The 72089-nt window shown below is 31.0% G+C and overlaps 1 pseudogene; it reads right to left on the bottom strand.

Annotated features, from left to right (window-relative positions):
- Positions 1 to 19951: 19951 nt before the first annotated feature.
- Positions 19952 to 52640, bottom strand: LOC104879970 (uncharacterized; annotated as a pseudogene).
- Positions 52641 to 72089: the final 19449 nt, after the last annotated feature.

Genomic DNA, 72089 nt, shown 5'->3' with positions numbered 1-72089 from the left:
GTTTAATTTTTTTTTTTTCTAATTTTTCTTCAGACCTTATAAAAAAATAAAATAAATTAAAATAACATAAAAAACCAAACAACCTTAAAACCAAATGACATTAAGATCTATTTGGATTTAAGTCAAATTCCAATCCATTCAAGTTTGGAAAAAATAAAAACACTATCTCAGTATTAAGTGTTAAGTATTTTGTAACATTTTTATCACCTCGCTTGTATAATGAATGATGATCGAAAATAAACAAATAAATAAATGAGTAATAGGGTTCTTATAATATTTTTTATAATTTATTTTATTTTACATTTATATTTTACTCCTTTTTAAATATAAATCTTTATTTTTAATCAATTGTTAGTGGTAGCGAAGGGAGTTCTAACTAAATTTTAATATGAAAAGATCAGGAAAATAAGAGTTTTATTGGTGATGGTGAAATTGTTGGTTTGGATTGTTGTTGTTGTTAGGTAATAGGATCCTTATCCATTTTTTATTTTTGAAAAAGTGATTTTTGATATTTTCATTTAGTAAAAAAAAAAAAAAGAACTTATTTAGAGTGTATGGTAAATTATTTTAATGACTTAATAACTTAATTTAAGTCATTAAGTAGATTAATCATGTTTGGTAAAATAACATAATATTAAAACTTAAAATTATTTTTAATTTTAAGTATTAAATCAAAATAATAACTTATTTCTTAATCTCAAATTATTTTTTCTTCATTTGTTCACACTGGTGAGAGTATATTTTAAAATTATGATTCCTATCCATAACTCATTTTTTATAATAAATTTTTTATGATCATCTTATGTATCTAGAATACTTTTAATATGACTATTTATAAATAAATTTATTGCTTAAAATTAGTGAAAATAAATATGAGTTAAAATCAATGAGATAAATATTAGTTAAAATGAATGAAGGTAAATGTTTCAATTTGATAAAGGAGTAAACTAGAGAATGATGAACCCAATATCTTCCATAAATTGAAATTTTTGTCTCCGATGAACTTCTCGACATCAAGCTTTATAGCCATCATATTCTATCTTGCTTTGATACTATTTTTTAATGAATGGAGTAATGATAGCCCTAAAATAGCAATAAGAATATTAATAAAGATTTAGAATTGATCGAAACAACACAATACACAAAAAATTTACATGCCACGAGAAACATCCTACATTCATGAACATGGCTAGATTACTAGTTATTAATAAACCAGAATTGTACAAAGTTTTTCTTCTTTCATAATATTTCGTATTTTTTAGATAGAGATTAATTGCAAACACCAATCTTTTTTATCATACTTCGAATCCTTGAACCGAAAGCTTACCTAAATTTCTATTAGAATTTTTATTTTTACTTTTAATGTACATGTGAAGTTATGAAATATCAACACTAAAACTAACTTCAAGTAACTTGTATACTAGAACTAACTCCCTCTAACTTCTACACCAACATTGCAACCTTATTGTATGATACTATAGCCATATCATTTCTAAAGGAGAATATGGAGAATTGGTTCTAGTTTATCAACATTTCTAACTAGTCTCTATATTGAATAATGCCAATGAGCTTTTTATCAAATTCCATGATAATTTTCAAAGATTCCTTCTGTTTAGAACGTAGTTCCTCATAGCACCTAAATAGATTAAGAAACTGGAGTTTATCCAATATTGGTGAATATCAGCACCTCAAATGCTTTTAACAAACCCCCTAAAGCAAATTGATTTAAATAATGCAATATCAAATTATTAAATGGTCGGAACAAATTGAAAACCAGAATCTAAAATTAAAAACTAAGATTAAGAGAAAAAAAATATACATTGTCTTCATTTCTTGTGGGGTCATATGACACATGGCACAATAGAAAAATCAAAAAGTACCTTGTCATAATACATGTAATAATTATTACAAAAGCATATGCCTCAAATATAATGCAAAATATATGATATATTAAAGGGCGTTTATCTCTCTATATGGCTCTTTGATTGTCATAACTTTCCTCATTTATTATTTACATATATCACAACTAAAACTTCCATTTCAGTGATTAAATGTAACATATAACATTTAAGGTATTAATTCACCTTCTTCTCAACACCCCTCCTCTTCCTCTCACATATATATACCTACCTCCATAGATCTATTCTCAAATCACTGGAAGAATCAATTAAGGAAGGGAATATTGAGGTTAAATATTTGCAACATGGCAAGGCTAACATACGTGATTCCAACAATGGTGGCTTTCTTTCTTTGCAGTGCCATGGCCATAGATCCAAGGAAGATCAATGATAAGAATGTTCCATGGTATGGCCAAGTCATACCTCCTGAGCCCTTTCGAGGTTTCTATGGCAAGATAGTTCAATGCATGTGGAATCTAGACCCAGGTTGTGGCAAACAAATCTATGCACATATATTCAATGCGTCCAACAACGTGGATGATTATTGTTGTAGCAACATTGCAAAAGTAGGTGTAACATGCAATAGATACCTTGGTTGGGCCCTCAGTTTGTTTGAAAAATTCAAACGTTATGCAGGGTTGATTGATAGGAGGAGTAAAATAACATTTGTTGAATGTACTAAGCGAAAACTATAAGCAGGTAATTTATGGTTGAATATGTACTTGTTTCGATTCTACTCTTGTAATAAGACATGTTTTTATGAAAGTTAAAAAAAATCTTTCAATTGTCAACAACATATATAATCATTGTTTCTTCTCAAATCCTACTACAATAAAATTAATTTAGATTGTTCAAAAATAGAAAAACATGTTTTGTTATGACCCAAAGTCCAAGTGACTTGAAATTCAACTCATTACTCCAAGTCAAAGGTTTGACTCTAACCGTTACTATATATAGGTCGGCCACCTATGTTTGCCCTTAAATACTCACTAAAGCTAGGCAACTAAAGTCAACAATCAATATCACCCAAGGCCTTTATCGCTTAAGCCAAGCTTTAAAGGTGAATTTAAACCTCAACCCATTTTTATTTTTAGAAAAGTGTGTTTACCATAAATAAGTAGAAAGAAAATTTTCTTGGTTTACCATAAAAAGAACTATAAGCAAAATAAAAGACAACAAAATTTATAAAAAAATTTATGCATTTCCAAATGACTTTTGTATAGAACATAACAAAACAAATAAGGTTTGAAAAGCATATAGGAAAAGTTTATTGGGTTTAATTTTTTTTTTTCTAATTTTTCTTCAGACCTTATAAAAAAATTAAATAAATTAAAATAAAATAAATAAACCAAACAACCTTAAAACCAAATGACATTAAGATCTATTTGGATTTAAGTCAAATTCAAATCCACTCAAGTTTGGAAAAAATAAAACCACTATCTAAGTATTAAGTCTTAAGTATTTTGATACATTTTTATCACCTCGCTTGTATAATGAATGATGATCGAAAATAAACAAATAAATAAACGAGTAATAGGGTTCTTATAATATTTTTTATAATTTATTTTATTTTACATTTATATTTTACTCCTTTTTAAATATAAATCTTTATTTTTAATCAATAGTTAGTGGTAGCGAAGGTAGCTCTAACTAAATTTTAATATGAAAAGATCAGGAAAATAAGAGTTTTATTGGTGATGGTGAAATTGTTGGTTTGGATTGTTGTTGTTGTTAGGTAATAGGATCCTTATCAATTTTTTATTTTTGAAAAAGTGATTTTTAATATTTTAATTTAGTAAAAAAAAAAAAACCTTATTTAGAGTGTATGGTAAATTATTTTAATGACTTAATAACTTAATTTAAGTCATTAAGTAGATTAATCATGTTTGGTAAAATAACATAATATTAAAACTAAAAATTATTTTTAATTTTAAGTATTAAATCAAAATATTAACTTATTTCTTAATCTCAAATTATTTTTTCTTCATTTGTTCACACTGGTGAGAGTATATTTTAAAATTATGATTCCTATCCATAACTCATTTTTTATAATAAATATTTTATGATCATCTTATGTATCTAGAATACTTTTAATATGACTATTTATAAATAAATTTATTGCTTAAAATTAGTGAAAATAAATATGAGTTAAAATCAATGATATAAATATTAGTTAAAATGAATGAAGGTAAATGTTTCAATTTGATAAAAGGAGTAAACTAGAGAATGATGAACCCAACATCTTCCATAAATTGAAATTTTTGTCTCCGATGAACTTCTCGACATCAAGCTTTATAGCCATCATATTCTATCTTGCTTTGATACTATTTTTTAATGAATGGAGTAATGATAGCCCTAAAATAGCAATAAGAATATTAATAACGATTGAGAATTGATCGAAACAACACAATACACAAAAAATTTACATGCCACGAGAAACATCCTACATTCATGAACATGGCTAGATTACTAGTTATTAATAAACCAGAATTGTACAAAGTTTTTCTTCTTTCATAATATTCCGTATTTTTTACATAGAGATTAATTGCAAACACCAATCTCTTTTATCATACTTCGAATCCTTGAACCGAAAGCTTACCTAAATTTCTATTAGAATTTTTATTTTTACTTTTAATGTACATGTGAAGTTATGAAATATCAACACTAAAACTCACTTCAAGTAACTTGTATACTAGAACTAACTCCCACTAACTTCTACACCAACATTGCAACCTTATTGTATGATACTATAGTCATATCATTTCTAAAGGAGAATATGGAGAATTGGTTCTAGTTTATCAACATTTCTAACTAGTCTCTATATTGAATAATGCCAATGAGCTTTTTATCAAATTCCATGATAATTTTCAAAGATTCCTTCTATTTAGAACGTAGTTCCTCATAGCACCTAAATAGATTAAGAAACTGGAGTTTATCCAACATTGGTGAATATCAGCACCTCAAATGCTTTTAACAAAGCCCCTAAAGCAAATTGATTTAAATAATGCAATATCAAATTATTAAATGGTCAGAACAAATTGAAAACCAGAATCTACAATTAAAAACTCAGATTAAGAGAAAAAAAAATATGCATTGTCTTCCTTTCTTGTGGGGTCATATGACACATGGCACAATAGAAAAATCAAAAAGTACCTTGTCATAATACATGTAATAATTATTACAAAAGCATATGCCTCAAATATAATGAAAAATATATGATAAATTAGAGGGCATTTATCTCTCTATATGGCTCTTTGATTGTCATAACTTTCTTCATTTATTATTTACATACATCACAACTAAAACTTCCATTTCAATGATTAAATGTAACATATAACATTTAAGGTATTAATTCACCTTCTTCTCAACACCCCTCCTCTTCCTCTCACATATATATACCTACCTCCATAGATCTATTCTCAAATCACTAGAAGAATCAATTAAGGAAGGGAATATTGAGGTTAAATATTTGCAACATGGCAAGGCTAACATACGTGATTCCAACAATGGTGGCTTTCTTTCTTTGCAGTGCCATGGCCATAGATCCAAGGAAGATCAATGATAAGAATGTTCCATGGTATGGCCAAGTCATACCTCCTGAGCCCTTTCGAGGTTTCTATGGCAAGATTGTTCAATGCATGTGGAATCTAGACCCAGGTTGTGGCAAACAAATCTATGCACATATATTCAATGCGTCCAACAACGTGGATGATTATTGTTGTAGCAACATTGCAAAAGTAGGTGTAACATGCAATAGATACCTTGGTTGGGCCCTCAGTTTGTTTGAAAAATTCAAACGTTATGCGGGGTTGATTGATAGGAGGAGTAAAATAACATTTGTTGAATGTACTAAGCGAAAACTATAAGCAGGTAATTTATGGGTGAATATGTACTTGTTTCGATTCTACTCTTGTAATAAGACATGTTTTTATGAAAGTTAAAACAAATCTTTCAATTTTCAATAACATATATAATCATTGTTTCTTCTCAAATCCTACTACTATAAAATTAATTTAGATTGTTCAAAAATAGAAAAACATGTTTTGTTATGACCCAAAGGCCAAGTGACTTGAAATTCAACTCATTACTCTAAGTCAAAGGTTTGACTCTAACCGTTACTATATATAGGTCGGCCACCTATGTTTGCCCTTAAATACTCACCTAAGCTAGGCAACTAAGGTGAAGTCAACAATCAATATCACCCAAGGCCTTTATCGCTTGAGCCAAGCTTCAAAGGTGAATTTAAACCTCAACCCATTTTTATTTTTGGAAAAGTGTGTTTACCAGAAATAAGTAGAAATAAAATTTTCTTGGTTTACCATAAAAAGACTTAGATGCAAAATAAAAGACAACAAAATTTATAAAAAAATTTATGCATTTCCAAATGACTTTTGTATAGAACATGAGAAAACAAATAAATTTTGAAAATCATAAAAGAAAAGTTTATTGGGTTTAATTTTTTTTTTTCTAATTTTTCTTCAAACCTTATAAAAAAATAAAATAAAAAACCAAACAACCTTAAAAAAAATGACATTAAGATCTATTTGGATTTAAGTCAAATTCAAATCCACTCAAGTTTGGAAAAAATTAAAGCACTATCTAAGTATTAAGTCTTAAGTATTTTGTAACATTTTTATCACCTCACTTGTATAATGAATGATGATCGAAAATAAACAAATAAATAAACGAGTAATAGGGTTCTTATAATATTTTTATAATTTATTTTATTTTAAATTTATATTTTACTCTTTTTTAAATATAAATATTTATTTTTAATCAATTGTTTGTGGTAGCAAAGGGAGCTCTAACTAAATTTTAATATGAAAAGATCAGGAAATTAAGAGTTTTAATGGTGATGGTGAAATTGTTGGTTTGGATTGTTGTTGTTGTTAGGTAATATGATCCTTATCCATTTTTTATTTTTGAAAAAGTGATTTTTGATATTTTGATTTAGTAAAAAAAAAAAAAGGAACTTATTTAGAGTGTATGGTAAATTATTTTAATGACTTAATAACTTAATTTAAGTCATTAAGTAGATTAATCATGTTTGGTAAAATAACATAATATTAAAACTTAAAATTATTTTTAACTTTAAGTATTAAATCAAAATATTAACTTATTTCTTAATCTCAAATTATTTTTACTTCATTTGTTCACACTGGTGAGAGTATATTTTAAAATTATGATTCCTATCCATAACTCATTTTTTATAATAAATATTTTATGATTATCTTATGTATTTAGAATACTTTTAATATGAATATTTATAAATAAATTTATTGCTTAAAATTAGTGAAAATAAATATGAGTTAAAATCAATGAGATAAATATTTGTTAAAATGAATGAGGGTAAATGTTTCAATTTGATAAAAAGAGTAAACTAGAGAATGATGAACCCAACATCTTCCATAAATTGAAGTTGTTGTCTCCAGTGAACGTCTCGACATCAAACTTTATAGTCACCATATTCTATCTTGCTTTGATACTAGTTTTTAATGAATGGAGGAATGATAGCCCATAAAATAGCAATAAGAATATTAATAAAGATTGAGAATTGATCGAAACAACACAATACACAGAAAATTTACATGGCACAAGAAACCTCCTACATTCATGAACATGGTTAGATTCCTAGTTATTAATAAAACAAAATTGTACAAAGTTTTTCTTCTTTCATAATATTCTGTATGTTTTATGTATAGATTAAATGTAAACACCAATCTTTTTTATCGTACTTGAAATGCTTGAACCGAAAACTTACCTAAACTTCTATCAGAATTTTTATTTTTACTTTTAATGTACATGTGAAGTTATGAAATATTGACACTAAAACTCACTTTAAGTAACTTCTATAATAGAACTAACTCCCACTAACTTCTACACCAACATTGCAACCTTATTGTATGATACTATAGCCATATCATTTCTAAAGGAGAATATGGAGAGTTGGTTCTAGTTTATCAACATTCTAACTAGTCTCTATATTGAATAATGCCAATGAGCTTGTTATCAAATTCCATGATAATTTTCAAAGATTCCTTCTATTTAGAACGTGGTTCCTCATAGCACCTAAATAGATTAAGAAACTGGAGTTTATCCAATATTGGTGAATATCAGCACCTCAAATGCTTATAACAAACCCCCTTAAGCAAATTGATTTAAATAATGCAATATAAAATTATTAAATGGTTGGAACAAATTGAAAACCAGAATCTACAATTAAAAACTAAGATTTAGAAGGAAAAAAAAATGTACGTTTGTCTTCCTTTTTTGTGGGGCCATATGACACATGGCACAATAGAAAAAGAAAAAAATTCCTTGTCATAATACATGTAATAATTATTACAAAAGCATATTCCTCAACATAATGCAAAATATATGATAAATTAAAGGGCATTTATCTCTCTATATGGCTCTTTGATTTTCATAACTTTTCTCATTTATTATTTACATATATCACAACTAAAACTTCCATTTCGATGATTAAATGTAACATGTAACATATAACATTTAAGGTATTAATTCAGCTTCTTCTCAACACCCCTCCCCTCCTCACATATATATATACCTACCTCCATAGATCTATTCTTAATTCACTAGAAGAATCAATTAAGGAAGGGAATATTGAGGTTAAATATTTGCAACATGGCAAGGCTAACATACGTGATTCCAACAATGGTGGCTTTCTTTCTTTGCAGTGCTATGGCCATAGATCCAAGGAAGATCAATGATAAAAATGTTCCATGGTATGGCCAAATCATACCTCCTGAGCCCTTTCAAGGTTTCTATGGCAAGATAGTTCAATGCATGTGGAATCTAGACCCAGGTTGTGGCAAACAAATCTATGCACATATATTCAATGCGTCCAACAACGTGGATGATTATTGTTGTAGCAACATTGCAAAAGTAGGTGTAACATGCAATAGATACCTTGGTTGGGCCCTCAGTTTGTTTGAAAAATTCAAACGTTATGCGGGGTTGATTGATAGGAGGAGTAAAATAATATTTATTGAATGTATTAAGCGAAAACTATAAGCAGGTAATTTATAGGTGAATATGTACTTGTTTTGATTGTACTCTTGTAATAAGACATGTTCTTATGAAAGTTAAAGCAAATCTTTCAGTTTTCAACAACATATATAACCATCGTTTCTTTTCAAATCCTGCTACTATAAAATTAATTTAGATTGGTCAAAAATAGAAAAACATGTTTTGTTATGACCCAAAGTCCAAGTGACTTGAAATTCAACTCATCACCCCAAGTCAAAGGTTTGACTCTAAGGGTTATACTATATATAGTTTGGCCACCTATGTTTGCCCTTAAATACTCACCTAAGATAGGCAACTAAGGTGAAGTCAAACATCAATATCACCTCAGGCCTTTATCACTTAAGCCAAGCATCAAAAGTGATTTTAAACCTCAATTCAACTAACCCACATCTCACCCCTTTATACTTGAGCTAGGCCTAAGGGGTAAAGTCAAGCCTCATCCTACATCAAACCTTTGCCACTTGACCTAAGCCTTAACGTTTCGCTAGAGCCTTGTCCCTACCTCAAACCTTTGCCACTTGACTTAATTAGATCTTGAATCATATTCCCACCTTTGACCATCCAAGTCTAGTTTGAGAAGTGAAATCAATCCTTATCCCACCTAAATCCCCTTACCATTTGAGCAAGACATCAAACTAGAAGCCTATCCCTTTCACAAATCTTACAAACCTAACAAATACATGTAAACAAATTTCTAATATAATTCATACACCATCATAACTTGTTAAAAAATGTGTCACCACACAAATAGCATTACACCTTATACAAATAAACAACACAAAGATAGATTATTATAGTAAGAAGGCTCCAGCAATAGAAAAACTTTGCTTGAGTCTTAGTGTCAATGTCTAGCTCTCCTAAAAGGTTAAAACTTAGAGTAAGCTTGACTTGCATATTTTAGGATACAAGCTACAATAATTAAGTAAAAACGAATTGGTGAGATCCATAGCCATTCAAAATAACACAATTGTTTTTGTTTTTGTTTGTAGAAAGAAAGGAACAAGTCATGATCTATCATGAGAATGTATGCACACATGAATGATGGAGTATTATTTATGTTTACATAACAATTATTTTTTAAACAAATTAAACGACATTAATTTCATATGATTTGGATGAGAAATTAATTGATTATAAATTAGTAATGGTAACAAGAAAAAACTAAATATGATTCATATATATATATATTTTTATTTTTATTTTTGCCCATTTTCATATTAAGAAAATTTAGACTTCTAAATTTTCTTTTTTCATGAATTGTTACTAAACAAATGAAACCAATGATATTGAAATAACTTAATTTGGATAAGTAATTAAAATCAAATAGATCCATAAAATTTAAAAATGAAAATTCTACTATAATCATTTTTTATTCATAACTCATTCCATTCCTAACAAAATTAAACTTATTAAAGTTTTCATAAATTCCTTGTTTAAATATAAAAATAAAAATAAAAATACTAAAATAATAAAATTTAGAAAAAAATATAAATTTACTACAAAATTTCAAAATTCAACTCTTACAATATAACAAAGGTAAAATAAAATAATTATCATTAGTTCGATGAAATTTTTGAATTAAATCTCCAAGATATAATTTGTGTTTATCTAAAATATTGTGTAGAAATAAAATGGGTTTGTAAAATTGATAGTGAAAACAAAAATGTAAAAGAAGAATAAAACAAACCCACAAAAGACACCAATAATTTATGTAGTTGTTAATGTGTCTACAGCCATAGTAACAACAAGATCATCTACTAAAGATTTCAAAAGAGTACAAAACAATTACAAAGTATTTTCTATTTTGGGATTATGGGTTTTCTCTAAACAATTTTTAGGAATTTCAAATTTAAAAAAAAAAAAAACTGATGAAAAGAACATCAATTATTTCACATGTATACCTAGAGAAATTTCAAACCAACTATATGGTTTTTATTTTTCAACCAACACCCAAAAAAATATCTAGTTCAAATATTAAGGCCCCAAAATTTCTCTTGCTATTTTGGGTTTAGTAACTCAAATGAAGCTATATTCAAGAAAATATTCAATCGATCAATTAACAATTCCAATTAATTTAGAAAAATAATATTTCAAATTTGATATTCTTTTCCAAATAAAAAAATCCAAAAATTAATGAATTAATCTCAATAATGGGATACATATTTCAATGACAAATCCATAGATATGAAGCTATACATTAACTTAGAAATTTTCAATATTTTCTTAGCAATAAAGCATAGTTAAAAATATTATATATTATCCAATTACCAGTTTTAATTAATTAATTGCTTAATTATATAAAAGTTTTATTTAGAAAATAAATTATGATATTTTTAAAAAAATGATAAATTACTATTTTTTAAAATTAATAAATTTTCAATAAAAATAAGAAGCAATATAATAATTAATCTTGTAAAATTTAAAAATAAATAAATTTAACATTATATAATATCAGTGCATTAATAAAAAAATACATAACTTAATAGTATTCAGACCTAATGGAAGAACAAACAACCTAAACACCTAATGACATTAAGCTCTATTTGGATTTAAGTCAAATTCAAATCTATTTAGGTTTGAAAAAAAAACACTAGTTAACACTTAAGTCTTAAGTCTTAAGAGCATTATTAGCTTTTTCTTTTCTTTGTAACATATTTACCACCTCACTTATGTAATTAATAGTGATAGAAAAAATTAAATAGATAAATAAAAGAACATAAATATTTTTCTTCATTTAATCACTACTTGCCACCTATAAACATATAGTAAAAATGATAAAAGAATGGATAAGAAAGCATTTCCACATTTTTGTTAGTTAAACTTAAATGTAGAGTTTGTATTGGTCACATGAAGTATCAAAAAGAAAAAAATAAGTAGAAAGAAAACTTTCTTATTTAGTTTACCATAAAAAGAATTAGAAACAAAATAAAAGACAACAAAAATTAAGCATTTCCAAATGACTTTTGTATAGAACATGAGAAAACAAAATAAATTTTGAAAAGCATATAAGAAAAGTTTATTGGGTTTAATCCTTTTTCTTAAATGTTTCTCAGACCTTATTAAAAAAAAACAAACAACCTTAAAACCTAATGACATTAAGATCTATTTGGATTTAAGTCAAATTCAAATCCACTCAAGTTTGAAAAAAAAAAAAACCACTATCTGGGTATTAAGTCTTAAGTATTTTGTAACATTTTTATCACCTCAATTGTATAATGAATGATGATCGAAAATAAACAAATAAATAAACGAGTAATAGGGTTCTTATAATATTTTTTATAATTTATTTTATTTTACATTTATATTTTATTTTTTTAAAATATAAATCTTTATTTTTAATCAATTGTTGGAGGTAGCGAAGGAAGCTCTAACTAAATTTTAATATGAAAATATCAGGAAATTAAGAGTTTTAATGATGATGGTCAGATTATTGGGTTGGATTGTTGTTGTTGTTAGGTAATAGGATTCTTATCCATTTTTATTTTTGGAAAAGTTTGTTTTCATATATTGATTTAGAAAAAAGAACTTAATTATAGTGTATGGTAAATTATTTTATTGACTTAATAACTTAATTTAAGTTATTAAGTAGATTAATCATGTTTGGTAAAATAACATAATATTAATACTTAAAGTTATTTTTAACTTTAAGTATTAAATCAAAATAGTAACTTATTTCTTAATCTCAAATTATTTTTACTTCATTTGTTCACACTGGTGAGAGTATATTTTAAAATTATGATTTCTATCTATAACTCATTTTTTATAATAAATATTTTATGATTATCTTATGTATCTAGAATACTTTTAATATGAATATTTATAAATAAATTTATTGCTTAAAATTAGTGAAAATAAATATGAGTTAAAATCAATGAGATAAACATTAGTTAAAATGAATGAGGGAAAATGTTTCAATTTGATAAAATGAGTAAACTAGAGAATGATGAACCCAACATCTTCCAAAAAATGAAGTTGTTGTCTCCAGTGAACTTCTCGACATCAAGCTTTATAGTCATCATATTCTATTTTGCTTTGATACTAGTTTTTAATGAATGTGTAGACCTGCATTTTTCACATGCGTCCCCACTCAATCGATGAGACTCATTTTTATTGGTGAAAAATTAGTTTTTTGAAAAGTTAGAGTCGCCACTTATTTTATTTTTATTTTAAAAGGGAAAATAAAACAAGAAAGAAAACCCTAAAGAAGTGACTTCATAGTTTTTGGAAAAGCATATCTTTGAAAAAAAAAACACCCAAGTCTTGACCCAGGGATCAAGTTACCTATTGGAAAGGTACCTCCAAGAGGTAGCACCCCTCTAAGCCCTAAAGAGGTCTACTGACTAAATTGTGGGAAACGTGGCAATTAATTGGTTGATCATGGATACCTAGGTAGGCTAGGTGATTTCAAAAATAGCATGTCAAACAAGAAAAACCAATCATAATCATAGAGAAGATTTAGTGTGTGTACCTGAACTACTTTTTAAGCGCTATCATAAAATATCAAAGTTAGTATAGAAATATAGCACACAACATTTGTTTTAATAAGGGCAAATCAAACGATCAAACATATATTAAGACAATCAAGCATAACATCAAACAAGGGCATCATACACAAATACATGGATATTCATGGAGTTTTGAAAATGGGATGATGAAGAGCGTACCTAGATAGCAAGCTGAGAGCTAAGATGAAGAATAAGGTTAGCTCAATAACAGGTGTAAAATCATTTCATGTATTCACAAAGAAACGCAACCAATCAGATATCAAACAAGCAATAATTGAAGAAAATATCATGGATGTTAGGCCCCCACCAAAGCCCTAATTGTTTTTACATGAATTAATCCCACAAATTCCATTGTTTTGGAATTATCAAAATTGCCTTCATGCTTATTAAAAATTAAGGAAAACAAAAAATTATTCAAGAATAGAAATTTTGAAATTTTGAATTTTGAAAAATTATTTGAGAATGGAAGCTTTAAAAATTAAATTCAAAAATTGGAATTTTGGAGAATTATTTGAAGATTAAAGTTTTGAAGATTGAATTTGAGATTTGGAATTTTTGAAAGTTATTCAGGAATGGGATTTTTATAAAAATTAAATTTGATAATTGGAATTTTGAAAATAAGAGTTTTGAAAATTAAATTCAAAAATTGGAATTTTGGATAATTATTTGAAGATTAAAGTTTCGAAGATTGAATTTGAGAATAGGAATTTTTGAAAGTTATTCAGGAATGGAATTTTTATAAAAATTAAATTTGAGAACCGGAATTTTGAAAATGAGAGTTTTGAAAATTAAATTCGAAAATTGGAATTTTGGAAAATTATTTGAAGATTAAATTTTTGAAGATTGAATTTGAGAATTGGAATTTTGGAAAATTATTCAGGAATGAAATTTTTATAAATAATAAATATTTAACATTAAAAGATGAAGAATTGAAAGGAAAAAAAAAAAAACCGAACACTTGGCTCTCTTGGTGGTGCATTGGAGGACTTCCCTTTGAGAATGCCAATCCTGAGTACTGCAAATATACATGAATCTGGAATCATCTGCCACTCGTCACATGTTTTAAGTATCTAGCTACCAATATTCCACCTAAGAGAAAAAGACCCCATGCAAGAAACATCATAAAGCCATGTACAGCTAATACTGGTCGTAGGTCCTGCTCTGCCTCTGCCAAACCACGCATAAGCAGCACATGGGCAGGCCTACTGTTTATAGCAAAATGCATATTTCTCTCACTTAAGTGGTCTCTTTACCATTTAGCTCCCATGGCCCAAACAACTTTTAGAGGTGTTGTGGGGTCAAACCGCCTTTCAGTCCGACTGTATGGTGGTTTGTCACAACCCAAATTTCTGGCGACCTAAAATTTAGCCTATGACCCCAGGTGAAATGTTACCCTAAGGGTTCCTCCTACACCATGCTGGTAGTCAACCAAAACACTTTGAATTTTTTTTTTCTACACATATATCACATTAGAGTTCTCACCAACTAACAATATCCCAATCACTACTCAAAAGCAACAAGATTTAATAATTATCACTACAGTCCAAAACTAAAAGTTCACAATTAAACAACTTAATCAAAATAGGGTCTCATTACAAATCCGTAGTTCACAGTTTACTAAAATAAGTCCCTAAACCACGAACACAATAAATACAACACACTCCACTAAGCCGCTCTAAGGGCATCCTAAAGTCTTCCCTGCCCCACCTGTGGATCTTCAAGAGTGATCTCTGCATCTAAAAAGATGAAAAAAATGAAAAGGTGAGCATTCCACATTGCTCAGTAGGGTGCCTAACAACCAAGGGGTTAATGGGGATTACTAAGTTTCAAAAGAACATAAAAAAAGCATTTCAACAACATTGATCAAGCCACATAATTTAATCTCTATAATTATACACAATTCCACAATATTCAATAATTAAATGAAATACATATGAACGTGTGACACAGTCATACAATGCACTGTCGTTCTCGGGCTTTCATCGAAGAATATGTGTCCACACCCAAATACACTCTCCATTCGGAGTCTTCCCGGGGTAAACTTTTGGGTCTTTCACCCTAGGGATCTCTTTCCCTTCTTAATTCGCCTCACACGGGCCTTTACTTTTCATCACTATTCATTTTTCTCTTTCTTTTGCCATTTCATGCACTTTTCACAGTTTTTATCCTTTCTTCACACAACCATGATGCAAATGCATGCCATAAGGTTAATTACTCTCATTCATATGTATCACCAATATCATTAGAATTATAATCATACTACAATTCCAACAATCCCAATAATCCAATATAATTATTTTCCCACAATAAAATCACCAAAAATATTCCAACAATTTCTCAAAAATTCACATATCAATAAATTATAACTTATACCACAATTTTATAATTTTCCAACCATTCCAATAATCAAACATGATTATTTTTCCACCATAAAATCGCCAAAAATATTCCAACAATTTCTCAAACATTCACATATCAATAAATTATAACTTATACCACAATTTTATAATTTTTCAACCATTCCAATAATTTTAACAACCCAAAAGCAACCATTTATCACTCAAACAAAATTTCCCGAAATCACAAAAATTCCAAAAAAAATCCCAATCATCCAATAAAATTCCTACAACACAAACATTACCTATTTAACTCATAATGACAAGATCTACAATTTTTTTTTTTAAGGAAAAACGCATTTAATTAAAGTTTTAGGATTAAGTTTCCCTACCACATATCGATGAATCAGACCGTTAAAATCAAGATTGGCCACCGTAGAATTGTTCCTCTCATCAAGTAGAACACTTCCTCAAATTTCCAGGCGAAATGGGTGTCGTTCAGCCATCCAAACGGTCGGCCAAAGATCCGGCGGAAAGCTTTTCCCCATAATGTCGAGAACTTTTGCCACTTTTCTCTTTTTATCTTTTTCCTTTCTTTTCTTTATTTTTAAAAAGCCCACTTCCTTGGCTTTCAACCTAGCCACCCAAAATCCCTTGAATTAATTCCTTTTTCTTTTTATTCCATTTGCTTTGTTTCATTTCCAATTCATGTCATTTCATTCTTTTTTAACAACACACAAATTAATTTATTAAACACCAACCCAAAAGTTTAATTTTCTTAATTTTATTATTAAGTAATTTAATTTAATTTTTACTTAATTAGTTCAAATTAATTAAAAATTTTCATTTGTTGTTTTCGTTTTTCGTTTCCAAAAAAAAATTTATTTCTATAATCCTAAGAAATTTTGTACCATAAGGTGGCACAAAATTTTCAACTCGCCTAATTGACCAACAAAATAATTCAAATTTCGCCAATCCAAAATTAACACGTGTTCTCCAATTACTTTTATTTTTGAATTTTCAACCACCACTCAAAAGAAGACTTTTCAAACTAGAAATTGTAACGTTACCTAAAATACCCGATCATTACATGGTTTCAAGAGCCTGGTAAACTCGAAAGTGATCATGCCATTTTCTGACTTGCACCTTACATGTGACAAATTCTCATTAGTTAGATGCACGTTGGACGCATCTTTCCCATCAATTTTATAATCTTCCAGCAAAGCAGTGCAGCATGACACCGGAACTGAAGATGGGGGCAGCTCCCGTAGAACATGCCTAACACGGTCACCAACAATATGAGCATCGTCATCAACACCAAATTCAGTTTTTCCTTGTTCAAATTTGGTAGTGGGACTTTTTTTCTTTCACTTTCATGATGAGCTTAAGGATTCATCAACCAGGTGCCAGTATCTATTGAAAAACCACATAGAATCGACTTCCACAACATATTCATCTTCATTCCGATGCCAATTGTAATAAGCATGGTTTTGGTTCTTGATATCAAAACTACCGTGTCCAAAACTGGTTTCTCAGTACGCAGAGTAGTTTGGTTGTGGCACTGTCATGTTGATTGCCAAGCCTTCAATGTTTTCTCCATCACCAATGGTTATGTATATGGGTGCAAATTGGTCCTTTACAGGAGCGCACATGCCATTGATGATATTGTATGCAATGTTAGATACACATTCAGATCTTTCGTATGCATGAACATGACCAACAAACACAACATCAACTTTGTACTCTACAAACCATGACTCGAACATGACTCTCATGGTTTTCCCTTCCATATCCCTCCTAACAAACTCAACATAGTTCATCTAAAAAAAAACTCTTCATCTTCATCCCTTAACCGCACATTTGGAATCATAATGCCTTGACGAATCTGAGACATCACATTATCAACTGCAAACAATGTGGTGTACACTTGTACTAACAGCGGTCAGAAACTTAATTACAGTAATGGTAAGCCGATCACAGCTAGAAAATGTTGAAATAGCTGTGAGTAAGCTCCACACAGCAAGTGCAAAATCATTCAAGCACTCCTGAAACTCCTCCTCATATTTCTCAATATAAAGGCTAATATTCTCACATACTGCAGCTCGAAGCTTATCAACAACTACAAGCCCATCCCAGTTGTCCTCTTCAAGAATTGGATACCTCATAGTAAGGTACACTTTTTAAACTTACTCATTGCAGCCATATGCTTCCCAGACTGCACATGCTGAAAGCCCACAAATCGAATCTGAATAGCAAGCAGCATTCCCAATATATACATGCGGTTATACGCCACATACAACCTCATTAAATACCTGCCCGTAGTAAAAAACACCATGGCATAAAGCGAAATCAAATTTGTTAGCCCAAAGGTTCTCCTAATCGGGTTTTGATGATAACAAACCATGGTTAAATGACTAATTGGTTTAAATGTTTAAGAATCTCAGGTATAAACTCGAAAATCCATCAAATGACCAAAGGGATACAAGATCGAGACGCTTGGAAGACTTGTGATCATAGGAAACTAATGTAAGATGAATGCATGAGTGCACTTAGGATTTTCATACGTTTCATGCATCTTAGGAAACTCGGTTTATTCTTTAAAACTTCGATTTCATTAAAACCCGAATTTCTAACTAATGTACCTTAGGCAAAATGTTTTATAATTGGCTTAATAATTTACCTAAAGACCTTGCTTAAGTGTTAGAAAAAAAAGGAATCAAAAAAATAGGTTTACGGGGCCAAAAAGGCTCAATCGGTCGAGGCTATGGCCAACTAGCTCAACCAGTTGATGAACCGATCGTCCGATCAAGGACCAGTCGAGGGAGGTCAAAAACCTTTTCTCTCTCCCAGTAGCCTTCTCTTCCCGGTCGAGGTGTTTCTCTTACCGGTTGAGGTCTGGTCAAGGACCAGTCGAGGCCTGATTGAGGCAATAGTAACCTATCATACATTAAATGCTCCAACTGCTAGTGAATCGGTCGACACCTAGCTCGACCGGACGAGGTTACCTTTTGCTGTTTTTAACTCACGAGCTTAGAAACCTATAAATTGAGAGCTCCACTTCATTTATTGATAAAAGAACAATTCATTCAATAACCTACCTACGTATTCTTGATCAAAAAGCTCTCATTTCTTTCATAGTGCATTAAATCACCACTTGCATATCCTTTAGTGCACTCTTGTGTGTCATCCTAGCCTTGTCTTGTATTTAAGCTATCCTTAAGCTAGGTTGAGGGATTATATCTTGTAAAAATCTGAGTGTTAAAGCCTTCAAGAGGGTTGAATCTTGAAGAGGTTGTATAAGAGCTCATTGGAGCCGGAATCCAAGTGTAAGAAGATTGGAAGCTTGGTTGAAGCTTCAAGTTAGTGGAACTCTCACTCGGTTAGGAGGTTGAGGAGAGTGGACGTAGGCAAGGAAGTGTCGAACCACTATAAACCTGAGTTTGAATTCTTTAAACTCTATCTCTTTACTTTGCTTATATTTGTTGTGATTGAAAAGTTTTTAAAAACTCAATTCACCCCCCCCCCCCCCTTTTGGGTGTTTTTCTTAACTAAGCATAGCCTTTGTTTTCTCAAAATTTATAAGAAACACATAACCACTCCAAGCCGAAACCGTGTAGAGGTATCCAAAAGCCGAAGCCTGGGCCCAAGCAAGCGAACCCATGTTGACCGCCTGAATTTTCCAACTCATTTTTTTTGCATATACAATGAGACCATTCTATTGAGAATGTGAGCGATAGGTGCAGACCCATGTTGCTGCAACCGAACCAAGAGCTTCAAATCAACTGAACTCTGTTTGTTATCGGTGTCACAAGCGATGTGGCTATTACAAAAAAAGAAACCGTTCCCGGGGAAAAGAGCAAGGCGATTGGTTTGAGTCATTACAGCGCGGGAACGTAACTGGTAGGCTGTTTTACACACTTCAGGTAGGGTGTGTCATAAGAGATAACTAGGGAGGTGAAAAAAAATGTTGTTGTTGGCCAGATCTTCCAGCTACCCCAGGTAAGTTGTTGTTGCCTGCCATTGCCGAAGGAATTACTAGAACTTCAATGTTAGAAGTAGACAAATCAGGATTCAGGATGACAGAACCCATTCTAAGATTTTGAGATGAAAGTTCATGAGAGGCACCGTTAAAAGAGAGCACTGGAGATATACCATCTTGGATTTAACCCTTTAACCATCCTTGTAGAAAAGGTAATTCTCAATATTTTAAGCCTCTACAATGTAAAAACTGATGCAGATGCCCAAACTCGATGGACTCTAGCAAACTAGATATGTGCCCAAGAACTCCACGTGATGCACTATTGGCACCTCTGAAAGTATCTAGGTTTGCAGAGCTCCTGTGTTGGTTTTGTTCCATGGGTTGCATTTCAGTAGAATCCACGACATCCATTTTGGGGTCCGGAATACCATTTTCCATTCCATTAGGGACACGATTAATTTGTGTACTTCTTGTACTAGGATTTAAGCAAGAAAGCATAACAGGAGAAGTTTCCATGCGAAACACCATATAATCATATTGGCCAACTGCATTTGCATCTACTTGAAATTGCATTGAACCATAAGAACCCATTTGTACCTTGCTTGAACTAGTAGGCCTATTAGCGTGATACAAATCTATTCTTGAATCATCCCTTGCAAATGAAGGAATGAATGAGAAAGATAAGGATGCAAGGTGTAGTTCGGAAGCCAACTTGAGATGGTCACCAGAATAAATATTCGCCAAAAATTCTGCATGAGGAGAATAGTGCAAGTAACCCGTAGATATTGCTCTTGTCATTGAAGAATTTGAATAATCGAGATCATTGACCTCCGCAGTCAAGAGAACTAGAGTACCACAAGGATGAAAATGCACAGCACAATGTGAACGTCTTGTCTTCAATATAATGGTGACGAAGTCTCCCCTCTCCTATTGAAGTGTCATTCGTATAGCTTGTGCCCTAAAGCAACCGCAAGTAGTTCTCCTTTGGCATGGAAAGCAATAGAAGCAATAGGAGGGCAAAAATCACGAGATCCTATCCACTCCTTAGTATTTGCATCCCATATACAAACTTCATGATCTAAACTCCCACTTGCAAGTATTTCAACATGCACTGGGTGGAACCTAACCACCCAAGGTGTCCTTTAATGACCAGTTAACACCTTTAAGCAGCTTCCAATATGGCAATCAATTATCTTTACAGTGTGGTCACCATGCGTGGAAGCAAGTGTTTTTCCATCTGGACTGAATGATGTTGCAGTAGTAGACCTCAGAGGAGACATCGAAGGACAATATCGAGCTAATAAATGTTGCAATGAATCTACCTCTACCCTTTCACTGACTGCTAATGTAAAGGATCCCCCCAATACACACCCAGATATACAAATGGGGGCCCGAAGATCATATAAAAAGTGAAATAAAGAGTATGGATAAAAACATAGTAAAAACCTAGGAAGTAAACAAAAGATACCTGCTAATGGACATAAAGAGAGCCTCGTTTCAAGTGTTGATCCATGGGCCAAGATTAAGGGGATGATTCTAAAAAGGATTTGAACGCAAACAAGGGCATGATTTCAAACATCAAATTCAAATATGGACCCACATATAGATTTCTTTCAGATAGAATCAATGGCATTTAAAAAAAAAAAGAATGAAAACCAAAACACAATGAATGAGCAAACAACTAGTCTGAACAAAATAAATTGTGGCCCTTACTGCCCTCACCAAATAATAAAAGATTGAATATTCAAAAACAACCAATAGAATCGAATATAAGTGAGAGCATAGAAAGTAACGAGAAGCATACCTGCACAGTCTCAACTCCGATCATTTAACTTCAAGTTGTTGCTTCTCTCTAAAATCCTTTCAAAACAAGTGTACCACCAGTCCTACTCCTTCCACGAACACCAAAAAAATTCCCCCCATTTTTCTATATCTCTTGGCTTCCCCTAAAAACCCATCTGCTAGTGCCTTTTATAACAATTGACAGCCATCCCTAAGGACTCCTCCTCTCTCCCAAATTTTATCTCATCCACCAAAAAAACTTTTTTTAAAATTTCAAAAATGAATCCATGCATACCATATAAAGAGTCCTACCTTTTCCAAAAACTTCTCTATTGATAGATTTTTCTATAAAAGCTTCAAATTATTAAATTAAATAAATAAATAGGAGAATAATAAAATAATAATAAATGAACAAATAACAAGATAATAAACAAATAAATAAAATAATAAAATAACTAAATAAATAAAAGTAATTGATAATAATAAAAATATAATAAATGATTAAATAAAGGTGATTGATAAAAATAAAAATAAAAATAAAAATAAATAAATAAATAAAAATTGAGCATACAAGTCACGCTAAAAATGTCTAGTGGGCCTAAGTGAGTCTAAGTGTCCTAGATGGGCCTAAGGTGGTACTTAATGGGTCAAGTGTGCCTAAGTGGGCCCAAGTGAACTAAACCCAATGAAGTGTCTAAGTGGGCCTAAGATGGTGCCTAATGGGCCAAGGGTACCTAAGTCTAAATTAGGGTTGCCAAGGGTGAGACTAGGTGGGTTTAACTAAGTCTAACCTAAAGTTCACCTAAGTGAAGCCTAATCTAAACTTGAAGGATAGCCACGGCCATAATGTAGAGTCGGATAAACCCCTCAACCAAAGTCTCCAAAGTGACTCAAAAAAGATAAGCTACATGAGTAGTAATGTGCTGCCAGGGAATTGTTGTAAAGTACTAAACGAACACATAATAAGACATGTGCTAGAATGACAAAATAGAGGGTCTACAAAATGGAATAATGATAGCCCATAAAATACCAATAAGAATATTAATAAATATTAAGAATTAATTGAAACAACACAATACACAAAAAATTTACATGGCACGAGAAACCTCCTACATTCATGAACATGACTAGATTACTAGTTATTAATAAACCAGAATTGTACAAAGTTTTTCTTCTTTCATAATATTTCGTATTTTTTACACAGAGATTAATTGTAAACACCAATCTTTTTTATTTTACTTGGAATCCTTGAACCAAAAACTTACCTAAACTTCTATCAGAATTTTTATTTTTACTTTTAATATACATGTGAAGTTATGAAATATTAACACTTAAACTCACTTCAAGTAACTTCTATACTAGAACTAACTCCCACTAACTTCTACACAACATGTGCAACCTTATTGTATGATACTATAGCCATATCATTTCTAAAGGAGAATATGGAGAGTTGGTTTTAGTTTATCAACATTTCTAACTAGTCTCTATATTGAATAATGCCATTGAGCTTTTTATCAAATTCTATGATAATTTTCAAAGACCCCTTCTATTTAGAACGTAGTTCCTCATAGCACCTAAATAGATTAAGAAACTGGAGTTTTATCCAATATTGGTGAATATCAGCACCTCAAATGTTTGTAACAAACCCCCTAAAGCAAATTGATTTAAATAATGGAATATAATATTATTAAATATTTGGAACAAATTGAAAACCAGAATCTACAATTAAAAACTAAGATTTAGAAGAAAAAAATGTACATTGTCTTCCTTTTTTTGTGGGGCCATATGACACGTGGCATAATAGAAAAATCAAAAAGTAAGTTGTCATAATACATGTAATAATTATTACAAAAGCATATGCCTCAAATATAATGCAAAATATATGATAAATTAAAGGGCATTTATCTCTCTATATGGCTCTTTGATTGTCATAACTTTCCTTATTTATTATTTACATATATCACAACTAAAACTTCCATTTCGATGATTAAATGTAACATATAACATTTAAGGTATTAATTCACCTTCTTCTCAACACCCCTCCTACTCCTCTCACATATATATACCTACCTCCATAGATCTATTCTCAAATCACTGGAAGAATCAATTAAGGAAGGGAATATTGAGGTTAAATATTTGCAACATGGCAAAGTTAACATACGTGATTCCAACAATGGTGGCTTTCTTTCTTTGCAGTGCCATGGCCATAGATCCAAGGAAGATCAATGATAAGAATGTTCCATGGTATGGCCAAGTCATACCTCCTGAGCCCTTTCGAGGTTTCTATGGCAAGATAGTTCAATGCATGTGGAATCTAGACCCAGGTTGTGGCAAACAAATCTATGCACATATATTCAATGCGTCCAACAACGTGGATGATTATTGTTGTAGCAACATTGCAAAAGTAGGTGTAACATGCAATAGATACCTTGGTTGGGCCCTCAGTTTGTTTGAAAAATTCAAACGTTATGCGGGGTTGATTGATAGGAGGAGTAAAATAACATTTGTTGAATGTACTAAACGAAAACTATAAGTAGGTAATTTATGGGTGAATATGTACTTGTTTCAATTATACTCTTGTAATAAGACATGTTTTTATGAAAGTTAAAATAAATCTTTCAGTTGTTAACAACATATATAATCATCGTTTCTTCTCAAATCCTGCTACTATAAAATTAATTTAGATTGTTCAAAAATAGAAAAACATGTTTTGCTATGACCCAAAGTCCAAGTGACTTGAAATTCAACTCATTACCTGAAGTCAAAGGTTTGACTCTAAGGGTTATACTATATATAGGTTGGCCACCTATGTTTGCCCTTAAATACTCACCTAAGTTAGGCAACTAAGGTGAAGTCAAACATCAATATCACCTAAGGCCTTTATCGCTTAAGTCAAGCCTCAAAGGTGAATTTAAACCTCAACCCAACCTATCCACATCTCAACCTCTTACCATACTTCAGCTAGGCCTAGGGGGTAAATTCAAACCTTATCCTACATCAAGCCTTTGCCACTTGACACAAGCCTCAAAGTTTCATTGGAGCCTTGTCCTTACCTCAAAACTTTGCCATTTTACTTAGGTCTTGAATCCTATGCCCACCCAATGATGAAAATATCAGTAATCACGGATATATCGGTATTTCGATTTTATGAATATATCGAATATATCAGAGATATATCGACAGATATTTTGACACAAAATATCGATAGACTTAAAATTGATCAAAACTTATAAAAATATAAAATAAAACTTTTATAAATGAAATTAGAAGTATAATATACATTTTAAAGTTGTTTTGTTGAATAAATTGATACATACATACATACATGCATACATACATACATATATATATATATATATATATATATATATATATATATATAATATTGTACATGTCAATAAAAAATATAAATTTGATAAGTGTACATTGATTATTAAACTCTATCAAATATTATTTGATGATAATATTGTGATATTTGATTATAATATGTTTAATTTTAAAATATATTTAATATTAAAATTATGATACAATATAAAATAAATGATGATAAATGTATAATTTTTTAATATTTAATTAATATATTAATAATATTAAAAACACTATGAAGAAAATTATCATGATCATTTTTATAATTTTTCTAATCAATTAAATGAAAATTTTTCATTTAATTATAACATAGTTATAATTAATTTGTTCTTTAAAGTATTTTTTAAATATTTTGTTATATCCTAACTTTTGATATATATATATATATATATATATATATATATATATATATATATATGTTTGGTGCATATTATTTAACAAAGGGTAAACTTGCCACAAAGATGATTAATCACTGTTCCCACCTATGACCATCCAAGTCCAATTTGAGAAGTGAACTCAATCCTTGTCCCACCTAAGTCCCTTGCCATTTGAGGTAGACATCAAAGATAAACTAGAAGCCTATCCTTACCACAAATCTTACAATCTTAACCAAGCTTATAAATTCATGTAAACAAATTTCTAATATAATTCATACATCATCATGACTTGCTAAAAAATCTGTCACCAAACAAATGGCATTACAACTTATACAAAGAAACAAAAATAAAAAATAAAAAATTATCAGAGTAAGAAAACTCAAGCAATGGCAAAACTTTGCTTGAATATTAGTGCAAATGCCAAGCTCTTCTAAAAGGTTGAAACTCAAAGTAAGCTTGGCTTTCACATTTTAGGATATAAGATACAATAATTAAGTGAAAACCAGGTAATGAGATCTATAGCCATTCAAAAGAACACTCAATTGTTTTTATTTGCAGAAAGAAAGGTACAAGACATGATCTATCATGAGTATTGATGGAGTATTATTTATGTTTCGTATGTGTGTATTTATATATACACACACACACACATATATAATCACCTAGGCTCAATAAGGAAAAGGTAAACAAATAACAAATTCACTCTATGTAAACCTTAATCCAATCCACAAAGCTCAACATAAAATACAATTTGATTGCTTGGTCCTACAACTTGACATCATTAAACATCTTTCTATTTTTTCCTTCCACAAAGTCTGATTACTACCCAAAAAGTGCTATTTTACACCTTTAATGCATTATGTTTTAAGCACTTTTGTGTAGTAGTTCTCCATCTTTAGTCCAATTGGCATGTTAAGGACCTAGCAATGTCTTCTAATCATATTTGTAGCTAGTTTTAGTGTTTTGACATCTTTTTGGATCATTAAGACAAGCCAATCAAAGGAGAAAAGCAAAGAGAAGCAAGGAGGAAAACAGAGGACAGCAGCTGCAGTCTTCGTTGGCACTTTTGGAGCACTTCCCGAAGTCCATTTTCTACATGCTATATACCATTTCAAAGCTCAGGAAGTCAAGAATCCAACGCTTCAAACCGTGTATGATTTGGAGCTGAAACGAGGAAGATATGGCTTTCGGAAGACAACTGCTCCAGGTGTGCGAGAATTTCGCACACCCCCCTTTAGCTGTGCGAATGGTGTGCGAAGTTCGCACACCTCCTCCAGGTGTGCGAAATTTTCGCACACCCCTTGCGTGCTCTGTTTTTGCCGACTCCACTTTAGATATTTTCCTATGTAATTTTTGATGTAATTTCCTTTCCTATCCTTGTAACTAACCAATCACAAGCTTTTGCTTTTGTAAAGACTATATAAGGGGTGGAAATTACCTCTGATGAAAAGATACGTATTACGTTTGACACTTAGAATAATTTTTACAGAGCTCTCTCGTTTTCCATTTTCTCTCTACTATTTTCTTTTTCTTGGAAGCCAAACAACCTCTGAGGATGTTTTCTCAGAGGATGAGAGGCTAAACTTTTGGTTTCTTGGAGTGATGGAAGCTAGGTGAAAAGTCCAGATGCAAGGTGGAAAACGCTCGTGCATTAAATTCAGGTAGTTGGAATTCATAAATGGCTTTTAAATCCAAAGTTTTGCTTTAAATCCCTTAGAATCACTTTGAATGACCAATACATGGTAAGCTTCAGGTCTTTATGGATGCTTATTGCTAGATCCATATTAGTCCATTAGTTATCATGTACGAGTCATTGGAAAGCAGTTCAAGGTGAAGACCTATAGTGTCTAAAGCCATTAATGGACTTTGACTACCATTTATATTGATTATTATGGATTAAATCTTCATTGCTAAACCTATACCGGTTCGGGAAATAACTATAGGTTAAATCCCCAATGCGAGGAGAAAAATCCGGAATTTTCCACTTTGCATTCTAAACTTGATCCTAGCAATCCTGAGCTCCGGGAGACTTTTCCTTCTTCCATTTTTAATTAGTTTATGTTAATTTAGTTTCAAACACTTTCAAAACAAATTTTATTTTCTTTTAAACTTTAAGTTTTTGATTAAGGAAATCATTAAATACAAATTCTAATTTTGAATACATCACTGGTAGAATGAAAACCCATCCCAGAGTTCGACCCTAGAGCCACTATACTATAGTAGCTTTACTACATTAGTATGAGGTCATAGGTTTTATAAATGTTTTTGATTAAATGACCCATTTGGAGTTACACAATGCGAATCAAAGTCCAAAACAAACAAAATAAGGCAATCCTCCAAGATTTTTTTGCTTACTCCCTACAAATGAATATGTTAACTCAATAGGTTCTTTCTAAGTAAAAAATGTGTCACCCAAACCATTCCAAAAAGAGAGAAAATTAGTTGTCACAATAGTCTTGCTTTAGAACATTAATGTTGTGATTTGGAGCTAACCCAAAAAGTTATTTCCATTGGAATAATTGAGAAATCTCTTGTTATAGGAAATGAGGGGAAGTGTAAGAGGCAATTCAATACCTTTGGAACATCAACTAAATTCTTTTTTCTCAATCTCTAGACCCAACATTCTAAATTTCTCTTGGAAAGTAGATGGAATCTACTTCCTATAGAAGAGACAATTAGTTAAGGAGAACCTCTACCAGTTTCCTTTAGGGTGGTCGCACTCAAGTCATGAAAACTTGATATTTTTGCTTGGCAAACAAAGACAATTGTCATTGTACCAAGCCATAGCTACCACATCTAATTTAAAACAAATTGTATCTCCTTAGAAATTATGCTTGGATACCTAGTACTTTCTCTTCATCCTTTATTTATCATTTCCCTCTAATGTACACATAGCATCTTGTAGTGCTTCAACACATTTCAGTGAATTGCCTCTAAGGTCCATAAGACACTCAACAAATTGAACTAACATCTATAGAAAAGTAGTCATTTCATATATATTTGTATCTTTATTCAATGACTTGGATTTCACTATCATAAGGTTATGTTTGGTTCTAGGAATAGGCCACTCTCCCTAGAACAAAAGAGAAAGGGCTAAGAATGGCAAAAGCAACTAGAATCACAATTTAATGTAGTTGATGTAGTTGATGTAGTTTAGTGTAAGTATTCTCATTTGTAATTTATGTTTAATTGGCCTAATAGAGTTGTTTAATTTTTGTTGTATAAATGCATCTCTTACATTTCAATTAAAAAACTTTCAACTCTCTGGCTAAATTAGAAATGGAACCCAATTTTATAATTCAAATCATATGAGTGAAATTTTCGAGCTCTAATTACCAAGCATTGCAATTTGCTTCCTATACAACTAACTAGCCAATCAACTTCCTAATGTAATATGTTTAGAATACATTATTTAATGAATTGTATTGTCTTCAATTCACTAAGGATTACAATTCTTTAATAAGTCAATCAGATTTTTAAAGAAAATATATTAATTTATATTATTTAATTTGTATATTAGACATATGTATTGTTGCATTCATCTTGTATGAATTGCATCGGTCAAATTTCAATACAAAATACATTGTAATTCCATCATTTCAATACAAAATACATTATAATTCCATCATTTAAGAAAAATATTATGCCTTTATCATATTGTTGGAAAATTTAAAGGAAAATACAAGGGAAAGAAAATAGAGAGGAAAAATAGAAAAAAAAATGATAGAAAATAAAACAAACTTAAAAGTAAATAAAATGTTTTTTGTGCTACTTTAAGCTCATTTAATTTATTATAACTCTTCTACATAAAGATTAAATAATTTAAAAATGTACAAGTTTTTAATTAATTTTAATTATATTTGATTTTCTTTTGTATTTTCTATAACAATATCAAACATGAGAAAATAATTTTCCTAAACATTTTTTTCTTTCTTTGGTTTTCAGTGTACACACAAATTTCGTGAAGTCCTATCAAACAAGCAAAATTATAGAAAAATAATGTGAATAAAATTTTTATTAAAATCAATATTTGTAGAGTATAATCTCAATGTTAATATTCTTTACAAAAGAATATTTTCCCTTTGATTATTTTACTTTGATCATAATTTGAAAGACAATGACAAAAATATTCTTTTGATTTCGAAGATCAATCAAGGGCCACAAGTGGCTTGTTTCTGAATAAACTTGTTGAATAACAAAGAATATGTGTATGACATTTCTATTGTTTATCAGACTTACAGAAAGATTTTATGAAGCCTTTTCTTTCCTTGTGAAGCATTTTTTCCTGTGTGACGTCACTTTGTAGATCTTGTTTTCCTAATCTCATTTTTCTGGTTTTTTTTATTTGAATTTTCTAATCTTCTCTTCTTTGTTGAAGGAAGTCACCTCTATCTATAAGTGATGAAGATAGGGAATTGAATTTTGAATTCCCCATATTTAGTTTGCTTAATTCAAGGGATTAAGTTCGTTTGATTTTAGCAATTTTTCTCTTTCTTAAGGTTTTACCAATAAGATAATAATATTATTTTGTTTATTATTATCATTTTTTAGTTAGAGATTAGTTTCCTAGGAAACTTATATATATATATAATTCTCTTTTGATTTGAAAACCTAATTTCATGGTCTTTCAAAATTGTGTCACGTGTCCTAGGAGCCCAAATTTTGTTGAACCATAAAATTAAAATTTTGAAGACTCAATTTAGTGGAAATTTAATATATATATATATATATATATATATATATATATATATATATATATATATATAAGTATTTGATGTCTACAAATGCACTCTCTTCAAACGCATCACATACATGCACTGTCATTTGTATAGGGTGGGTTATCTCTTTCCAGTTTGTTAAACACTACTTTGTTTCATAAATTGACGAACTAAGCACCATCCATAAATTGAAGTTGTTGTCTTCAATGAACTTCTCGACATCAAACCTCATAGTCACCATATTTTATCTTGCTTTGATACTAGTTTGCAATGAATGGAGTAATGATAGCCTATAAAATTGCAATAAGATTATTAATAAAGATTGAAAAATGATTTAAATAACACAATACACAAACAATTTACATGGCACGAGAAACCTCGTACATTCATGAGCATGATTAAATCACTTGTTATTAATAAACTAGAATTGTACAAAGTTTTTCTTCTTTCACAGTATTCCCTATTTTTTCCCCAAAGATTAAATATAAACACCAATATTTTATAGTGTACTTGGAAACTCTGAACCAAAAACTTACTTAAACTTCTATCATTTTTTAACTAATCTCTATATTGAATAATGCCAATAAGCTTTTCATTGGATTCCATGATAATTTTCAAAATCCCTTCTATTTTGAATGTAGTTTATCAAAGCATATAATAAATTAAGAAACTAGAGCTTATCCAATATTGGTGAATATTAGCAACTGTAATGCTCATAACAAACCAATTAAAGCAAATTGATTTAAGTCTTGCAATATAAGATTATTAAATAGTCTGAACAAATTGAAAACGAGAATCTACAATTAAAAACTAAGATTTAGAAAGAAAAAAAAAAGGTAGAGTCAAATCCAAGAGTAGAACAAAAAAAAAACCTTACATTATTGTCCTTTACTATCGGGCCCTATGACATGTGTTACAATAGAAAAATCATATTAATTAACTACCTTGTCATAATATATGCAATAATTATTACAATATCATATGCCTCAAATATAATGCAAAATATATGACAAATTAAAGGACATTCATATCTCTATATGGCTCTTTGATCATCATAACATTCCTCATTTATTATCTACAGTAATCAAAACTAAAACTTCCATTTTGATTATTAAATGTAACATACAACATTTAAGGTATTAATTCACCTTCTTCTCAACATCTCTCCTCCCCCTCACACATATATATACCTACCTCCATAGATCTATTCTCAAATCACTCAAAGAATCAATTAAGAAAAGGAATATTGAGTTGAAATATTTGCAACATGGCAAGGCTAACATACGTGATTCCAACAATGGTGGCTTTCTTTCTTTGCAATGCCATGGCCATGGATCCAAGAAAGATGAATGATAAGCAATTTCCATGTATGGCCAAGTCATACCTACTGAGCCCTATCGAGGTTTCTATGGCAAGATAGTCCAATGCATGTGGAATCTAAACTCAGGTTGTGGCAAACAAATCTACACACATATATTCAATCCTTCCAAGAGGGTGAATGACTATTGTTGTCGCAACATTGCAAAAGTAGGTGTAAAATGCAATAGATACCTTGGTTGGGCCCTCAGTTTGTTTGAAAAATTCAAATGTTATCACGGGTTGATTGATAGGATGAGGCAAAGAACATATCATGAATGTGTTAAGCGAAAACTATAAGTAGGTAATTTATGGGTGAATATGTAATTGTTTCAATTCTACTCTTATAATAAGATATGTTTTTATGAAAGTTAAAATAAATCTTTCAGTTTTCAACAACATATATAATCATCGTTTCTTCTCAAATCCTAGTACTATAAAATTAATTTAGATTGCTCAAAAATAGAAAAACATGTTTTATTGTGACCCAAATTCCAAGTGACTTAAAATTCAATCTATTACCCTAGGTGAAAGGTTTGACTCTAAAAGAGGGCATATATATGTAGGTTTGCCACCATATTTGTCCTTAAAATACTCGCCTAAGTTAGGCAACTGAGGTGAACTCAAACATCAATATCACCTAATACCGTTCAAGCCAAGCCTCAAAGGTTAATTTAAACCTATCCACATCTTAACCCCTTACCATAAGGGGTAAATTCAAAACTTCATCCTACATCAAGCCTTTTCCACTTGACCCAAGCCTCAAAGTTTCACTTGAAACTTGTCCCTACTTCCAACCTTTGTCACTTGACTTAGGTCTTGAATCCTATTCCTACCTTTGGTCACCCCAAGTCTAGTTTGAGAAGTGAACTCAATCCCTCTTCGACCTAAACCCCTTGCCATTTGAGCTAGAAATCAAAGATAAACTAGAAGCCTATCCCTACCACAAATTTTACAACCCAAACCAAACCTCAAAAATACATGTAAACAAATTTCTAATATAATTCATACACCATCATGACTTGTTAAAAATTGTGTGACACCACACAAATGGCATTACACCTTATACAAATAAACAACACAAAGATAGATTATCATAGTAAGAAAGCTCAAGCAATGGAAAAACTTTGCTTGAATCTTAGAGTCAATGGCAACCCCTCTTAAAATGTTAAAGCCCAAAGTAAGCTTGGCTTGCATATTTTAGGATATAAGCCACAATAATTAAGCAAAAACCAGTTGGTAAGATCTATCGTCATTCAAAAGAAGATACAATTGTTTTTGTTTGCGAAAATATGGGAACAAGAATGATCTATCATTGAGTATGTATATACACATGAATTATGGGGTATTATCTATGTTTCATAATATATATGAAACATAAATAATACTCCATCTATGTACACCCTAACCTAATTCAAAAAAGTTGACATAAAATAAAATTTGATTGCTTGGTCCTATAGCTTGACATCATTAAATACATTTCTATTTCTTTCCTTCCATAAAGGAAGATTTTTCCTTTTTACTCCCTACAAATGAACACGTTAACTCAATAGGTTCTTTCTAACTAATGAGTGTGCCACTCAAACCATTCCAAAAAGAGAAAAGATCAATTGTCACAACATTCTCGCTTTTGAACATCAATGTTATGATTTAGAGCAACCCTAGAAAGTTATTTCCATTAACATAGTTAAGAAATCTCTTGTTATAGGAAATGAGGGTAACTGTAAGTGGCAATAGAGTAACTTCAATTTTTTTCTCACAATCTCTATACCTAACTGTAAACCCTCCATTTTGTCATCTTAGCATATGTCCTATAAGGTATTTGTCCCGTATTTTACAGTAATTCTCTAGTGGCCCATTACTACTTATGTAGCCTATCTTTTCTAAGCCACCTTGGGGACTTTGGTTGAGGGATTTATCTAACTCCATTGTGACTCTTGGCAACCCTAGTTTAAACTTAGACCCATTTAGGCACATTAGGCCCACTTAGGCACCTTAGGCCCACTTAGGCACCTTAGGCACCACCATAGGCCCACTTAGGCCCGTTTAGGCACCTTAGGTTCACTTAGATACACTTAGGCCCACTCAGGCACCACCCTAGGCCCACTTAGGTACACTTGGGCTCATTTAGGCACATTTCGACTTTTTCTAGGCCCATTTAGGTATGACTAGCATTTGCTTGATTTTCTTATTTTATTTACTTATTTATTTATTTATTTATTTATTTATTTATTTATTTATTTATTTATTTATTTATTTATTTATTTATTTATTAGTTTTATTCATTTACTTATTCACTTTTTCTAAAAATTGCATGAGAACTTAGATTTTAGTTTTTTCTAATTGCATGAATTGATATCTTATATATATTCTTATCTTTACTTTACTTTATTCATCTATTTATTTTTTGTAGGAAATTGCTTGAGCTTCATATTTTAATTCTTTTAATGTGTTTGATATCTTAGTTTTAATTGCATAATTTTAATTTTAAATTTTCAACTACACGAATTTTTTTATTTTACTATTTACTTTCTATTTCACAGGAGATAAGGAAATATTTTCTCCTAACGGCGTCATTGAAGGTATTTTCATCATATGGGACGACATGAAGCAAAGTCGTGGTTTTGGATTTGTTAAGCTTCCTAATAGAGATATGGCAGTGGCAGCAATGGAAATTACGTGATAAGGGGTTGTGATTTTTGATTTTTTAGAAAGTGGAGAATCAATCCAGAGGATAGCGTCATTTTTCCTTCTGAAAGGAAAATTACAATGGCTGATTTTGGCAAGTTAAAGGAGATGGGTGCAGCGTGTATATGGACAAAAAGAGGGTTGTGTTCAAGCAATTGTTGGCTGGTTTTCTTTGGGGAGGAAAAAGAATTTGAGGAGTTTTACAAAGAGATGAGACTTCCGTTTTGGATGAGGAAGAGAGAGTTTTACAGTGTGAGAAGTTGTTGTTTGAAGGGATCGAGAAAGAGAGTTTTGAGAGCATGATAGGGGTTGTTAGAGGGGATCAAAAAGAAGAATTTTGAGAGCATGAGAAGGGTTGTTTAAAGGGATCAAGATATAGAGTTTTGAGAGCATGAGAGAGGCTGTTAGAAGGGATCAAAAAGAAGAGTTTTGAGAGCGTGAGAAGGGTTGTTTGAAGGGATCGAGAAAGAGAGAGAGTTTTGAGAGCGTGAAAGGGGCTGTTAAAGGAGATCAAAAAGAAGAGTTTTGAGAGCATGAGAAGGGTTGTTCAAATGCATTTGTGCAGGGAGTTTTTTAGAGTAGAGAGAGATTGTTGGAAGGGATCTGTAAGAAGAGTTTTTTAGAGTGGAAGGGTGTCATTTTGAAGGCATCAATAAGAAGAGTTTTTCAGAGCGGAAGAGGTTGCCATAAAGAAAGAAATAAAATGAGGATCGGACTACTACTGCTTCTATTTTCATCACCAGACTACTGCTGCTTCTATTTAGATCAGTGGACTATTACTGCTTCTAGAGATCATCACAAGTGAGAGAGGTTGTTTGAAATGATCGGTGCAGGGAGATTTGAGAGCAGAGAGGCGGTTGTTTGAACTCACCGACGGAACCATCTGAACAATAGCCCATCCATCCATGCATCCTAGAAGACGTATTGGATGAGGAACCAAAAATTTGATCATTTCCTATCAACCAGCACGCCATTGTTCCCGAGCACCATTGGAGAAGTGAAAGCAGCTACACATCACCAGGTTGTTTGGTAAGCTGGCTAGGTGAGTCATTCGTTTTTTTTATATAAGTATGGGTTTTCAGTAAAGTCAAAAGTCTGATTAGTATTTTTCAAGTGGAATTATTATTATATTGGGTGGTTTAACTTATATTATTGGCTCCAGCATGTACTCGTTTTAATATGGCAGCATAATCTCACTTTTTGTTTAACTTTTGATTTATTACATTAAAGATTAGAGTTGTGTTTAGGTTTAGTTTTGGTATATTATATTAAATTCATAAAATACAATTTTATGTAGTTTTACTTTTGAAAAAAAAAATAATATAGTTTGATCTTTATTTAGTTTAGTTGTGATTCATTTAATTATTAGTTATTTATTTATTTGCTACTAATTTAATGCTTTCTAACTTATTTATTTATTTATTAATGAGATTGAACCTATGGGTTAAAAATTCAGTTTAAAATAAAATAAAATAAATTTGTTGTAGGTGGTTTGAATTGGCTTTAGGTTTAATTAAAATTTTAGTTTGTTGAAATGATTGATTTTTATGTGTTTAGTATTAGATTTTAAACTTGCCTTAATTAGTGTTAAAAATGTTTGATAAGCTTAAAGTTTATCTTAGTAACGTAAGTTTATTAAAAAAAAATTAATTCCATGAGTTCATATTTCATTTCATTCATATTTTGTTTCATTCATATTTATTTATTTATGTGTTATCAACTTATTTGATTATGAGTTTGATTTTATAGGTTAGAAATTTAGTTTTAAAATTCATTTTGGGTAATTTTATAATTTAATTTTTTGGTTAAAGTAAAATTTTAATTTGTTGAAATAATTGATCTTATGTGTTAAATATTTGATTTTAAAATTTGTCTTAATTAGTGTTTAATTCATTTTGAGCTTAGATTTTAATTTAAATATGTAAATTTATTTAGGAAGATGATTCCATGAACTCATATTTTTTTAGCTTGCTTTCATTTCATTTTATTCATCTTAATTGTTTTAGGTGTTTTTTTTTATAATTCCAGGTTATTAATAAAATCAATTCCACATTTAGAAAGCGCTTGTGTTTTGTTTAATCTGATTTAACTTCACTCATCTATTCAGTTTATGTATTTTCTATAATATTAGCTCACAATGAAATTAATTCTATGATTGAAAATTCATGTTTGCCCTGATTTAATTTGGTCCATTTAATCAGTTTTGATGTGTTCGTGTGTTTAATCGATCACGTGCTAATTCATTATTAATATTCTTAATTGATATGTTTCTTGAATGTTAGTTATTACTTTAATTGATTTAAGTTTGAATAGTTTATTGCTTAGGTACTCTCTGCTAAAATTTACTTTTCAGAAGCCATCGGAAAATAGTGAAGTTTGGCCTCCATCCACACCATTTCAGTTTGCTTGGTTGCCAAAAATTTTACTTTGTGATTTTGTTTCCATTTGTTTTGCTTAGTATTTGTTTCTCATATGTTTTTATTGTTTTCAAATTAATTTCTCTTATTTTAAAATAAAATACTTTTCTCAAAAGATCCCTTTGAAAATATTTCTCTTTAAAGTGCATTTCAAAGATTCATTTAGAGTCCTTGGAATAAAAAATCTAATTTTCTTCAAATAATATGCAACCATTTTTTGCTCGATTCGCATTTTTCTCAGTTTTCAATGAAAATTTTGGTTTTGAACAAAACACGAATCAAAGCTTGTAGTTCCAAATAAATGGGATGATTCTAGGCTAGATTTGTGTATACTAATCGAGGAATTGGTGAAACCCTGACATAAGAAAATTTTTCAAAACTCTTCCTTGTTACCAGTTTTCACTCAACCACTGACCCTTTAGATTTAAAATTCATTTCAGTAACTTTGGAATGTTTTTACAAATTTTCCAAAACTTGTATGACTTTCTTCACTTCTTTAACTTGAATTTAAAGTTTCATTTGAGTTAGAAAGCTATTCTGGAAATAGAAGATATAAACAAGTCTTTATGGGGGCTCCATTTTCACCCAGTTTTGGACATTTGAGAACTTTTTGCAAAAAATAAAATATCATTTCACTTTTTAAATTTAATTCAATAGTTTTTCTCAATTCTAGGCTTCTTAAAATTGATCTTAGATGAATAAAATATTTAAAAAAATATGCATTTTTTAGGGAGATATGATTTTTCAAAGTCGTGCATACTGTGCATGCTAGATTCTAGACATCTAATTAGCTTGAGTATTTTAAAAATATTTTTTAGTACTATCCGACCCTGGATTCATTTTTTTAGACACTTTGAACTATGTGTGTAATTTTTTGTATGATTTTATATGATTATTTATTATTTTATAAAAATTCGTTTATGCATGTTAGTTTTTCTTATCTGATCTGGACTTTGTAGAACCTTTAGGTGTCTTTACTGCAACCTATCCTTTGAATGAGAGTTTGGCCTTTGGTATGTTGATCTAGATGTGTAGGAGTTGTTTCCTAAAATTTTTCGTAATTAAATTCCACTCTAAGACATTTTTTAGAATTTGTTTTTTTATGCTCCCTTTTCTAATTGCATGTTGTTAATCTTGTACATTGCTTGAACTGGTTATTTATTTTTGGAGTCATTCGACTTACCTTGGCTCAATTTTGGCTTTGGTTCTATATATTGGACATAGTAAATATGTTATATAATTCATACTTGTCCTAATCACTCTATCATTTTTAGAGGAATCTTATAAATTATGCATGCTATCCAGGTACGCTCTCTATCACTTACTTTTCGAAATTTTATGCATATGCATGTTATTGTGAATTTCATTTATGCTTTATGTGATCCTTGGGTGCTTAGATGTATGTTTGATTTGTTTGGATAAAACACATGTTGTGGGCTATATTTCTGTACTAACTTTGATGTTTTATGATAGCGCTTGAGAAGCAATTCGAGTACTCTCCTAACTCTCCTTTATTGTGATTTGATCTTGTTTGACTCGCTATTTTTTTAAATCACCTTAGTCTACCTAGGTACCCTCAACTAATCAATTGATTTCCACATTTCCCTCAACTTAGTTAGTAGAGACCTATTTAAGGCTTAGAGGGGTGCTACCTCTTAGAGGTACCTTCCCAATAGGTAACCTGATCCCTAGACCCAGACTTGGGTTTTTCAAAGACATGTTTTTCCAAAACTGTGGAGTCACTTTTTTTTTTAGGGGTTTTCTTTCTTGTTTTATTTTCCCTTTAAAATAAAAATAAAATAAGTGGCGACTCTAATTTTTCCAAAACTAAATTTTTCACAAAATAAAAGCGAGTCTCGCCGATTGAGTGGGAACGCATGTGAGAATGCGGGTCCACACTAACATTTCTAAATTTCTCTTGGAAAGTAGATGAAACTTACTTACTTTGGAATGGACAAGTTAGAAGGAACCTCTAGCAATTTTCCTAGGGATTGTCACTCTCAAGAGATGAAAACATGATATTTTTGCTTGGCAAACAAGGCAATTGTTATTGCACCAATCCATAGCTGCAACATCAAATTTAAAACAAATTGTATCTCCTTTGAAATTATGTTTGAATATCTACTACTTTCTCTAGGTCCTTTATGTGAGAATTGTAAAGACAAAGAAGAAGAAGAAGAGAAAAAAAAAAGAAAGTAGGGTTTCATTAACAAAGGCTTAAGAAAGAGTTACATAAAAAGGTTTATATGGGCCCACAAGAAGAGCTTAAAGATGATTCTACCCTTATTGATAATATGAAATAACTAAGATAAAATACTATATAACACTTTCTTTATCAAACAGAAGATAATCATTTTAACATTTTTTTTTCTTTCCCTAATACTTTTCAAGAACCACACATAACTTAAATAAAAAAGTTTGGTATGTATGAATTTGGTACTATAGATGAATTTTCCTTGATTTTATGTTGGGGAACTTTATTTTAAGAAATAAGGATATATTTTATATTTTTTAAAAATTAATTGAATGAAAATGCCCATGGGGAAAATAAGAGCTTGTTTGGTGGAGTATTAAAAACTCATAACATTGTTTGGTTGTTGTTCTACGTTTCCAGTTTTTAAAAACAAAATGAAATAGAGAACAGCTTTTTGAGAACAAGTAAAAGTTGTTTTCACTAGTTTTTAAAAACAATAGAAATATACACATACTCCATTATTTCTCTTCTACAAATAATCATTATTATTTTTTTCATTAGGTAAATTAACTCCAAATTAAACAAGATTTAATGTGTTGGATTTGTTAATAAATCTATTAATTTTTAAAAATAATTTAAAACTTAAATAATAAGTTCATTAATACCAAAAATTTATGAACAAAAATTGGTTTAAAATAACTCTATTATTTCTCTTCTATATAAAATTATTATTTTTCAAATTTTTTTTTCACTAGGCAAATGAACTCCAAATTAAATAAAAGTTAATGTGTAGGATTCATTAACAAGTCTAATAATTTTTAAGAATTATTTAAAACTCAAATAATAAACTTTTTAATACCATAAATTTATGGATAAAAATTGGTTTATAATGACTCTGTTATTTCATTTTTGCATATAATTAAACTTTTATAAATTTTTCCACTAGAAAAATGAATTTTAAATCAAGTGACACTTTTTATTGAATTTATTAATGAGTTTAATAATTTTTTTAAATAATCTTGAACTCAAAAATAAATCTAATCATTGAAAAGAAAAAATAAGAGGAAAATCGATATACTATGAGTCATAACTTTACTATTTATCCTATATACACAACTATTTAAAAAAAAAAATCAGTAAGTAAATAGATTATAAATTAAGTAACACATAATTAATACTTTAAATGTTTTAATAAATCCTTTAATTTTTATGAATAATTTACAATAAAAACCCAATCTAATTAATTATAGATTAAATCAAAACATTTTGGAATATTATGTTTAAAATTGAGTACTAAATGTGTGCATATATAATAAAAAAAATGACTTATTTATATGATAAAAAAGTAAAACTTTATTCATTATTCATTTTAAATAAAATATTATTGATAATTAGTATTATTCATTTTTAACAAAACAAAAAATGTAAAGATATTAATATCCTTATGTTTCTAACATATAATAAAATAGTATATTTTCTATTCAAAATATAATTTATGCTTTTATCATAATATTACTCTTTATGTTTTATTAAAAAATATTTATTTTAAAATTTATTTTTAATTACAAAATTATTTTTATTTTCAATAAGTCTTGAATTTTTTAAAAGCAGGCATAAGAAATCATGGTGAAACAAGAAATTAAAAAAAAAAAAAATTAAAGTACTTATTTGACTTGTATTAAAAATTAATATTAAAATTATTTTTATTTTATAGTAATTTTTGTCTCACTATAATAAAAAAATTGTTTCATGATTTAAAAAAATATTTATGTTTAAATCATCTATAATTGTATATTTAATTTTTATTTTTTTATAAGACTTAACTTGAATTTGATTTCATATTATTATAAATTAAGTTTATAAAATTTTTATAAAATAAAAGTAAGATATTGTTTTTAAAAACAATACAAATTCTTTCATCCAAACAAGTTTTTATTTTTTGTTTTACAAAATTATTTTTTAAAACATCTTGTGGAACATCCTTGTTTAAAAAAAATTAAAAACTATCTTTTGTTCCCTATTTTGAAAACAATTTTAAAAAACACTGTCAAACGAACCTAATTTTTCTAAAATGTCAATAATTATCTTTTTAAAATGTTTATATTAATCAATAATAATAATAATAATAATAATAATAATAATAATAATGGTGGTGGAGTATTTAAAAATATTTTAATAAAATTCTCAAAATATGGCCTAATTTTTTAATTAAATTAAATGCAACCCCAATATTTTGAAATTCTAACAGACACATAGACATACACAGGTCTCTCTCACTCACTCACACACAAAATAAAAAAACTAATTAAATAAAATGTGCTTCTTGCACCTCTTCCAAGGAAAAATAATTTTTCTAAAATATTGATAAATTTCCTTGAAAAAGTTGGTTTGTGTTCGAGAGTTCTATGAAAATATGTTCAAAAGTTGTATTTAACTTTCAAATGTTGCTTTTTGTATCTAGTAGGTTGTTCCAATAGAGTATATCGAAAATTTGTCGAATTACCTAGCAACTATTATTGTACGTTTCTCTAATAAGTCAATTAGGTTCATGGATGACATCATTTTATTAGTTTATATATGCCTTAATATTTTTACGGATAGGCCATGAGGGTTATCTTTGAAAGAGATCGGAAATTTGCTTTTGAAAGTTGAAATCACTTGCTCCAATCCCTTTTTTTTTTTTTCTTAGTTCACTTTGTTTTCCCCACAATTTGGAGTACATCTCGCCATCCATATCCATATGATGTCTCCCCCTTTAAAAAGAATTTAATGTAAATGTATTCCCTAGCGTTTGTTTCAAGTGGATTCTAATGGGACATGAAGGCCTACATGTATCATGGCCTTTATTTTTCTCCACTGATCTTTTAATTTTTGTATGTTTGATTTTCATAGTGGACAAGAACTCTCATGAAAAATTATTAGCACAATGTTTCTTTACAAAAATGTGTTATGACCCTTCTCAATCCTATAAAGGTTCTATCATCTATGTGAATCAGCAATAAAATTGGAGAAAGCTTAACTCTCTGTGTTCCAGAAAATATACCCAATTGAACTGAGAAAAGTTGTCCACAACAACCATCACATGACGAATACCACTGTAGTTAGGTGCTGTTGTTGGTCCCAAATATCATAATGGACCAATTGAAGTGCAGCAGAGGCTCTATTATTTGAATTCAAGGAAGGAAGACAACCAAGACAAACTAACCACATCGTGATGAATTTCCTTAAAGAGAAGAACTCCATCAAGAAGTTTTTTGTGGAGATATTTATAGCCAACATGACCTAATCAAACATACCAAAGTGTTATACTTGCATTTTGGCCCATCTTTTCAACATATGCATCACTTGCAGACAAAATATATAATGATTCTTTTCTTTTCCCTGTAAATAAAATAAAATAAAATAAAAAGATCCACTGTAATATTCTTTACATTAGAAAGAATCTGTACATACCTAGCAGAATCGACCATTTGAGAAACTGAGGCGAGGTTCTTCTTTAAGCCAAGAAAATGAAAAACATCTCCATCACTTGAAATGTCCATCTTGAAGAGAATCGACCATTAGCAGCTGTCACAATGCAGATGAACATTAAAAAGTAGAGAAGCATTTCCCCTTGCATGATTAGAGTGACCAAAGTCAACGATCCATTCCTTGCAAAAATCCATGCAAACACTAGCTTCTATTTATGCGCCGGTCTGGTGCACAACACAAGTTATGTTAGCCGATTGATCAATAGTTTCAATGGATAAGCAATGCTCCATTTGGGTTGTTCAAATTTACTACTTTCATGCGTAACACTTGCTTTTGTTTCATGAGATTGACTTGACAATTTGGTTTAATATGTCCCGGTTTTCCACATTGATTACAAACAACCTCGATATGATAATTGCGCTTTAAGTGTCCTAACTTTCCACACCTATAACAATCTTTTGAATTTCCCTTGGATTGCCTCTTAGTGTTTGACCGTTTGTCATCATTTGAAGAATGCTTGGAGGAGAAATTCTTTTTCCCTTTGTCCTTTGTGTAAAGAACATCCTCCACTTGAGGAAGCAATTGCTTGCTATACAAGAGGTCAAAACTAAACATCATATTCAAGTCAAACATTGGATTGTAACGGGGAATCTAGACCTACAAGTTTATTGGGTCCTTTTTTTTTCTTTTTTTTGTTTAATTTTCATGGACCATGCTTTTAGGTTTTTATTTTACTAGGTTTTAGTTTTCGATTTTTAATTTCTATTTGATTATACTTATAGTTTTAGCTGTTCATTTTGTTAAGCACTTTATTCAACCAACAAGAACTCTCATGAAAAAATATCATAATTTTTATTTACAAAATGTGTTATATATTCCCTTATATATCCTCTGAAAGGTTTCTTTTTTGACACACATCCTTGTATTAATTCTTTTATTTAAGTTAGGAATACAACTTGGGAGGTACATTATGAACTTCTACATGTCTCAATCTATCAATGCAAATTTAAGATTGATTTGAAGATCTCTTGCTTTTCTATGGAAGACTAGCATCTTGAACATATGGCTCCCTTAAAACTACTTCGTGTATATATATATATATTAATCAAGAACAATAATGAAATTAGACTACCACAGTGCCATTCCACAAATACCAACCATCAAGATGGAAGCTATCCAACAAGAAACAATAGGTTGAATCTCAAACTTTAGAATTGCATCACAGATATCATAAAGTGAGAATAATAATAATAATAATAATAATAATAATACAATATTATTATAATAAATATGGCCTAATTTTTAATTAAATTCAATCAGGCCCAATATTTTATATACTCTAAACAACATTGTAATGAAGTTAATTATGAAGAAACCAAAAATCCATTAGCATTGACTTGAAGATGTTAGTAAATTTTGGTGGTATGCATGATATTTTTTATACAAACCAAAAATATTGTAATTTAAAAAATACTCATGCATGTTAAATTAACTTCTCCAAACATTTAGTATGTGTGACATTTCTCCGTAAACATGTTCATCTTGTGATAATTAAAATTAAATATTTATGCTAAGTTTCCCTCATTATAAAGTTCAACATCAGTTCTTTTTTTCCCAATCTTGAGTTTGTATCAACAAAGTTTTTTTTTATTAATACTCTAACTTTAATTACTAAAATAGAATAAATATTTTTTTTTATAAACATGTAAATGTGTTTCACATTAGGTATACAAGTGAGATATTGGAGCATACTAAAACAAATGATTCTTTAGTGCCAAGTTGATCTTACAAATCAAACTGAGATATTTTAGCATACAAAAACAAATAATTTTTTAGTGCCAAGTTGGTCTTACAAATCAACTAAAAGCCCGAGGAGAATAAGACTATGAAAAGTCACCTCGAATTAATAGAATATCACATTATGAGGGTGATTTGATTTCAATTTGTTGATAAATTAAGAATTTTCAATTACCATGAACCATAATAAGTAACGTAAAAAAACGAAAGTGAAATTTTGTATTTTATTGATAAATAGCTCATTAATTATACTTTAGTTGAAAAAAATGTGAAAATAATTACATTTATTTCATATTATTTCAATTTTAATAAACTCACTCAGAGATTTTGTATTTAAAAATAATGTAAAGAGAAATATGTTCCTTTTTTAATTGAAAAATAACAAGTTTATGATAAGATTATTATAATTTTATAATAAATCGGGGTAGCACAAAGCAGAGCGAGTAATAGCCATGTTTTGGGTAGATATAACTCATCAAACATTGCAATTCTCTCTCTAGCCAATTAACTTCTAATTAATATGTTTAGTTAATATTCTTTAGTAATATACATGAGACATTGTAATTACCTTTCTAATAAAAGCTTTTTTATTGTCTTATTGATTTATTAAATTTTTAGCAACATATGCTATTTTAATTCCCAAGATATTGTAATTCTCTCCTCAACAAAAGGCATTGGAATTATCTTCTTGGCCAATTAACTTCTAAATGAAATACTTTTAATTTGTATTATTTAAGTTATCAAATATGATATGTAATGTTACATTTGTCTTGTATAGTTTGCAATTTTTAAATTTCAATACACGATATATTGTAATTCAATCCTTAGCTAAAACATTGTGGTTCCCTCCCTTCTTGGCCAATTAACTTTTTAATGATGCAATTTAATTTGCATTGTTTAGTTTATATGGTATAATATGTATTACTATATTTGTCTTGTATAGTTTGTAGTTTTCAAATTTTAATACATGATATACTGTAATTCCATCCTTAGCCAAAACAATTGTGGTTCCCTCCCTTCTTGGCCTTTTTAATGAAGCAATTTAATTTACATTATTTAGTTTATATGGTATAATATGTATTACTATATTTGTCTTGTATAGTTTATAATTTTCAAATTTTAATACATGATATATTATAATTTCATCCTTAGCTAAAACATTTTGGTTCCATTTTGGTTCCCTTAATATATGATCAACCAAATTTTGATCGACATGTTTTAATGTAAATTAAGAAGTCCAATCTTCATGAGTATAAGCTTCATGATGAATTAACCCATAGAACAACATAACATGAATTATTTTTGTTTATGAGGATGTGCTGAACTTTGATAAATCTACAAGAAATATTAGTTGTCTAAAAAAAGGAAAAAAATAATGAAACTTTATACTTATGAGTTATGATAGAATATAAATAAGATATCGGAGGACACTAAAATGAGATAATTAGCCGATAATGTGAAATATGTGATCAAAATCAAACCTAAATCATATTCCTTTATCCACCATGATTCTAAAAGAGTAATAAAAGTAATTGAAATGGAAAAGGTAAATTACAAGGATATACAAGTACTGTTTAATTATGTACTAATGAGGTAAGTCAATTACCTAAACTATACATAGTATACTCTAAATTTCTAATAAATAACTAACATATCAATAATATTTTTTATGCAAAGGTCTTTTGTTATGATCATCATAATTTTCTTTATTTGCTACCAAAAATTATGAGCTTCAATTTCACAACATTGGGATAAATGTATACTTGAATTAAGAAGTTTGAACTTTGTACATGTCATATTCATAATCCGTTGCAAGAAACTAGAATTTCTCCATGAGTTATGCCTGTTTTCTATCAAATTTTAATTTTAGAAAGTTAAAAGGGAAGTTAGGGGGAAAGAATACAATTCTCATGGATTAAGTAAAAATACATATTTATTTTTACTTAAATAAATATTTTTACTTAAGTTAGGGGGTTTGCCCGATACATTCTCCTTCAATAATCTTTGATAAACTTAAATAGCGGATGCATATGGTTATAAGAGTGGTATAGTTTGTGAAAAAGATCTTATTTTTTCCTTATGTTTGGGTAGCAACCGATTTGACAAAACAACCCAAAGGATAATTCAAGCTTGTTTCAAGTTTGAAGTAATATTTTTATAAATAAAAATCCCTTAATTTGTTACATTTTTTCTTCTTTGTATAGATATATAATTATTCTTAATATAAATATATAATTTATCTATGGAGCAAGTTTGTCTATGAAGAGTGAATCTATTTATATTAGTCCCTATTGATATTAAAAATTTTGGATACAATGGAGAAAAGAAACACTCTCAAACACTCTCTTGATACAATAAAACTCTCAAAGTTACAAAATAAGAACAAGAAGAAGAAGAACACAAGAAAGGCTCAAACAAGTTCTTGGAACTTTGTCCAAAGACTCTATTTCCTCCCACCTCTAGAAATCTTTAGGGAACTAATGGAAATAGTCTTGGGATTGATCAAGTCTTTTCACTTTTCTGCATAAGATTTCAAAAAGAAGAAAAGTCATATATAGCACTCTTAGGGTTGAAAAATGGTTACAAGGATGAGAAAAAACTCATTGTCTTCCTCAATCTCTTCATCTTTGTAACATTCAAAAATTAAATCATATGTTTAATTCACACATTAAACATGATTTAATCTCAAATGTGTAACTCTCTTACACATAACCTCTTAAGTTTTATAAAGTTACAAAGATAAGAAGACTCATGGTCTTCCTTAACCTTTCAAGTTTTGTAACATTTCAAAACTTAATCATGTGTTTATTCACACATTAAAAGTGTAACCCTTCTTACACTTTATTTTCAAAAGTGTAACTCTTCTTACACTTTATTTTTAACCAACAATATATATATATATATATATATATATTTATATAAATATAACACCTATAATTTCGTATTCTATGTAATAATACTAAGCGATACAAATTAGGTTGCTTTCTACCAAATTTTAATTTTAGAAAGCCATATCAATCTATTATGTAGTTTATGTTTTGCGATGGACTTAAATTCTACATCAGGCCTTTATTAAACGTCATAAAGTTTAATATGATATGTGTTTTTCCTTTCTCATCATTTTCAGTTTTGATTCATAATAAATTTTTATAATTGGTTTGGCTTCAGCTCAAGTTATTTTAGAATAAAATAACTATTTTTTTGTATAAATATAAGTGAGAAAATTGGAGTATATTAAAGCAAAACATAATTTCCACAGGCCGCTCTCTATTCAACAATGAAAAGGACCATAAAGAAATGCAAACATATGTCCAATTTGTAACTGAATGGATGAACTCTTACATTTCCATTTACAAAATTCTCAATTTTACTAAATATGTTGAATGGTAAAGTCTAAATGAGTTTTGTTGTGTTTTGTTTGAAATATTGTCATTATAATCCTTCTTTTCTTTTAATTAATAGATTTTTTAATATTGGTGTACTCCATAAATGTAAGGATCACATTGATCATTGAACCATGCTAAAAATCTCATATTTTTCTTTAGAAAAGAAACACTCTCAAACACTCTCTTGATACAATAAAACTCTCAAAGTTACAAAATAAGAACAAGAAGAAGAAGAACACAAGAAAGGCTCAAACAAGTTCTTGGAACTTTGTCTAAAGACTCTATTTCCTCCCACCTCTAGAAATCTTTAAGGAACTAATGGAAATAGTCTTGGGATTGATCAAGCCTTTTCACTTTTCTGCATAAGATTTCAAAAAGAAGAAAAGTCATATATAGCACTCTTAGGGTTGAAAAATGGTTACAAGGATGAGAAAAACCCATTGTCTTCCTCAATCTCTTCATCTTTGTAACATTCAAAAATTAAATCATATGTTTAATTCACACATTAAACATGATTTAATCTCAAATGTGTAACTCTCTTACACATAACCTCTTAAGTTTTATAAAGTTACAAAGATGAGAAGACTCATAAGTTTTATAAAGTTACAAAGATGAGAAGACTCATTGTCTTCCTTAACCTTTCAAGTTTTGTAACATTTCAAAACTTAATCATGTGTTTATTCACACATTAAAAGTGTAACCCTTCTTACACTTTATTTTCAAAAGTTATTTTTCAAAAGTGTAACTCTTCTTACACTTTATTTTTAACCAACAATATATATATATATATATATATATATATATATATATATATATATATATATATATATATATATATTTATATAAATATAACAATCCCCCACTTGGTTAAAATTAAACATCAACCCTTATAACCTCAACATGGAAAATCCATAAAATAAAATATCTTTCAATTTGAATTTTACCTTAGTGTAATTGTCACAAAGCTCCGTTGAAATCCCAGGTTGCTTGTAGCATTGAACCAGTTATTCCTTGTAACGAAACCGGTAACAACACACACACTTCCACTAACCACACGAGTGCCCATTATTTTCTTGCTTAGCACTTTTATGGCCATGTGCTCAATCCATTCATGAACTTTCTTGAAAGAAACTTCAACTCTCATGAGAGGCGGCACCACCCCTAAGTTCACATAGGTGAAATTCTTCCAGCATCCTTGTTACCTTTAAGATGCTTGTCACACATAGACTGAATTTCATTAAAAGCTTTAAGCTTAACCCTCCAACGGTAACAACCAGCATTAATCATCACAGATGGAACTCGCATGTTCTAATGCTGCCACAACCCACTTATCAATGACTTTTTTTTACCTATTGAACTTAAGACTAGTCATTTCGTAGTATTAAGTTGGGTTACCATCATTGGTGAATTTTATTTAAGGAGTTTTAGTCCCATCCCTCTAGATGTTATCCTTACTAAATCTCTTGTAAGAGGTTTAGTAAAAGGATCCGCTAAGTTTCCACTTGACCTCACAAATGAGATTGAGAAGATTCCATATCGAATCAATTGTCTCACATACTCATGTCTAATGCTTATATGTCTAGACTTCCCATTGTACACTCCACTGTACGCACGAGCTAGAGTGGCTTGACTGTCACAATGTATCGACACTGTTGACACATTATTTGCAGTAAAAGGGATGTCCATCATGAGATCTCTAAGCCACTCAGCTTCTTTTCCAGTTGCAGCTAGAGCTATAAACTCTGTCTCCATGGTTGTGTGTGATATACAAGTCTGTTTCTTGGATCCCCAAGAGACAGCCCCACCACCAAGTGTAAACACCCAACCTATGGTAGATAAATTATCTCTCACACTCGATATCCAGCTTGCATCTGAATACCCTTCAAGTATAGCAGGAAACTTTGAATATTGGAGGCTTAGTTCTTTGGTATTCTTTAGGTAACCAAGAACTCTAGCAATAACTTTCCAATGTTCCACGCTTGGATTGCTAATAAACCTACTTAGTTTACTAACTGCAAATGAAATGTCAGCCCTAGTACACTAAGCAGCATACATAAGACTTCCAATTGCACTTGCATACTCAAGTTGAGCCACCGATCTACCATCATTCTTTTCAAGTTTTATACTTGAATCAAATGGAGTATTAGCATCTTTAATCTTGAGATGACTAAATTTGCTAACTACTTTCTCAATATAGTGGTTTTGGTTCAAAGCATAACCCCCACTATTTCTTTTCACTTTGATACCCAATATAGTATCAACTTCTCCAAGATCTTTCATCTTGAAGGTTGAGGATAGAAACCTTTTCGTTTCTATTATTCCTTTCATGTCATCACTCAAGATTAACATGTCATCCACATATAGACACACTATGACCATATAGTCATCACAAGTCTTAGAATATAAGCACTTGTCCACATTGTTGTGTCTAAATCCATCCAAAAGAATAACATGATCAAATTTTTCGTGCCATTGTTTGGGAGCTTGTTTTAAACCATATAATGATTTGACAAGCTTACACACTTTTTTTCATTCCCCAGTAGAACAAAACCTTCCGGTTGTTCCATGTAGACCTCCTCATTGAGATCCCCATTCAAGAATGCCATTTTGACATCCATTTGATGAACAGATAGATTATGAATTGATGCCAAAGCAAACAATATCCTAATCGATGTTGTTCTAGCCACCGGCGCATAGGTATCAAAATAATCAATACCTTCTCTTTGTTTAAACCCCTTAGCTACTAATCTAGCCTTAAAGGTTTGAATCATGCCATCGGTGTGATATTTCCTTCGAAATACCCACTTGCACCCTATTGGTTTAGATCCTGATGGAAGGTCTACCAATTCCCATGTTTGGTTGGACAATATTGAATCCATTTCATCATTGATAGCCTCTTTCCAAAAAGCAACATCTCTAGAAGCCATAACTTCTTTGTATGTTTTGGGATCCTCCTCTATTTGAAGTACTATAGGAATTTTTCTTATAATATCTTCTCTATTTCCTTCTACTAAGTAAAAGGAAATTCTTTGAGAGTCAATCTCATCCGATCCCAACACTTTCTCTTTTCTAGCTCTTTGGCTTTTCCGAGGCACAATGGGTTGCTCAACAACCTTTGAAGGTGTCTCCTCTAGAGACTCTCCAACACTAGTAGGTACTTGAGAATTGCTATCACTCAACAAATTCTCAAAGAACTCTACCTCTCTTGATTCAATTATCACATTAGACTCCAAGTCTAATAGCCTATAAGCTTTGCTATTTGAGGCATAGCCTACAAATGCACACTTAATGGCTCTTAGACCCAATTTTTTTTTATGTGGATCCGTTTTCTTGCAATAAGCAAGACACCCCCACACTTTGAAGTAACCTATATTAGGCTTCCTTCCTTTTCATAACTCATATGGAGATATCTCATTTTTCTTCATAGGAATTCTATTCAAAATATGGCAAGCAGTCAACAAAGCTTCACCCCACAAATTGAAATTCAATTTAGCATGCAATAACATAGCATTCACCATTTCCAAGAATGTTCTATTCTTTCTCTCCGCTATGCCATTGTGTTGAGGTGTATAGGGTGCGGTGCACTCATGTATTATGCCATATTCTTCACAAAAAGAATTGAATTCACTAGAGAAATATTCACCACCTCTATCACTTCTAAGCAACTTAATATTTTTTTCTAGTTGATTTTCAACTTCGGCTTTGTAAACTTTAAAGGCATTGAAAGTTTCACTTTTGTTTTTCAACAAAAACACATAGGTAAATCTAGAACAATCATCTATGAATGTAAGAAAATACCTATTTCCACCTCTTGTTAACATGTCATTAAGTTCACAAAGATCACTATGTATTAAATCAAGCAAATTAGATGATCCCTCAACACTATGAAAAGGCTTTTTAATCATCTTTGATTTAACACATATTTCACACTTTTCAAATTTCTTGGTATCACAAGCAATCAAACCACATTCAACATGTGCAAGCCTATTATGCCACAAAAATAAAGAATTTGAATCACACATATAAGCGGAAGTAGACGCCATTTTATTGATATTGTCATTGGTACAAAGTTTGATCATCCCATCCCAAGAATACCCCTTTCCCACAAAGTTCCCCGATTTGGATAAAATTAGCTTACCGGATTCAAACACCGCTTTGATACCCGGTTTGCCAAGCAAATACCCACTGACCAAATTTTTATTCATATCGGGGACATACAATACATTTATAAGGGTAACCTTTTTGCCGGAGGTAAAAACAACTTCAATAGTACCCTTGCCAAGCACCTTGGATCTTCCTTCATTGCCCATTTGAACCTCTTGATCTCCTTTTGCATCTTCAAAGGTCTTGAAAAGAGATTTGTCATAGGTTACATGAACTGTGGCACAAGTATCATACCACCATCCTTGCACCTTTCCTTAGACAACGCACACATCGCTTAGTGTTGCAATGATCTCCTCATCAATTGCATTCACCACAGCCCCTTTTAGGTCCTTTCGGTACCTACACTCCCTAGCATAATGCTCGGGTTTTCCACACACAAAACAAGAACCTTTCTTGCCCTTAAATTGCTCTTGATTTTTCTTGGGGCTCATATAATTTCCGGAATTCCTTTTGTCGTTGTTATTTTTACCTCTAGGATGATTGGCCTTTGAAACCGCATTGGCTTTGTTAGTCCCACCATTGGACTCTTCCACCGTTTTGTCTCTTGATCTCGATTCTTCCTCAATGCGAAGATGTTTTTGAATCTCTTCCAAGGAGTAATCTTCACTCTTGTGGAGAATCCTCTTCCGGTAAACTTTCCAACTTGATGGTAATTTAGCCATAATAGCACCAACTTGGAAGGCCTCCGGAAGTTCAATTTTGAGAACTTTCAACTTATTCACAATTACTTGCAACTCATGAATTTGTGGTAAGAGAGGCTTTTCATCAAAAAATTTGAAATCTATGTATTGAGAATAAGAAACTTTTTGGTACCTTCTTCCTCGGCTTTGTACTTGTTTTCAAGAGCCTCCCAAATCTCCCTCGCGGAATAGGTGTTGGTGTAGGGATCATATAGCCTATCGGATAAGGCGTTCAAAATATGACCCCTACATATGAGCTCATCCTCCTCCCTCTTCTTCCTTGCCGCCACCACTTGAGGTGTGTCATTTTCCTTTGGTTCCGGTAACAATGCCAAGGTAGGATCAAGGATGTAGAAAATCTTGAGTGCTGTGAGAAGGAATCTCACATTGTCTTGCCACCTAGTGAAGTTGGAACCATCAAAACGATCCAACCTCACAAGGTCTTGGTTCATAATCTTGATAGTCTCTCCTTCCATTGAAGAAGGTCTTGGTTCATAATCTTGATAGTCTCTCCTTCCATTGAAGAATAGAGTCTTTGATTGATATTCACTAGGAAGGAATCTCGAGTGCTGTGAGAAGGAATCTCACATTGTCTTGCCACCTAGTGAATATCAATCAAAGACTCTATTCTTCAATGGCAAGACAATGTGAGATTCTTTCTCACAGCACTCGAGATTCCTTCCTAGTGAATATCAATCAAAGACTCTATTTTTCAATGGAAGGAGAGACTATCAAGATTATGAACCAAGACCTTGTGAGGTTGGATCGTTTTGATGGTTCCAACTTCACTAGGTGGCAAGACAATGTGAGATTCCTTCTCACAGCACTCAAGATTTTCTACATCCTTGATCCTACCTTGGCATTGTTACCGGAACCAAAGGAAAATGACACACCTCAAGTGGTGGCGGCAAGGAAGAAGAGGGAGGAGGATGAGCTCATATGTAGGGGTCATATTTTGAACGCCTTATCCGATAAGCTATACGATCCCTACACCAACACCTATTCCGCGAGGGAGATTTGGGAGGCTCTTGAAAACAAGTACAAAGCCGAGGAAGAAGGTACCAAAAAGTTTCTTATTTCTCAATACATAGATTTCAAATTTTTTGATGAAAAGCCTCTCTTACCACAAATTCATGAGTTGCAAGTAATTGTGAATAAGTTGAAAGTTCTCAAAATTGAACTTCTGGAGGCCTTCCAAGTTGGTGCTATTGTGGCTAAATTACCATCAAGTTGGAAAGTTTATCGGAAGAGGATTCTCCACAAGAGTGAAGATTACTCCTTGGAAGAGATTCAAAAACATCTTCACATTGAGGAAGAATCAAGATTAAGAGACAAAATGGTGGAAGAGTCCAATGGTGGGACTAACAAAGCCAATGCGGTTTCAAAGGCCAATCATCCTAGAGGTAAAAATAACAACGACAAAAGGAATTCTGGAAATTATATGAGCCCCAAGAAAAATCAAGAGCAATTTAAGGGCAAGAAAGGTCCTTGTTTTGTGTGTGGAAAACCCGAGCATTATGCTAGGGAGTGTAGGTACCGAAAGGACCTAAAAGAGGCTGTGGTGAATGCAATTGATGAGGAGATCATTGCAACACTAAGCGATGTGTGCGTTGTCTAAGGAAAAGTGCAAGGATGGTGGTATGATACTTGTGCCACAGTTCATGTTACCTATGACAAATCTCTTTTCAAGACCTTTGAAGATGCAAAAGGAGATCAAGAGGTTCAAATGGGCAATGAAGGAAGATCCAAGGTGCTTGGCAAGGGCACTATTGAAGTTGTTTTTACCTCCGGCAAAAATGTTACCCTTATAAATGTATTGTATGTCCCCGATATGAATAAAAATTTGGTCAGTGGGGATTTGCTTGGCAAACCGGGTATCAAAGCGGTGTTTGAATCCGATAAGCTAATTTTATCCAAATCGGGAAACTTTGTGGGAAAGGGGTATTCTTGGGATGGGATGATCAAACTTTGTACCAATGATAATATCAATAAAATGGCGTCTACTTCCGCTTATATGTGTGATTCAAATTCTTTATTTTTGTGGCATAATAGGCTTGCACATGTTGAATGTGGTTTGATTGCTTGTGATACCAAGAAATTTGAAAAGTGTAAAATATGTGTTAAATCAAAGATGATTAAAAAGCCTTTTCATAGTGTTGAGGGATCATCTAATTTGCTTGATTTAATACATAGTGATCTTTGTGAACTTAATGACATGTTAACAAGAGGTGGAAATAGGTATTTTCTTACATTCATAGATGATTGTTCTAGATTTACCTATGTGTTTTTGTTGAAAAACAAAAGTGAAACTTTCAATGTCTTTAAAGTTTACAAAGCCGAAGTTGAAAATCAACTAGAAAAAAATATTAAGTTGCTTAGAAGTGATAGAGGTGGTGAATATTTCTCTAGTGAATTCAATTCTTTTTGTGAAGAATATGGCATAATACATGAGTGCACCGCACCCTATACACCTCAACACAATGGCATAGTGGAGAGAAAGAATAGAACATTCTTGAAAATGGTGAATGCTATGTTATTGCATGCTAAATTGAATTTCAATTTGTGGGGTGAAGCTTTGTTGACTGCTTGCCATATTTTGAATAGAATTCCTATGAAGAAAAATGAGATATCTCCATATGAGTTATGAAAAGGAAGGAAGCCTAATATAGGTTACTTCAAAGTGTGGGGGTGTCTTGCTTATTGCAAGAAAACGGATCCACATAAAAAAAAATTGGGTCCAAGAGCCATTAAGTGTGCATTTGTAGGCTATGCCTCAAATAGCAAAGCTTATAGGCTATTAGACTTGGAGTCTAATGTGATAATTGAATAAAGAGAGGCAGAGTTCTTTGAGAATTTGTTGAGTGATAGCAATTCTCAAGTACCTACTAGTGTTGGAGAGTCTCTAGAGGAGACACCTTCAAAGGTTGTTGAGCAACCCATTGTGCCTCGGAAAAGCCAAAGAGCTAGAAAAGAGAAAGTGTTGGGATCGGATGAGATTGACTCTCAAAGAATTTCCTTTTACTTAGTAGAAGGAAATAGAGAAGATATTATAAGAAAAATTTCTATAGTACTTCAAATAGAGGAGGATCCCAAAACATACAAAGAAGCTATGGCTTCTAGAGATGTTGCTTTTTGGAAAGAGGCTATCAATGATGAAATGGATTCAATATTGTCCAACCAAACATGGGAATTGGTAGACCTTCCACCAGGATCTAAACCAATAGGGTGCAAGTGGGTATTTCGAAGGAAATATCACACCGATGGCATGATTCAAACCTTTAAGGCTAGATTAGTAGCTAAGGGGTTTAAACAAAGAGAAGGTATTGATTATTTTGATACCTATGCGCCGGTGGCTAGAACAACATCAATTAGGATATTGTTTGCTTTGGCATCAATTCATAATCTATTTGTTCATCAAATGGATGTCAAAATGGCATTCTTGAATGGGGATCTCAATGAGAAGGTCTACATGGAACAACCGGAAGGTTTTGTTCTACTGGGGAATGAAAAAAAGTGTGTAAGCTTGTCAAATCATTATATGGTTTAAAACAAGCTCCCAAACAATGGCACGAAAAATTTGATCATGTTATTCTTTTGGATGGATTTAGACACAACAATGTGGACAAGTGCTTATATTCTAAGACTTGTGATGACTATATGGTCATAGTGTGTCTATATGTGGATGACATGTTAATCTTGAGTGATGACATGAAAGGAATAATAGAAACGAAAAGGTTTCTATCCTCAACCTGCAAGATGAAAGATCTTGGAGAAGTTGATACTATATTGGGTATCAAAGTGAAAAGAAATAGTGGGGGTTATGCTATGAACCAAAACCACTATATTGAGAAAGTAGTTAGCAAATTTAGTCATCTCAAGATTAAAGATGCTAATACTCCATTTGATTCAAGTATAAAACTTGAAAAGAATGATGGTAGATCGGTGGCTCAACTTGAGTATGCAAGTGCAATTGGAAGTCTTATGTATGCTGCTTAGTGTACTAGGGATGACATTTCATTTGCAGTTAGTAAACTAAGTAGGTTTATTAGCAATCCAAGCGTGGAACATTGGAAAGTTATTGCTAGAGTTCTTGGTTGCCTAAAGAATACCAAAGAACTAAGCCTCCAATATTCAAATTTTCCTGCTATACTTGAAGGGTATTCAGATGCAAGCTGGATATCGAGTGTGAGAGATAATTTATCTACCATAGGTTGGGTGTTTACACTTGGTGGTGGGGCTGTCTCTTGGGGATCCAAGAAACAGACTTGTATATCATACTCAACCATGGAGGCAGAGTTTATAGTTCTAGCTGCAACTGGAAAAGAAGCTGAGTGGCTTAGAGATCTCATGATGGACATCCTTTTTACTGCAAATAATGTGTCAACAATGTCGATACATTGTGACAGTCAAGCCACTCTAGCTCGTGCGTACAGTGGAGTGTACAATGGGAAGTCTAGACATATAAGCATTAGACATGAGTATGTGAGACAATTGAGTCGATATGGAATCATCTCAATCTCATTTGTGAGGTTAAGTGGAAACTTGGCGGATCCTTTTACTAAACCTCTTACAAGAGATTTAGTAAGGATAACATCTAGAGGGATGGGACTAAAACTCCTTAAATAAAATTCACCAATGATGGTAACCCAACTTAACACTACGAAATGACTAGTCTTAAGTTTAATAGGTAAAAACAAGTCATTGATAAGTAGGTTGTAGCAGCATTAGAACATGTGAGTTCCATCTGTGATGATTAATGCTGGTTGTTATCGTTAGAGGGTTAAGCTTAAAGCTTTTAATGAAATTCAGTCTATGTGTGACAAGCATCTTAAAAGTAACAAGGATGCTGGAAGAATTTCACCTATGTGAACTTAGGGGTGGTGCTGCCTCTCATGAGAGTTGGAGTTTCTTTCAAGAAAGTTCATGAATGGATTGAGCACATGGCCATAAAAGTGTTAAGCAAGAAAATAGTGGGCACTCGTGTGGTTAGTGGAAGTGTGTGTGTTGTTACCGGTTTCGTTACAAGGAATAACTGGTTCAATGCTACAAGCAACCTGGGATTTCAACGAAGCTTTGTGACAATTACACTAAGGTAAAATTCAAATCGAAAGATATTTTATTTTATGCATTTTCACTGTTGAGGTTATAAGGGTTGATGTTTAATTTTAACCAAGTGGGGGATTGTTATATTTATATAAATATATATATATATATATATATATATATATATTGTTGGTTAAAAATAAAGTGTAAGAAGAGTTACACTTTTGAAAAATAACTTTTGAAAATAAAGTGTAAGAAGGGTTACACTTTTAATGTGTGAATAAACACATGATTAAGTTTTGAAATGTTACAAAACTTGAAAGGTTAAGGAAGACAATGAGTCTTCTCATCTTTGTAACTTTATAAAACTTATGAGTCTTCTCATCTTTGTAACTTTATAAAACTTAAGAGGTTATGTGTAAGAGAGTTACACATTTGAGATTAAATCATGTTTAATGTGTGAATTAAACATATGATTTAATTTTTGAATGTTACAAAGATGAAGAGATTGAGGAAGACAATGGGTTTTTCTCATCCTTGTAACCATTTTTCAACCCTAAGAGTGCTATATATGACTTTTCTTCTTTTTGAAATCTTATGCAGAAAAGTGAAAAGGCTTGATCAATCCCAAGACTATTTCCATTAGTTCCTTAAAGATTTCTAAAAGTGAGAGGAAATAGAGTCTTTAGACAAAGTTCCAAGAACTTGTTTGAGCCTTTCTTGTGTTATTCTTCTTCTTGTTCTTATTTTGTAACTTTGAGAGTTTTATTGTATCAAGAGAGTGTTTGAGAGTGTTTCTTTTCTAAAGAAAAATATGAGATTTTTAGCATGGTTCAATGATCAATGTGATCCTTACATTTATGGAGTACACCAATATTAAAAAATCTATTAATTAAAAGAAAAGAAGGATTATAATGACAATATTTCAAACAAAACACAACAAAACTCATTTAGACTTTACCATTCAACATATTTAGTAAAATTGAGAATTTTGTAAATGGAAATGTAAGAGTTCATCCATACAGTTATAAATTGGACATATGTTTGCATTTCTTTATGGTCCTTTTCATTGTTGAATAGAGAGCGGCCTGTGGAAATTATGTTTTGCTTTAATATACTCCAATTTTCTCACTTATATTTATACAAAAAAAAATAGTTATTTTATTCTAAAATAACTTGAGCTGAAGCCAAACCAATTATAAAAATTTATTATGAATCAAAACTGAAAATGATGAGAAAGGAAAAAAACATATCATATTAAAATTTATGACGTTTAATAAAGGCCTGATGTAGAATTTAAGTCCATCGCAAAAAATAAACTACATAATAGATTGATATGACTTTCTAAAATTAAAATTGGTAGAAAGCAACCTAATTTGTATCGCTTAGTATTATTACATAGAATACGAAATTATAGGTGTTATATTTATATAAATATATATATATATATATATATATATATATATATATATATATATTGTTGGTTAAAAATAAAGTGTAAGAAGAGTTACACTTTTGAAAATAAAGTGTAAGAAGAGTTACACTTTTGAAAATAAAGTGTAAGAAGGGTTACACTTTTAATGTATGAATAAACACATGATTAAGTTTTGAAATGTTACAAAACTTGAAAGGTTAAGGAAGACCATGAGTCTTCTCATCTTTGTAACTTTATAAAACTTAAGAGGTTATGTGTAAGAGAGTTACACATTTGAGATTAAATCATGTTTAATGTGTGAATTAAACATATGATTTAATTTTTGAATGTTACAAAGATGAAAAGATTGAGGAAGACAATGGGTTTTTTCTCATCCTTGTAACCATTTTTCAACCCTAAGAGTGCTATATATGACTTTTCTTCTTTTTGAAATCTTATGCAGAAAAGTGAAAAGGCTTGATCAATCCCAAGACTATTTCAATTAGTTCCCTAAAGATTTCTAGAGGTGGGAGGAAATAGAGTCTTTGGACAAAGTTCCAAGAACTTGTTTGAGCCTTTCTTGTGTTCTTCTTCTTCTTATTCTTATTTTGTAACTTTGAGAGTTTTATTGTATCAAGAGAGTGTTTGAGAGTGTTTCTTTTCTCCATTGTATCCAAATTTTTTAATATCAATCAAAGACTCTATTCTTCAATGGAATGAGAGACTATCAAGATTATGAACCAAGACCTTGTGAGGTTGGATCGTTTTGATGGTTCCAACTTCACTAGGTGGCAAGACAAGGTGAGATTATGCAACTCTTAAATTTCAATTCACAAAACATTACCATTTTTTTCATGGCCTATTAAATATTTAATAAAATATATTTAAGTTATATCTACTATATAAATGCAACTTTTATCTAATATGGGTTATGCTTATTTAACTTCCAATGTAAGATACATTGCAATTTCATCTCTAGAAAAATATTTTAATTTCATCCCTAGTCAAGTAAATCTTTGGCAATACTCTTGAGCCACAAGTTTATTCAAAAATGATGAAGCACATTATGCAATTGAAAAATCCAATAAGAAAATAGGCATATATACCTCTTACACCTACCTAGCAACAAGTTCTTGTCATGCTAATCAATTTAAATAGATAAATTAATTTTTTTGAAAATGCTCTAAATTTTTCAAATTTTTATCACTACAAAATTCATAAAAGAAATTATATTCTAAGTTATTCAAACAAAAACTCCCAAAGTTTGGTTGAATTTTTCTAGTTTTGAGGCTTTTTAAAGCACAGACACTATGCATACATTTAAAAATTAAAACAAATAAATTTTAAATTATTAAGCTCAATCTCCATGAATACAACTTTATGATATTGATAATGATTGTTAGACCTGTCATGCAGTTGATATTTTTTAAACAAGATGATGAGCTTGATATTCATGATATTTCAACAAGAAGTAGGGAGACATAGCATGAATGATAATTCTTTATAAGTTGTGTTTCTTTTATGTTGAATTTTAACATGCATAATGAAAAAAAAAAAAAAAATTTCTTGTTTCCAACTTGTTAATAATTTCATATGTACCATGGTAATAGAAAGATAATAAATAAGATATTGGAGCATAATAAATGGTACCATTAGCCAATGTCAAAATTCTATAGTAGTTCTTATTTTGGTTCTCTATTTAATAGTCTGGTCTAGAAGGGAACACCATAGTCGGACGATAGGAAGCTTTGTCAATAATTAAGCTAAACCTCTCCTTCATCACCAAAATATGCAGATTTGTTTGAGGCATTAAATGTGATTCAGAGTTTTGCTACTAAAAATTGTGTTGAATTGTTAGGTTTAAATAAGTTTTGTTGCGTATTGCTCAGGATGTAGGGTAACACAAAGTGTTACTAATTCCTATTTCATTGAGTTTTTCTTGAACTATATTTGTGTTATTCTTGCATTATGATTGACCCTAACAAGTTCAAGTATATTTTTTATTTTCCTTTATTTTTTTCATTTCTTTTATTATTCTTCTATATTTTCTTTTCCCTCATATTTTACTTCAAAATTCTCAAAATCTAAAGAAAACCTAAATCAATATTTTTATATGGGAAGCGACGACTAAAATATCTAAAGAACATGAGGCTCCACATCCCAATGTTAGAGATTAACCATGTGGATATAGTTAACAAGTTTAAAGTTCTAATAAATGATAATCCAACAAAGTTTTTCATGTAAAAGTTATTAGTTATGAGCTTTCAAAATTGGTTTTGTTTCTTCCTCGTGAATTAATAAGTTCAATCTTGATGAGCATCAAACTTCATATGTTAATAAACTTTGTTGGTTTTGTCACAAATTCTTGTGATTTACTCATTATAAATTATGTCATAAGTTAATATGTTTAGAATGCTTGCATTAGTTATGTTTAGTTTGTACCAATTTTAATCTTATATAGTTGGATAAATCTATTGTGTTTCTTTCATTATGATAATAAAGATTTTAAGAGTACATCAAATGAGTTATTAGGGTATATTAAAAAAAATAACTTTTTGATATGAAATTGTATTGCCTTCATCGTCAAGAGATATAGATCGTCTAACCAACTCCATTGTGACATCTTAGAAAAATTATCAAACCCAATATGAGATTTCTCACTCACTGTATTTGTTGTATCTATTGTTTATACACATATACCTATACAAAAGTATAGGTTTATCTTTTACTTTGTTTATTATATTAAAAAAATTAATATTTGAGGTAGTAAAAATATGTTAATACTTTACTTTTTTAAAAACTGTTTTAAAATATATACAAAAGTATAGGCTTATCTTTTACTTCGCTGATTATATTAAAAAAAATTAATATTTGAGGTAGTAAAAATATGTTAATGTTTTACTTTTTTAAAAATTGTTTTTAAATATCATTACTTTTTAATGTAAGCCTCTAAGAGTTTTTGTATTTTATACAAAAGTTACTATTATTTTGTGTTTTTAAGAGTATTCAAATGAAAACTTAGTAAGTGATTTATATATTTGTGGAAAGAAAATATTTTTATTAAAGATTAAGTTATTAGATTCATAACATATCCCAAGCTAACACACTCTCTTATGTGCAATTTCCCTACACACTTGTAGAGAGACAAATCAACAAGAACAAATTATAGAAAAATGTATTAGGTAACAACGTGCAATATGTGCAACATATGCCATACTAGAGCATAATGTAAGTTGTTAAGCTATCAAGTTTACTAAAAGCTTAATATTATGCTATCATCTTGTTAGAAAACACGATATCCATTGTGGGCTTTCTCTCTAATTTTACCTATTTGTCTCTTTATATTTTTTGGTCAACCTAAAAAACTAGCCTTTGACACTCCATGTGTGAGAAATTTTTACCTAAAAGCTTAAATTATTAGCTAGTAGGTACTTATTGTGGGATTAAGGTTCTACAAAAAATTATGTGAATTGACTTAACCCTAAATTGAACAAACAAAAGGCATAAAAAAAATGGTACTTATCAGATTTCTTAGTTGAGGTGTGACTAGCATTGTCTTTAAAGTAGATCATCCCTCCTTGTGTATTAACCACAGTGCAGTAAGGAAATTTGGTGTCCTATCTCCAGGATTCAATAACCAAACGAACCTCATCTTAGGTACACACCTTTGGCTAGGTAGAGTATAGCTCGAACATAATAGAAAAATTCCTCCAGATGAAAAAAAAACTATATAGGGTGTTACAAAGCAGTAGTGACTACAAAGGTTTGGGTGTAACAAAATAGAAGTGGCTACAACACTAGTGGATATAGCAGCAAGGTTTCTAGTATTGGAAGGTTTTTGGTGCTACAAGGTGTCTAATCTAGCAAGGTCTATGGTGCAGACTCAAGTGTTGCACAAGAATATGTATCAATTTGCCACAAAAGAATGGAAAATAGGATGTTGCTACTGAAGAACAGAAAAAGGGATGTTGCACAGGCATAGGAATAGATGATATAGAGAGCAATTCGCCAAAGAAGTTGTGCTAGAGAGGAAGCATAACCAAGGAATGAGAGAGAGAATAAAAGAGTTCTCAATGTGAAAGTGGAATGAAAAACTCTAAGATGCAAGAGTCTTTTATAAGCAAAGTCCTAAAGGGACTCTCCTATAAATGTTGAACAACCCAACTTAAATTAATTAATTCAAAATAATTTTTGGTTTACTTGGTCACCACTAACCACGTTCTCAAGATTGAGTACTAGACTCCAACAAAAAATAGACCCAATGAAGAAAGTGAGATAAAAAAATAAATAAAATTATTTTTTTTATTTGAACTTGTAAAAAAACCGATGAACTCATGCACGTACATAGGAGGGGAGGTTCTCCCATGCTAGATGAGTGTGCAAACATGACTCACATTAAAGGATTTTAGCCTAAGCCAATTGAATTCCCAATCGAATGGGCTTAGGCCCCTTAGGTGCACAAGGCTCCCTCTTGCCTCTCCAAGAACTCATGAGGCTAAGAAAAGTGTGTTAATATATATACCCATTAAAAGTGCTTCTATTTTTCTTATGTGGGATTGAAAAAAACAAACATTAACACTTTAAAACACACACACTCTATACACTCTTCCTACAATCCCCCACAAAGTGTATGATTGAAGAAGGAAACTAGATGAAAAATAGAATCCAATGCATCAATAATGGTGTCATAGGCTATGAACCAATCTTAGGATAAATAAGTGTTGAGTCATAAAAACATAGTGAAAATGATTTTCTATGAACCAATGCTTCTTTATGTAGGTCAAGGAGCCTATTATCAACATTGGTTTCTCAATTACGAGTTGAACATAAGGGGTTGGTGCAAATAGGTCATGCATCTTGTCTGAATATTTATGATGGCTTTAGGGAACCTGTCTAAGCTCTCATAAGGCCCCAGCTCTACTATCATATAGGTGAATCCATTAAGTGTGTTCTATAACTAAACACACCATCTATAAGGAATGTGGTATTCATTAGGAGTAAATACTCAACCTCAATCAATGCAAAAAGGCTCTATCTACATCATAGGAATGGGCTCTCAAATAAGTATAGTTGATAGAGCACTTCATAGTCAACAAGTGACCCATATGAACCTACTTCATGGGATCTCCATTCTAGTAGGTTGAGTTACCATCACTGTTAACTTCTGTAATAGGCATAAGCCTTATTCCTCTCGATGTTTTTTCCACTAATTTCATATTTAGTGGTTTGGTCAAAGAACTAGCAAAGTTTAACTCTAACCTCACAAATTCCAACGATATAATCTTTGTTTCAAGCAATTACTACCACACAATATTGTACCTTAGGCATATATTTTTGTTTTTCCCATTAAATATCTTACTCTTAGCCTTAGCTATTGCAGCTTGACTATCACAACGCATAGACATAGATTGTTTTGGCCTCATCTATAAAAGGATATCTGCTAAGAGGTTTCTAAGCCACTATAATAGACTGAGTAATATACAATTTGTCTTTTCTAAGGCAATAAATTCAACCTCTATAATAGATTGAGTAATGCAAGTTTACTTGGCAAACTTCTAAGAAACTGCACCTCCTCCAAGGGTAAAAACGTACCCACTTGTAGATTTCATCTCATATGAATTAGAGATCCAGTTACTATCACTAAATCTTTCTAGGACATTTGGAAATCTACTATAGCTCATACCATAGTCAATAGTGCCTCTCAAGTACTTACGTACTCTACGAATAGCAACCTAGTGACCCTAATTAGGAATCCAGGCATACCGACTTAATCTTCCTATTGCATAAGCAATGTCAGGTCTGATACAATTTGCTTAGTACATTAGGCTCCCAATGATTTAGGCATACTCAATTTGGGTAACATTATGTTCTTTATTTTTATTTTTATTTTAATTGTAAGATATGATCATATGGAGTTTGTTGTGATTAAGCCCCTAAAAGCAAGACATGATGCAACAAAAATTAGACTTAACCATCACCTTGTTATCTTTTTAATGTATTGACATTAATTTGAGCATTCAGCTCATGTATCTTACATTGTACATGGCTTAGGTACATTAAGAGTTGCACATAAGATATAAGTCATGGGTTATTTATAAGTAGATAAGTTATCAATAGTCAATTCATGGATTTGGGCAATCTAATAGAGACTAGTACACCACTTCCAAATTGGAGGGATTGTTTGTATTGGTTGTCTGGATGAGTGTCCCATGGTGGGTGCACTAGTGTATGTGATACACACTAAACAAGACCTACGATGAATCATGATGTAAGGCTATCAATTTTCATGATTCACCAAGCTACTATACCGTTTAGACTCTCAACCTTGAGAGGATATTGAGTCTATGCAAAAATCAATAAAAGGCTTTAACACATGGGTGAAATCTTAAAACAATCATATATCCCTATGGATTGGGTCACTATTGATGAAAGTCGATGGCAACAGGTGTTCTCAATAGAAACACCATGATATCTCATGGATTGAGACAATGTGTTCCCTTGAGTGATCCAAAGGACATGTGATTATGAAATTTGTGGTCGTAGTAATTCCTTTAATGAAATTTGATATATGTTCATTAGAGTTAGAGTATGTTAATTGATCACATAATAAGTAGGATTTGTAACTCAAGGATTTGAGAGGTAATCTTGACAGGTAGCCCTACCTTGTTAAATTACAAACACTAGTTCATAAAGAGTTTACATGTAGTGGATAGTAGGTCACAGACCCGAGCTTCATCTCATTGTTATTTACATAAGGTACTAAAGTGAAATTGATTCTTTTTAGTGGAATATTGAATCAACTTTAGAATTGGATTCTAAGAAACCTAGTACTCCTATGGGTCCTAGTGGTCCCCACTCATATACCATTATGGCACAATTTAAAAGGGTTGGATTGGCTCTAGGTTCACTCTTGTGCATAAGGGCGTTTTGATAATTACATAAGGTTGCATAGGGGATAATAAATAAGGTCTCTAGATTAGGCTAATTGATTAATTAGATGGCTTTATGTGGTTAATTAATCAATTAGGACCCATTTTGTCCTAAATTAAGTGACCCAAACCTTGGTTAGCTCAAGTCACTTAAGCCTAGTAGAGAAACCCTATAAATACCCTTTAATGGGGTTAGGGTTTCCTTATGAATTTAGTTAGTCATCTTCAACCTCCAGAGAGAGAGAAAGAGTTCCACCCTTCCAAACTCTACACTTTAGAGTGTCAAGATCATGATTTTAGTCATTGGGCAAAAAATTTTGGGGATACGAGATCTCTAAACTATTCAGACATGTTCTTCACCACGAGGAATTAATCTAGGAACATCTAGATCCAAGTATGAGTACTATATCTCTAGATATATAGTTAATAATGATTTTTATTGTCATTTTATTCTAGCGTTGTAAATTTAGAAATGCCTAGGGATAGATGCATGCACCATATGAGATTCAAGGCATGAGAACGAAGTAATTTGAAGTTCCCAATAGAGTTGACATTAGATTATAATCAAAGTGTTCAAAGTTCCTTAAGCTTAGACAAATCTTTTTTTGTCAAAACCTACATCTCATATCAATTTGAATTCACAATGATGTTTCTCTAGAGTACCAAACACAAGCATCACATCATTATGAACATAAAGTCCCAAGATATGGAACTAAATTATATTTAAAATAAAAACAAAAGCATAAAAGGAGTAAAAGTAATTTAGGCCTTAAGGTCAAATACAACTCAAAAGTTACAAATGTCTAAAAAGGGAAATGGTACTATAACTCATAAACTAGTGATAACTAAATAATGTTAAAAGGCTATGGACCATCCTAAAGACTTCACAAATGTAAAAGTCACAATGTCATAAACCGCAGGGATAAAATCCACTAACTATGAAGAAAAAGACCCATTTTACCTAATAGTTACTATTCCTTGATACTTCACTACCAACACCTACACCTATTCTCACGTTTGTAACACAACACTCCCATTCTCCTTGTAAACTTCTTAACACCTAGAGAGAATATGATCCTCTACCTTAAACTCAACAAATTATGGTGAATTCCTTTGAGAAATTGGGTGGATTGTTTGTAAACAATCCCACTCTTTGTGGTTCTATGATTTAAGATCTTAGTAGGATTGAAAAAAATGGTTTTTAAAACTTTTCTTATTCTGATACCAATTAAGAGTTTAAGATCTTGTATCATAGAACTACCTAGAGGGGATTTAATAGGTAATCCTTTTTAATTTAGCTCAAGCATTATTGTGGGCCTGCATTTTTCACGTGCATCCCCACTCAATGGGCGAGACTCACTTTTATTGGTGAAAAATTAGTTTTGAAAAAGTTGGAGTCGCCACTTATTTTATTTTATTTTTAAAAGGGAAAATAAAACAAAAAAGAAAACCCTAAAGAAATGACCCCATAGTTTTTGGAAAAGCATGTTTTTGAAAAACCTAAGTCTAGGTCCGAGGATCAGGTTACCTATTAGGAAGGTACCTCTAAAAAGGTAGCACCCCTTCTAAGCCCTATAGAGGTTTCTACTGACTAAGTTAAGGGGGATGTGGCAATTAATTAGTTGATTATAGACACCTAGGTAGACTAAGGTGATTTCGGAATTAACATATCAAGCAAGAAAGTCAAATCATGATCATAAAAGAGAGTCAAAGGGTGTGTATTTAAGCTGCATCTTAAGCGTTATCACAGAAACATCAAAGTTAATTCAAATAGTATATCACCAAGCATGCGCTTTATCATAAATATTCGAACAATTAATTAAATATCAAGACACCCAAGCACTATCAAACATAAACGTAGTTCACAATGACAAGCGTATTCACGGAATTTAGAAGGTGAGTGATAGAGGGCGTACTTGAATAGCATAAATAACATACCATGCACTTCCACAAGACATTGGGTTAGATCAAAGTTATAATAATGATTGATAAAGGAAAGAATCCTAGCATGTTTGGTATCTAAATAACATAGCAAAAATGATCAAGAGTATAGGAAAACATCAATTATCACACAAGTCATATAGGTCGGTCTTTAATCAATAAACCAACAATAAACGACTATAAACGCATAAAATAACATATTCAAGGGGACCTAGACATAAAGATCCTAGGACACAAGCTTGCACTAAATTTTGAAAACTAAAACACGGAATTTTAAAAGTATAAATTAGTAAACAAATTAATGGAAACTATATTTAAATAACTTAAGAATATTTTCATTATCCTTCAATTTAAATCAGTAAGCCAACAACAATAAATTATAGAAACATGAAATATCAAGATCAATGGGATACCTAATCTATAATTTTTAAAAGAAAGTAAACTATGCATAATATTCACAAAGCAACTGAACTAACATTTTTTAGAAAATATATTAAACATGACATTAATGGAGTAACCAAACTAAATTAAAGTAAACTAAAAACAAATATGAATTTTCAAACATGGAACCAACTTTCTTAATAAATTAAAATTATTAAAATAAAATCTAAACTTAAAAATGAATTAAATACTAACTAAACCAAATCTAAAACCAAAGCTTTAACACATAGGATCAATTATATTAACACACTAAAATTTTATAAGAACACTTAAACCTAAAGTTGAATTAAAAACTAACCAAAACAAATTTTAAAACTAGATCTTTAACCTATGGGATCAATTATATTAACAAATAAATAAATAAATAAAACTCAAACCTAAAGATGAATCAGAAATATCCCCAAGTAAATTCAAAACATAATCTTTAACACATTGGATCAATTACATTGACTAACTAAAAATATAAAAACACTCAAACCTAAAACAATGAATCAGAAACCAACCAGAGCAAATTTAAAATAGTCTTCAACACATAGGATCAATTATATTCACTAACTTAAATTATAATTTTTGAAACATGAACTAATTAGTGTTGGATTAATTAATCTAACTAACTAAAAAATGACTATAAACTAGAATAAGGTGAATCATGAATTCAAGTCAACAAGCATAAAATATGGATATAATGAAGTGAGAATCTGTTAAACTAATTAAATAGAAATCTAACAAACTCATGAACCCAAATTTGATCAACTAGGAAATAGAAATTAATAGACCTGTGGCATGGACACAATGGAATGGGATCAATTAAATTTATTTGCCAATATTCTAAAAAAAACATATATACTCAAATAGGATCTAATTCTAAGACCAAACAAAACTCAAACGTTCTCAATCTAATGCAATGAATCAAAACTAAAATTAAACTGAGATCAAATCATTTTTTATCTAATACAATAAATCAAAGCTAAAACTATACAAAATTAAATTTCCTTAATTTAATATGATGAGTCAAAACTAAAATCAAACAAAAGTTTAAACATTTATATAATGGATCATAGTTAAATCTAAATGAGATTCATACTTCGACAATCTGATACCACAAATCAAAACTAAAACTAGATAAGGAATCAAAGCCTTTCAACCCGACACAGTGAATCCAAACCGAATGAAACCAAATTTTAACTTTTCCAATGAAACCCAAGATAGAAAAAAAATCAGCTTACCCGGTCAGCTAGGTGCATGGACTGTTTTCTTCTCAAAGTGGCAGCCGTGTGGATGATATGATGAGTCAAAACCAGCCGGCTATGCGTGCTCCAAAGCAACCCGTAATGGTGCGTGGCTGCCTAGAAAGAGTTGTCTTGGAGAGTCTCCCAAAGTGGCTGTCGTGTGGATGATATGATGAGACAAAACCAGCCGGCTATGCGTGTTCCAAAGCAACCCGTAATGGTGCGTGGCTGCCTAGAAAGAGAGCTATTTTGGAGAGTTCCCCAATAATCTGCAGCCATGTGGATGAAGACTTGATGCGTGGTGCTCTAGGTGGACTGTTCGTGGTTGTGCAACATGGAGAAAGGTGGTTGTTCTTCCACCGAATGGTGTGTAGTCCTCTATATATGAGTGACGTCATTCTTGCATGTGTCAGAGAGTTTTCTTCACATGCAATCGTGTGCCACTACTGTCTTCCCCTTTCCATCCTCAATTCTGTCAGTTGGAGCCCCAAAGGATCCCCCACCAAAAATCTGTTGAATCCGCTTTTGAAAATCCCCAGAAAGCCTCACCAAAATCCGAGCCTTTGTTGACTTTCCTTCTTCAATAAAAATGGTGCCTTGCTAGTGAATTCCTTCTGATTTTTTTGATGCAGGTGGTCTCACGTTCTCAAAGAAAAAAGAAAAAAAAAACATGCACTGTTCCGCGGACTCTGGCAATGTTTAAATCTCGGCTTCAAAAAATCTTCAGGTTCGGATTTTGAAATTTCACTAGCAAAGGGTCCCCCGGCGAGCAATGGGCTTGGTGATGGATTAGCAAATGTGTATGGCCAAAAACGAGTATGGTAGGCGGAACTATCGATTGTGGAGATGGATGCAATCACCGGATTGTCACAGCATGGAAATGAATGGGGAATATCATGGCGGTATGGACCGGTGGTTCAGTTTGGCATGTAGGCATTGGAGGTGGCTCGATGGAAAGGAGGCTGTGATGGCGTCATGAAGGTCCTAGGATGATGAGGCTGATGATCAGATGATCATGGGGCCTGTTGATATGACTCTCAAGAAAAGTCGTTGACCCCATCCCGATGTCCTCAAAACTGCCCTCCTCCCAACCCGGACTGTTCCCATTTTCTTTTAAAATATCTCTCATTCTCGTCTGCCGACCACTGCTCCAAATCCCCTCCAGATCGACGTCTTTTTCCCCCTCTAGAATACTGGATATCTCTCCTCCACGTGCTGAAAACTTCCTTTTCAAAAACTTCTTCCTCCTCCTCTGTATCTTCCCCAAAAATCAGCTTCATTCCTCCACCAGTCTGTGTATCTTCCTCCTTCCTTTTCCTCTCCCGTTGACTCCACCAACATGGAAAGTACACATCACCAGTCCAAAGAGCTAGCAATGTCACCGGTATGGAAGAAAATATCGTGATATGTCGCCAATTTGTCATATATCGGAGGGTTATGGATACGATATTTTGTGAAGAAATATCGTTCTGGCTAAATTTCGAGAGAAATCGTCAAAAATCGACGATATTTCCCGATATATCAACGATAAATTGTCGATTTTTCGAGATATATCGAATAGTCAACGCGGGTCAACACTGATACGGTGCTGCTACAATACTCCCCGTTACAATGCACCCTCAAAAATGTCTTTTTTTCTTGCCGTTGGTTTGGGGTTGAGCTCATCTTACCATCAGGGCAACTTTGCCCTTGTTAAATGTAATGCACTAAAAACATATATTCAAAGTCATCATATAAAAAAAATTTAAAAGAATATTTTAGAGAGCAAATTAATTATAATTATTTTATAATTAAATACAAAAATTTCTTTTAATTGATTACCAAAAATATAAAAATTATCATAATAATTTTCTTCATAATATTTTTAATATCATTAATAAATTAATTAAATACTAAAAAATTGTACATATATCATAATTTATTTTATATCATTTAATACAATTGAATTAAATGCATAATAATTTTAAAATTAATATATATTTCAAAATTAGACATATTATAATCAAATATCATAATATCATTATGAAATAAAATTTGATGTAATTTAATAATAAATGTACACTTATAAAATTCATATTTTTATCGTTGCATATGATATTATTATCAAATATGATAAATCATATTATACATATATCAAATTCTTTAATAAAACAACTTTAAAATATCTATTATACTTCTAATTACATTTTTTATAAAGTCTTTCTTATATTTTTATAAATTTTGATCAATTTTACATCATATTTTTTTCCAAAATATCCGCCGATATATCTATGATATATCCATAAAATCGGAGTATCAATATATTCGTAATTTCCCCTTTGAACATAGCTCTCATTCTGTCCACATACATGCTGCATTTTTCCTTTTTTCTATGTCAAACCGCTTTGGTAATTCACCTTTCCAAAAAAAAAAAAAAAAAATCACATCCCTCGACTCCTCAAGAATTCACTGAAAATCCTTCCTTCCAGACCTGCTCCAACCTTCCTTCAAAGATATCCTCAAATCCTTTCCTTTCCGAATACCAAATTTGAAGTCGTGTAGACCTTCCATGCTTTGCGAAGAATCCAAATTTTCCTATTTCTTTTCTCCATTAATCATCCCTTTGGTAAGTTTCCTACACAAACATAGAATTATAAGATTTAATAAATGAATAAAAAGGCATTTTAGAAAATTATAAAATAAAAATCAATATAAATATAAAAATAAAAATAAATAAAATAATAAATAAAGTAAAAAAAAAGGGAAAGAAATAAAGAAATAAAGAAAACCAAGTATCATGTAAGTCATGCAAGAATGTCATGCAACCATGCAAACCACACAAACATGCAATCCATACCAACCATGCAAACATGCAAAAATTACCTGAAAGGTGACTTAAGTGGGATAGAGTGTGCCTAGATGAACCTAAGTGGACCTGAGGTAGTGCCT

The sequence above is a fragment of the Vitis vinifera genome, chromosome 8, assembly GCF_030704535.1.
Source record: "Vitis vinifera cultivar Pinot Noir 40024 chromosome 8, ASM3070453v1".
In the NCBI taxonomy this organism is placed as follows: domain Eukaryota; kingdom Viridiplantae; phylum Streptophyta; class Magnoliopsida; order Vitales; family Vitaceae; genus Vitis; species Vitis vinifera.
This window is presented reverse-complemented; position numbering and strand designations above follow the sequence as displayed.